This window comes from Vigna unguiculata, chromosome 4 (assembly GCF_004118075.2).
Source record: "Vigna unguiculata cultivar IT97K-499-35 chromosome 4, ASM411807v1, whole genome shotgun sequence".
NCBI classification, from domain to species: domain Eukaryota; kingdom Viridiplantae; phylum Streptophyta; class Magnoliopsida; order Fabales; family Fabaceae; genus Vigna; species Vigna unguiculata.
The window spans coordinates 34,349,608-34,410,555 of NC_040282.1; the positions used below are offsets into that span (position 1 = coordinate 34,349,608).

Below are 60,948 nucleotides of genomic sequence, written 5' to 3' on the forward strand. Positions count from 1 at the left end.
CTAATATATTATATAAAACAAAATTAAAAAAATTTACATATACATATAAATTAATATATTTTTTTCTAAAATATGTATTAAAAATTAACCTATATCAACGTAAAACGAAATTTAAAAAATGACGTAAAATTTGAAAATAAAAAAGTAGAAAGACTTCAAATTCTAGTCTACACAAGTAAAGATATCAATCTTGCTGCGTTTATAGTCGTTAAGGGTGTTACACATCTCTTAAAAAACAATGTAAGACAAGATATTGTATTGTAAGTTCTACAACATTTCTTATATCGTGTGCTAATTATTATAGGTTTAATTCCACTTAGACATTTATAATATAATATGTAAATCTTTTTCACATTGGTCATCAGCTACCGTTTCAGAGGCTCTCCACTAAACTCCTCACACACTGCATGATGGTCTTTTTTTATTGCTAGTGGGTAGTTCAATAAACCATGTTTGATGAAGGGATGAGAAAATATGAATCAGTGAGCATGTGAACGCTGGGAATAGATGCCAACCACCACCACTTTACTCTCCCAAACTCCTTATATAACAAATCCTTCCTGCTTCTGCCTTTCACACCTCACAACTAAGAATTAGCTGAAATAATGACTCGTGTTCTGGAACGATTTTATGCACTTCTCCTGCTTCTCATGCATGCTGCAGGACCCGTCCTCGGATTCAACAATACCTCTGAAATAAAGTGCAATGAGAGGGAGAGACAAGCACTCCTCAGCTTCAAACTTGACCTCGTAGATGTCAATGGCATGCTTTCTACATGGAGGGATGATGAAAAAAGTCGAGATTGTTGCAAATGGAAAAACATTCAATGTGACAATCAAACAGGTCTTGTAACCATCCTTCGTCTTCGTGGTTCTGAGACACAATATTTGAGAGGTGCACTCAATATCAGTTCATTGTTTCCCTTGCAAAATATTCAATATTTAGATCTCAGCTACAATTTTTTTATGGGCAATGACATCGCAGAACTCATAGGCTCACTTACAAACTTAAGATATCTCAATCTCTCCAATTCTTTTTTTAGTGGCAGCATTCCTATCCAACTTGGAAGCCTTACACATTTAAGGTATCTCGATCTCAGTTACAATTATCTCGACCAGGAACTCCCTTATCAGCTTGGAAGCCTTAAATATTTAAGGTATCTCGATCTCAATTATAATTATCTTGAAGGGAAACTCCCTAGTCAACTTGCAAATATGTCACAGTTGAGATACCTTGGTCTCAGTTGTAATTACTTTTCTGGAGCACTCCCTTTCCAGGTTGGGAATTTTCCTTACTTGCAAACTCTTATACTTGCTGGTGATTTTGATGTCAAACCTAAGGATGCCAAATGGTTGTCTAATCTCTGTTCATTAACACATCTTGCCTTCGATGGTTTACGTAACCTTCACTGGTTTCAAATGTTTCATTGTACTAAGCTAAGAGAGTTGAGACTAGTTGACTGTTCTCTTTCAGATACCCATATTCATTCTCTATTTTATTCACCTTCCAACTTTTCCAATTCTCTTACCATCCTTGATCTTTCTTCTAATATGCTCACATCCTCATCATTTCAGTTGTTGTCTAACTTTAGCCTTAACCTTCAAGAGCTTTATCTTTCTCATAATAACATTGTTTTCTCATCTCCTGTCTTCTCAAGTTTTCCTTCTCTTGTGATCCTTGACCTTTCTTATAATAATATGACATCATTTATCTTTCAGGGTAGTTTCAACTTCAGTTCAAAACTTCAAAATCTTAATTTGCGAAATTGTAGTCTCAGGGATGGTAGTTTTCTCATATCTAACATTTCAATTACGAATTCTTCATCTTCTCTTGCCTCGCTTGATCTTTCCTCAAATCTGTTAAAATCATCATCCATATTTTACTGGCTCTTCAACTCCACTACCAATCTTCGTACTCTTGACCTTTATGAAAACGTGTTGGAAGGTCCCATTCCAGATGGATATGGGAAAGTAATGAAATCTCTTGAGTTTCTTGACCTCTATGGTAACAAACTGCAAGGCGAGATTCCATCTTCCTTTGGGAACATGTGCACATTGCAGAGATTAGACCTCTCAAATAACGAGTTGAGTGGGGAAATTTCAAGCTTATTTCAAAATTCTTCATGGTGCAACAGACACGTGTTTCAGAGTTTGGATTTATCTAATAACCAGGTTACAGGCATGCTACCTACAGTCATTGGATTGCTATCTGAGTTGGAGTACTTGTACTTGGATGGAAATCGTTTGGAGGGTGACGTCACTGAATCCCATCTTTCCAATTTTTCCAAGTTAAGACACTTATATTTGTCAGATAACTCTCTATCTCTAAAAATAGACCCTAATTGGGTTCCTCCTTTCCAATTATATGTTCTGAAACTAAAATCTTGCATGTTAGGCCCCACTTTTCCTAGTTGGCTCCAGACTCAACTCTCCTTAGCTTTTCTTGATATTTCTTATAATGGGCTGAATGGTTCAGTACCAAAATTGTTTTGGAACAACTTGGAAAATGTGCAATGTTTGAATATGTCTCAGAATAATCTCACCGGTGCAATTCCTAATACATCGATGAAGCTTCTCAATAGACCATTTATAATTCTGAATTCGAATCAGTTTGAAGGAAAAATTTCATCGTTTTTACTACAATCTTCAGAGTTGAGGCTTTCTGACAATAAATTTTCAGATCTATTTTCATTCATATGTGACCAAAGCAGCTCTGCAATGACTATTTTAGATTTATCAAACAATCAATTGAAGGGAAAACTCCCAGAGTGTTGGAAACATGTAAATCGGTTACTGTTTCTTGATTTAAGCAATAACAAATTGTCAGGGAAGATTCCTGTGTCCATGGGCAGCCTCGTTAAATTGGAAGTCTTGGTCTTACGGAACAATAACCTAACGGGTGAATTAGCTTCCACTTTGAAGAACTGCAACAATTTAACTACATTGGATGTGGGTGAAAATATGTTGTTTGGTCCCATTCCATCATGGATCGGAGAAAGTATGAAGCAGTTAATAATTTTGAACATGCGAAAGAATCACTTTTCTGGAAATCTTCCCAGTGAACTCTGTTATTTGAAGCATATTCAATTCTTGGATCTTTCAAAGAATATGTTATCAAAAGGAATCCCAACATGCTTAAACAATTTGACTGCAATGTTTGAAAAGAGCATCCACACACGTGGGTTTATAAATTATATAAAATTGCTGAACATGAATGGTGTATTTTATACAAGTTTTCCTTCGGGCGAGTATACCCTTAACATAAGCCTGATGTGGAAAGGGGTTGAACAGGGATTCAAGAACCCAGAGTTAAAGCTTAAGAGCATTGATCTTTCAAGTAATAAGTTGACGGGTGAAATACCAAAAGAGATCATATCTACTTGGGTTAGTTTCTTTGAATTTATCAAGAAATAATCTGAGCGGAGAAATTCCTTCAGAGATAGGAAATTTAAGTTCATTGGAGTCCCTTGACTTATCAAGAAATCATATCAATGGTGGAATTCCTTTCTCACTTTCTGAAATTGATTTTCTTAGTTAGATCTGTCACACAACTCTCTGTCTGGAAGGATACCATCAGGAAGACACTTTGGAACTTTTGATGTATCTAGTTTTAAAGGGAATGTTGGTCTTTGTGGTGCACAACTTAACAGAACTTGTCCTGAAGATGGAAATCAGACAACAATAAAGACTGAAGAACATGGAAATGATGATGAAGATAATGTTTTGTATGAGGCATTGTACATGAGCATGGGGATTGGATATTTCACTGGATTTTGGGGCTTATTCGGGACAATGCTACTTTGGCGTTCTTGGAGAAATACTTTTCTCAGATTCCTAAACAGGTTGACATATGCTATATATGTGTTGTTGGTGCTCTGATTGCAAGAAGAAGGTACGTTTGTCATATATATCAATACCTGCTTCAAAAAAAAAAAATGGAATACATATTTTTTAATAGAAAACTCTAATTAAATTAAATGTATTCCGATTGTTAGGAGTAGTTTGTTTTATTTGATCCTAACTTAACAAATTCAGTAATCACTCTTTACTATAACACTTATTGCTTTAACTATAGTCTGTAACTTAGAGAGAGGAAAAACGAAAAAATAGTTTACATGATTGAACTGTGTTTAATTTTGTTTAATAATAATGATGAAATAGTTATGTGTATCAAATAATGTAACATATTTTATTAGATGATTTTTTTACGTTAAAAGAAGAATAACGATTTTTTTTTAAATATGATTTTTTCGAACAGTTAAATTTTATTTGGTTGCTAAAAATATTATTAAAATATTAATTTATTATCATATTAAATGATTTAATAAAAATACTATTTTTTTAGAAAAATGTTTCATTTTAATTCACACAAATTAAATTCCCATATTTTATTTATGATGTAATAAACGACATCAATGGTTATACAAAAATTGCAGGTTATTGCAGTTGTGCTACACGCGCATCCGATTGATCTCGGGTGAAGGAAATCATGATTGGTATATATACAAGTGCAAGATATGTATTCAGTGTTATAGTTTGAATGTTTTTAGTAAGTAATTTATGTCAAAATGTTGTTTCTAGACTCTGATTTCACCGAGTTGTTTTGCATAATACATTTCTAACGTCGTTCCCTTTTAATTTTATATTTTATTTTTAGCACCACTTTTCTAATAACTCTAAACCTAATATGATTGAACATACCCATTTATTTATTTATTTCTAGTTAAGGGTCTTGTGCTGCAGCGGATGATAATGAATAAATACAGTTAATATTAATCGTAGTATGTCAATTCATAAATTTAATAAATTTATTTAAATATTATTCTCTTTATTTGATGTGTGTAATATATAACTTGAATCAAAACAATAGAACCATATACAATTCAACATCCATTTTTTTATTCTGTCAAATTATCTCCTGAAAGTTTAGTTAATTACCAACTTGCACGTTTGAAGAAGAGTTTTGGCCCGGAATTAACATACGAATCAGTTAATTTCACAATTATATTGCTATTAAAAAATGGTTGTACATTCTATTTTTGTTTTTTATTTTTTTGAAGAATGACAAGAATATGTAAGAATCAATTCCAAGAGGCGTGTCCGTAGTCGTATGCGTGTGACATGATGTGTACATGGTCATGATTGCTGCAAACGGCAAGACATTGAATGAAAGTGTTCAATTCATGTACTCATGTTTCATACTAGTCCTTCTACCCGTGCAACGCACGGGTTTTTTTTATATGTAATAATTGTGGTCATAGCAATGGGTTTTTGGATATTTAATAATCTATATGATGATAATCTAATGTTTTAAAAAGATGTTGACGTTTATCAATAGAATAGATCAATTTAGAATGTAATTAAAGTTGTATGTCAAGTTAAGATTTGATTTCATTGAATATTGTCGTCAAGCACCAACAACAAAAATATGACTAATACAGAACTTTGTTAATATAAGAATTAAAAAAGAAAAAATTACATACCTAGAATGTATCCTTTGGTATTGAAGTTCATAACTTCCTTTTGTACACAATGACTTCTTTGTTCAACTTTTTCAGTACAATGATTTTCCTACATGGCAGAAAATACATAAATCAATTGATATATATTTATAACAGTTTTGAAATGAAAAATAAAATTCTAAATGACATACCTATAATTGATTTCTTTTCAAAGAGTTTCAAAAATTTCTTTGTACACAACGTTTTTAGTTGTGTTTGTTACCTTTCCATCTTCATCCAATATAAGTATTTTCAATCCTCTTTTGGTTTTGACTCTAGAAATAGCAACATATAGTTGGCCATGTGTGAATACAGGTTGTGGAAGATAAAGGCCAACTCTAGAAAGCGTTTGTCCTTGACTTTTGTTAATCGTCATTGCAAAGCATAAAGATATCGGAAATTGTCTTCTTTGAAATTTGAAAGGCAACCCTGAATCCGATGGCACTAAATCCATTCTTGGTATAAAAATGCTGTCACCAATGTTTTTTCCAGTAATTACAGTTGCACATATTACATTCTTGCCTAAATGTTTGACTTGCAATCTTGTGCCATTGCATAAACCTTTTGCTTGATCAATGTTTCTCAAGAGCATAATTGGAACACCTGTTTTCAACTTCAGTTTATGATTTGGTATCCCTGAACATTTGATATCATTTAAAAATTCAGATGTAAACCATTCAGATTGCACTTCATCTTGTTCATCAGATTGGCAAGGTGTATCTGAACTTAAATAAGTCACCTCATCACCACCAATTAAGGACAACATGAAATCATTTACTTGCTCTACAGAATCATTTGTTGGGCACAAAATTGCTCCATCATCAAAATAATTAGGATTCAACATGTTAACCACAAATTCAGGATAGACAAATTCAACCAATGACAATAAAGGTAAATCTGTGTTTGTAATTAGGATCTGTTCGGGAATTTCAACAATGCACTCACCATTTTCATTTAGATCCATTCTTGCGTCTCCAATCTTCAAAATCCAATCAGCAAATTCTTGAATATCATTGGCTGTTTCAGTATTTGATGTAGTACTTAATCTCATGTTCTTGGATAACTTTAGCACTTTACAACAATTCCATAACACTGAATAGTTGATTGATGATTTTATGATATCAAACTTAGATCCTTTTTTGATAACTGGTAGAATTTGTCTAAAGTCACCTCCTAACACAACTGCTTTGCCACCAAATGGTTTGTCTTTATTGGCATCATCAACATTTCGCATAATATCTCTTAGTGTTCTATCAAATGCCTCAAAACACATTCTATTCATCATTGGTGCTTCATCCCAGATAATCAAACTGGTAACCATAAGAAGTTTTGCCCTAAGACTACCTTGTGCTATGTTGCAAGTTGATTCTTCATTAATTAACAGTGGGATGCAAAAGGTAGAGTGTGCTGTTTTTCCACCAGGAAGTAATAAAGAAGCAATTCCACTTGATGCTACGTTCAAAACAATCATGCCTTTGCTTCTTAGACCAGCCGACAATGTCTTCCACATAAAAGTCTTACCTGTACCACCATAGCCATATAAGAAAAAGAATCCTCCCTTCTTTGAAAGAACTGCTGTCATGATATGCTGATATACATCAATTTGTTCATCATTGAGTGCTTTAAACAAACTGTCATGTTCTCTCGCCATGTCTTGTTTATTATATTGCAGCTCATCAACAATAAATCTATTATTGAATGTATGTACATCTGAAAGATCAAGTTGAGGTAATGAAGGATAATCTTTCAAACTTCTACCATTTGACAGTAGCATTTCCTCTATTTCCAGAAGACATAGTTTTTGTAATTCAGCAGTCTCAATTTGAAGACCTGCAAATACAGATATATAATAATCATATAGATATATATAATATAATAATAAACAACTAAACTTGAGAAGATCTGTAAATAAGTAAAGAACAATAAATACAGATTATGAATCTGTAAATTAATATTGTTTATAGTTTGAGAAGACATGCAATAAGTAAATAAAACAATTAAAATATATATGTATACGAAATTAAAAGAAAAAATATGAAGTACCTGGTAAGTTCATCTCCTTCCTTTTTTGGTACAAAATTCCATCACATAAGATACTCCAAGTACAATTCCAAACTATATCTGGTTTAGAAATTGTATTCATGGACAACAAAGTAACAAATAATCTTCTAAGTTGATACCCACAAGCAAATTCACTTGCTTCTTTGATTGCATCAATATATTCTTTGTCATCAGCCAACAATCCCAAAACATAGCAAGCTTCTTGGTATGTTTCATAATACTTTCCATCAATTGTCTTAATGCTTTCATAATCAATACAACCTTTTTGAATGGTCAGTAATATCCTCAAATAATAAAGTTCTCCAGACCCAGGAGGAATATAAGTAAGTCTACCAATGTTGTAGCCTTTCTTCCTTGGTTTCCATTCTTTTTCTTTGGCAAATATTCACGGTAAATATTCAACGTTACAATCATAATAACTATTTTTTCTTCATCTCTTGTTTTCATCCCCAATAATTTTCTCAATACTTTTCATTCATGTTTCAAGTCAAGTCAACTATCACTTTCTATTGTACAGAAACTGTTTCAAAGTCTCCGTCACGTTTCCTGGCATTATTTTATTAATAATAATAGTATGAAACATTTGACGTTAGTTATGAAACGTGTTAGTCTATTTGTCATAAGTTATTGGTGTGAAAACTCCTTTTCTGTTTGATCGCACAGAGCCCAACAAAAATTCTACACATGAATCATGATGATGATATTTTGAGTGCATGTAATTAAAAGTAGTGGGTGCATCAAAAAGCATATTTGGTGGAAAAATGACACCACCCCAAGCACTATACTCTACCAGAACGCTTATATATATTCAATCGTTTTGGTTTTGCCATTCACTCTTCACGATTAAGAGTAGACTCATCAAATTCAAGATCCTTGTTTCACTCTTACGTATTTCATATCACCAAAAAAGTCATGACTACTTGTTTTCCTAGACTCTGTTGTGCACTTCTCCTGCTCTTGCTCCATGCTGCAGAATCCATTCTCGGATTGAACAATAGCACAGAAATAAAGTGCATTGAGAGGGAGAGACAGGCACTCCTCCACTTCAAGCATGGCCTCATAGATGGCTATGGCATGCTGACAACATGGAGGGATGATGAGAAGAGTCGAGATTGTTGCAAATGGAAAGGCATTCAATGCGACCATCAAACAGCTCATGTAAGCTTCCTTCGTCTCCGTGGTTCGGATACACAATTTTTGAGAGGTGCACTCAATATCAGTTCATTGTTTCCTTTGCAAAATATTCAACATTTGGATCTCAGCAACAATGGTTTCGTACGGAGTCACATCCCACAACTCATTGCCTCACTTACCAACTTAAGATATCTCAATCTCTCCTATTCTCATTTTGGTGGGAGCATTCCTACCCAACTTGGAAGCCTTACACATTTATTGTCTCTGGATTTAAGTCACAATTATCTTCTCCGTGGAGATATCCCTTATCAACTTGGAAGCCTTTCAAATTTAACGTCTCTCGATCTCAGTTATAGTAATCTTGATGGTAAACTCCCTTGTCAATTTGCAAATCTGTCACAGTTGAGGTACCTTGATCTTAGCGGAAATTCCTTTTCTGGAGCACTCCCATTCCAGGTTGGGAATCTTCCTTTCTTGCACACTCTTAGACTTGGTGGTTATTTTGATGTAAAACCTAAGGATGCAAAGTGGTTGTCTAATCTCAGTTCCCTAACACATCTTGCCCTGTATTATTTACAAAATCTTCAGTGGTTACAAACGATTACTTTTCCAAATTTAAAAGAGTTGAGGCTAGTTGACTGTTCTCTTTCAGATACCCATATTCATTCTCTGTTTTATTCACCTTCCAACTTTTCCAATTCTCTTATGATCCTTGACCTTTCTGATAATATGCTCACATCCTCAACATTTCAATTACTGTCTAACTTTAGCCTTAATCTTCAAGAGCTTTATCTTTCTCAAAATAACATTGTTTTCTCATCTCCTGTCTTCTCAACCTTTCCTTCTCTTGTGACCCTTGACCTTTCCTATAATAATATGACATCATCAGTCTTTCAAGGTAGTTTCAACTTCAGTTCAAAACTTCAAAATCTTTATTTGTCAAGTTGTGGTCTAAGTAATGATAACTTTCTCATCTCAGCTATTTCAATTACGAATTCTTCATCTTCACTTACCTCGCTTGATCTCTCCTCAAATCTGTTGAAATCATCATCCATATTTTACTGGCTCTTCAACTCCACTACCAATCTTCGTACACTTCAACTTTATAATAACATGTTGGAAGGTCCCATTCCAGATGGATTTGGGAAAGTAATGAACTCTCTTGAAGTTCTTGACCTCCATGGTAACAAACTGCAAGGCGAGATTCCATCTTTCTTTGGGAACATATGCACATTGGAGAGTTTAATCCTCTTCAAGAACAAGCTGAGCGGAAAATTTTCTAGCTTCTTTCAGAATTCATCATGGTGCAACAAGTACGTGTTTCAGATTTTGGATTTATCCTCTAACAACATTACAGGAACATTACCTAAAAGCATTGGATTGCTATCTGAGTTGGAGTACTTGTTATTGGATGGAAATTGCTTGGAGGGTGACGTCACTGAATCCCATCTTTCCAATTTTTCCAAATTAAGGTACTTATCTTTGTCAAATAACTCATTGTCTGTAAAATTTGTCCCTACTTGGGTTCCACCTTTCCAGTTACAAAATTTGGGACTAAGATCTTGCAAGTTGGATCCTAGTTTTCCTAGTTGGCTCCATACTCAAAGTTCGTTAAGTGACCTCGATATTTCCGACAATGGGCTTAATTACGTACCGGATTGGGTTTGGGACAACTTGCAAAATATGAGAACATTGAATATGTCTCACAACAATCTCAGTGGTCCGATTCCTAATATATCATTGAAGCTTCACTATGCACCATCGGTAATTCTAAATTCAAATCAGTTTGAAGGCAAAATTCCATCATTTTTACTACAAGCGTTTGATTTGAGGCTTTCTAACAACAAATTCTCAGATTTGTTTTCATTCATATGTAACCAAGGCAACTCCGAAATGTGGACTTTAGATTTGTCAAACAATCAATTGAAGGGACAGCTCCCTGACTGTTGGACATCTGTTGATGGGTTATGGTATCTTGATTTAAGCAACAATAAATTGTCAGGAAGGATTCCTTTGTCTATGGGCAGCCTTGTTGAATTGAAAGTCTTGGTTTTACGAAACAATAACCTGACAGGTGAATTAGCTTCGACTTTGAAGAATTGCAGCAATTTAATTATGTTGGATGTGGCTGATAATATGTTGTCCGGCCCCATACCATCATGGATCGGAGAAAGTATGCAACAGTTGATAATCTTGAACATGCGAGAGAATCACTTTTCTGGAAATCTTCCTATTCAACTCTGTTATTTGAAGTATATTCAATTATTGGATCTTTCGAAGAATATGTTATCAAAAAGAATTCCATCATGCTTAAAGGAATTGACTGCCATGTCTAAAAAGGGCATCGACACACGTGGCACTCTAAATGGTATGTATTTCACATATATGCCTTATATTAAAATTTATGACTATTTTGTTGAGGAAGAGTATTCCTTTAACATAAGCTTGATATGGAAAGGTGTGGAACAGAGGTTCAAGAATGCAGAGTTAATTAAGGGCATTGATCTTTCAAGTAATAAGTTAACGGGTGAAATACCAAAAGAGATTGGATATTTGGCTGGGTTAGTTTCTTTGAACTTATCAAGAAATAATCTGAGTGGAAAAATTCCTTCAGAGATAGGAAATTTAAGTTCACTGGAATCCCTTGACTTATCAAGAAATCAAATCAGTGGAGGAATTCCTCTTCCTCTATCCGAAATTGACAATCTAGGCAAATTAGACTTGTCACACAATTTTCTTTCTGGAAGAATCCCATCAGGAAGACATTTTGAAACCTTCGATGCATCTAGTTTTGAAGGAAATATGTATCTTTGTGGTGAGCAACTTAACAAAAGTTGTTATGGAGACGGAGATCAAACAACAGGAAAACTTTCGGAAGCCGAAGCAATAAATGATGATGAAGATAGTATTTTCTACGAGGCATTGTACATGAGCATGGGGATTGGATACTTCACTGGATTTTGGGGCTTATTAGGACCAATACTACTTTGGAGTTCTTGGAAAAATGCTTATCTGGACTTCTTAAACAGATTGACAATCGGTATGTATGAACAATGTGGCAAGTGTAGGTGACCTGATTGCAGGAAAAAGGTATGTTAGTCAGATATATCAATATTTGCTTCACAAATAAATAAATCAGAATACATATTTTGAACAAAAAACTGTAATTAAATATAATCTAATTATTAGGAGAAGTATTTTATTTGTTCATCCTAGTTTAACAATTTTAGTAATCACCCTTACTATAAATAATACTTATTGTTTTAACGCAAGTGTATTAGAGAGGGGAAAAAAGAAACAATAGATTTCATGAATGAATATTATGTTTCATAATTCAATGATGAAATATTTATTTTGTATCTGATCATGTAACATATTTTATCAGATGATATTTTTACTTTAAAAGAAGAATGTTGAATTTTCGTAACTATGATTTTTTTAAATGCTTAAGTTTTATTTTTTTGGTATAAAATATTGTTAAATATTTAATTTACTACCATATTAAATGATTTAGTTAAAATAATATATTCTAATTTGACAGAGTCAAATATAATTCCGTCTTTATTTATGTTATAATAAATCAAGATATTTTAATTCATTTTTTTTTTTTTTACTAACGTTTAATCTAACACATCGATTATCCTTAAATTATCATTTCACATCAAATTTTTTTAAATAAATAATTAAAAAATATATTAAAATAATAAATTAAAGTGGATAAAAATATTATTTTCCTAACCCAATTGACGGTTGTACAAAATTTATAGGTTATTGCAATTGTCCTAGGCACTTCTGATTGATCCCGGAAGAAGGAAAGCACGGTTGATAGCCATGTGTGTGAAGTTTATACCATCACTTGATTGATGAATAGGTATATCTCCTTTTTGTTTTGTAATTTTTATAAAAAGTTACAAATATTTTGAAAAGAATTGTAAATAAATTTAAAGTATTATATTATACATTTTGTTATCAAATGTTATTCCTCCAAAATATTAAATAATATAAATAATGACGACTCCTAATGTAACTCTGACACAGTGACTCTCACGGCTGAATTATTTATCCTTATATATACCACGAGATTTTTATTTTTGATGTCTATGTTTATTTTTCAGTTTTATTCTTTAAATATTTTTTTCAGATTAGAATAATTATTTTATTAACTTTATCTTTTAAGTAATTGTTCTTTTAAATTTAGTCGATTTTTCCAATTTAACGTTATTTTAAACTCAATAATTTCTTAATTATAAGTCTACAAAATAAATAAAAATGATTTATAATAAAATCATAAAATTACACATATCCACAGGGTAACGGGTATATTCTTGTAGCCATACCCATACCCGTTTTCTTACTACTTCAATATTAATTTTTAATTAATTTTTATAGAATAATAAAAAATTACAGTAAAGAAAACATACTATTATCAAATATTCAATATTAGGAGGATGATTGTTTGTTCGATATCAAATACTTTGAAATAAATTATAATTGTTTACATTTTAGATTAGAATATCAAATAAAATTTCATGAGAACCAAACAATTTATTAAATTTGCAAACATTAATGAAACCTAGTTGATAAAATTTAAAAATATTTAAAAAAATATATAAAAGAAAAACAAATATTCAAATTAAAATAGATTTTAAATGTTTATTTACTTCAATTTTTTAAATTCTAATGAATCTCTTTTTTATATACTAATAAAAAAGTTATAATCATCACTTGTAGAGATGGCAAATAAACCCGCCCCGTGGGTATTGCCCGAACCCTCCCCTTTTTGATGGGGAATCCCTGCATTGACTGGGTTTGGGTATGGGTATGGGGAATCTCCGACTTTTTCAATTAGGTATGGGGGATGTATATATCCCCAGTACCGCCATATCTCCATCATCGTTTAAATTATTAAAATATTCACAATTAATTAAGTAACTATATATATATATATATATATATATATATATATATATTTTTTTTTCTATCTTTTATTTCTTCTAATTATTTGGTTTGTCATAAAATTCATTCGCATTTCTATTATAGTTTTCATCTTATTATAACCTTTATGTAATTATGTTAAAATTATTTATGTCAATTGAAATTTTTTTATGTCTCACATTGAATATCTCTATTATTTTTTAATATTTTTATTTATTATATATTTTCCTTTCACATGAGAATATTTAATACTTATAATGTAAGTGTTAATAGCAAAAATCTTTCATTCACAAGGTAATATAATTTTTTTTTACTTATTAATAATTTTTGTTTCATTTGACTAACTCTTTTGTTCCGCTAAAACAATTTTCGTTATTTCTCAACCATTGAGTATATATATGTTAATATTTGAAAAGTTTTCTTAGATCTCTAAAGTATTTTTCATCTTATTATACATTTGTTTACCTTTGTGCGATTTCTTTTAATAGTCTCTCAAATTGTTTCTAAGACACATATTTGTTAATTTGTTAATATTTTTATTTGTTGTTTATTTTCATCATGTAGAATATTATTCCGATATATTTTATCTAATTATTTTTTATTTTCTAACTCATTATCAATCATACTGTAACTTTTTTACTATAATTGTGTAAATAACTTATATTTACTACAATATAAAAATTTAATATAATTGCCATGAATTTTTTTTATCACCATCCAACATATATTGGAGTTCGAAAGATACAAGATCTATGTCAAAACTTTATTATTATGTTTATTATTTATTCTTTGCGTCATTTTGATCAAGTCATGTATTAGTGTATTTTATTAGCGTATACAAAAAATTCATTAGAATTTAAAAAATTGAAGTAAACAAACATTTAAAATATATTTTAATTTGAATATTTGATTTTCTTTTATATTTTCTTAAAAATATTTTTAAATTTTATCAACTAGGTTTCATTAATGTTTGCCAATTTAATAAATGTTTGGTTCTCATGAAACTTTATTTGGTATTCTAATCTAAAATGTAAACAATTATAATTTATTTCAAAGTATTTGATATCGAACAAACAATCATCCTCCTAATATTGAATATTTGATAATAGTATGTTTTCTTTACTGTAATTTTTTATTATTCTATAAAAATTAATTAAAAATTAATATTGAAGTAGTAAGAAAACGGGTATGGGTATGGCTACAAGAATATACCCGTTACCCTGTGGATATGTGGATAAGACAAAAGTTTGATACCCGTTGAGTTTGGGTATGGGGATGGGTATGAATTATGGAGATGGGTATGGGATAACGAAACCCGTCTCCGCCCCGCCCCATTGCATCCCTAATCACTTGATCAAAATGACGCAAAGAACAAATAATAAACATAATAATAAAACTTTAACATAGATCTTGTATCTTTTGAACTTCAATATATGTTAGATGGTGATAAAAAAAATATTCATGGCAATTACATTCTATTTGTATATTGTAGTAAATAAACGTTATTTATATAATTATAGTGAAAAATGACAGTATGAATGATAACAAGTTAGAAAATAAAAAATAATTAGATAAAATATATTGATATAGTATTCTACATGATGAAAATAAACAACAAATAAAAATATTAAAAAATTTACAAAGTGCGTCTTATAAACAATGAGAGAGACTATCGAAAGAAATTGCACAAAGAAAAATAAATGTATAATTAAGGGTACAATAAGATGAAAAATACCTTAGAGATTTAAGAAAACTTTTCAAATATAAACATATATACTCAATGGTTGAGAAATAACAAAAAATGTTTTAACGAAATAAAAAAGTTTTTCAAATGAAACAAAAATTAATAATAATAAGTAAATAATTTTTTATATTACTTAGTAAATGAAGGTTTATGCTATTAAACACTTAAATTGAGAGTATTAAACATTCTCATGTGAAAGGAAAATAAACAATAAATAAAAATATTAAAAAATAATAGAAATATTCAAATGTGAGACAAAAATTTTTAATTGACATACATCATTTTAACATAATAACATAAAGGTTATGATAATGAGAAATATATTGGAGATGTGAATGAGTTTCATGACAAATTAAATAATTAGAAGAAATAAAAAAATAGAATATATATATATATATATATAGGTAACTTAATTAAAATTTAATATTTTAATAATTTAAACGGGGACGGGTATTATGGTGGGGACGGGTATTATGGTGGGGATATGTACATCCCTATACCCATCACCATACCCAATTAAAAAAATCGAGAATTCCCCATACCCATACTCATACCTAGGCAATGCGGGGATTTCTCGTCAAAACGAGAACAAATCCGGGCAATACCCACATAGACGAGTTTATTTGCCATCTCTATTCATCACATAATATTTTTACTCATGATTCTCTTATTGATGTAACACTAAAAATTAAATATATTTTGTATTATAATTTATATATATATATATATATATATATATATATATATATATATATATATATATATATATATTGAGCGTGGGACTATAGACATTAATGGATAATCCAATAACAAGTCAATAACAAGTCGATAACAAGTGGAACAATAAACCTAATAAATAACAAAGTTTGCTACCATACTCTATACTTTGTTAAGTTTTAATGTAAAAAAACTTATTGTCCTTTATTCATCAAGTCACCCGTATAATATGACCATAAATATGATCATAATTATGTCCATAAATAAGTTAAGAATATATTAAATAATCAATAATAAAATAAATGATCATAATAATATTTGAATAATATATATATATATATATATATATATATATATATATATATATATATATATATATGTCTCGATGTGAGGGGTGTGTTGAAAATCTTACATCAACTAGAGATAATACCAATTTATATAAGTGGATGTAAATTTCACTTTACATGTGGTTTTGTGAGGTTGAGTTAGGTTTAAAAGTCTACTTCTTAACATGATATTAAAGTTGCAACAAAATTTTGTTGTTTCAAGGACTTTACTTTTCTAATAACATGAGTGACATAATCCTTGTACATTATTGATGGAATTTTGTTTCTCATCTCCCTTCCAATTTTTGTCTCCATATTATTTTCTTGCACTACCATAACATCATTCCCATCAAATCCATTTAGAGACACTATCCATCGACACCATTTATACTTTCTCTCTCATTTTCATTACAGCATCCACATAACCCCTTAGAAATGTGATTGTTCTTCTCCTTGCAAGGTCACAAATATACCCCTTTATGAGCGATGCATCATAAGTCTCCCATCCAATATCATTATCAAAATACCTAATATCAGAATTAATTTGAGGAGTATCAAGAGTATTGTCCAGTGACCCAACTAAAGAAAATTCATGTTCGTAAAATTTCACATCTCTGGAGACAAAGTATTCATGGGTTCCAAATCATACAATTTTCACCCTTTTGCCCATAAGGTTACCCACAAATATACACTTTCAACTTTTGTTGGTAAATTTATCTCTCGACATTGATGATGCACACATAAGCAACCAAAAAATTTCATGTTATCAAACCTAGGCAGTTCACCAAATAAATTTTCATAAGGTGTTAAATAATTACTTCTTAAAAGCATGAAATATGAAGCTATTTATGAATGATGTTAGTATTTCGAGACTTGACTTGATATGTTTTCGTATAATATATGATCATTTTTTATGAGGAACTCAATGTGGGGTCACATTTTATGGAGAAGTGATGAGGTTATAAGTATAAAAGAGAATCACTAGACTGAATTGGTTAAAGTTGATCGAAATTGTTTGTTGTATAAGGGTTGTGCTTCTAAGGAAGAAGTGCAGTCCTCACTAGTAGGCTGTTATGCATTGACTAGGGATATGTGTTGGTCAGAAGTTATCTTATCCTCTACTAGGTTTACAAACTCATATAGAGTATTGTGACCTAGGTGGTGAGAGTTGAAGGAGGTTCATATGGCAGGATTAGGGGTGGGATCGCTAATCTGGCGATGTCATAAGTAACTAACCCTGTCTAGAAGAAATTTATTCATGTTGGTTAGGCCAAGTGGAGTTATGGCCTTTGCTGCAATCCACTTTTATGATAGGTGCACAACTTCTTATGTCTGAGTCAATGCATAAATCTAGATAATTGAGTCTAAAGGATATGTAATTATCTTGTATGTTTGGTATCTCTTTTATGAATGTTTGAAGTATGCTATGTTATGATATAATAAGCTTAATTGTTACATGATTATTTCTCTTATAAGCTAGCTTACCCTTGCATTCTATGTCTTGTTTGTCTTTGTTTCGCGATGATCACCTATTCGGTGGGAATAGATGAGGTTTCAGGATTAGAGACATCTTTGATGAATAAGAAGTCTGTAGTTAAAATGGTGAGATCGTATTGAAAGTATGAGTGGTTTACATGTCCGGGCTTTTGTGTTGACTTGGTGATATTGTATAAATGATATATTTCTATAGTCTGAACTCTCAAAGGACTGTATTGATATACTTTTTATTCTGTTAAGCTATCTTTGAATATCTTAATGAAATATTTTATTTTAATAACTTTTGTCTATTAAAATAGGATGTTACTTGGTAATCTATAAACTTGATCAAATAGAATAAATCATTATCAATGGTATTCTTACATAAATTGTATTTATAATAATAAGACACGTTGTAGTTATTATAAAATAAAATACGGATATATTTATTTAATTTAGATATTATATATTACTTAAATAATTTGAAAGTGAATTTGATATATTATTTGTATCATATTATCATATATTATAATTTTAACATTTTAAGATAATTCTTGAATAATAATCGATTTTAGTGACTAAAAATATGTTTAGAGGCTAATGTCTTACTTATAAACTAATTTAAAGATAAATTTGTTTGCTAGTCAACGTTAGTTACAAATTTAAATATCAATGATAGAAACTATTTTAATTATGAATTTAGAAATAAATTATAATTTTTTATTCATAATAGAAATTATTTTAATTACCAATAATTTTTAATTTATAAATTGATATATAAATTGATTAGTAGAGTGACTAATTATTTTTAATCATTAAAATTGATATTATTTAAAAAAACTTATATTTATCAGACATATTAGTATTTTCAAATAATAACAAAATATATATTGATTTATCATAAACACGGTTGTTGTCTTGTACATTTTTCTAATTTTCTTGTGGGTTAGCAAGTTAGGGAACCACATCAAAGTTTTTAAAGTAAACCAGCGAACAGACTTTGATATTTTAGTCTTCGTAGAAATTAAATGCAAAGACAAATTTTGGTGATAATTTGAAGTGAATATATCGTATACACCTATCACGAGTTCTATCAGAATTTATAGGACCAATTTTCTAAATATACAAATGAAAAACATTGTTGAAAAGTTGTTATGATTAAATATTTTTATTATAATAATAATCATATCTAAACTTTAATTGTATTTATTATGTTTTATCATCATAAAAAATCTGGAGATACAATATTTCCACCACTCACTGTTTCTCTATATCTATGTATCTAGAAGAATTAATATGTTTTAGTTTTTAAAATATTATTGTATTCGATTTTCGCCTAAAAGCATGTTTTCTAACTCTTTTAGTGGGTTAGAAAATATCTTATCACATTTAATTTGGAAATTGAAACAATTAAATAGACTTTGAAAAGTCATTGCAGAAATTTCGTATAAAGACAAATTAAACTTTCACATTCGAGTGAAATCTCATTCCTTGAAGACATCATTGTATTAAGAATAGAGTGGAGGTGCGGATAATAAATATGAAAGTGATAAAAGACCCTACAGAACTTACAAAATGGTGTATTGATACATTCACTCTAAACTTTGTAAGAGTTTTTGATAAGATAAGTATTTTATTGAATAAAGACTTACAATTTTCACAATTTTTTAATAATTGACAGAATTATTTCAGCATAATTATGAGATAATATTTTTTAAATGATTTCAAGAAATTCAGAAATAGTTATTGGAACATTCATTGAAATAGTTTTTGGAGCTTTCATTCATCTTCTATCTTGGAAACTCTCAGGCTAGTTATTCAATCTTCCTGATACTTGATGATAACTCAAAAATAATAGTACTCACATTGTTTAATTTAATATGTAAAATATACCGTGCAACTCTCAATAACTCTCAATAATAGTATCCTATCACTATCATCATACAGTGTCGTTAAAAAATATGTTATATTATCTTTAATCTAATTAAGTCAAATAAACAAATATATCGTATATTATTTATTCTATGAAAAGCAAGTTATTACAAAATGTGTAATCTCATTTGTTTTAGCTACCGAAATACTTACATTTGGATATTTTATTTTATTTTCATAAACTTTATATAAATTTAAATATGCAAGCAAAAAAGAGAATTAAAAGCTAAGAGAAATAATATTAGATTTTAAGGTGTCCAATATATTTATAATAATATGTTAAAATACATTTATTTATTTATTTATTATAATACTATAATTATAATGTTATTAATAGTATTTTTTAGGTGATTTATGAATTTAATTGATTGTAATATTATGACTCGTATTTTTTAGGTGATTACGAATTTAATAGATTCATATTGACTTAATTAAAAAAAAAAGAAAAAATATTTTTTTATGGGCTATCAATTTATTATGTATTTTATAAAATACATTATTTTGCATAAAGTAAATAAAAAGACAGAAACAATGTGTCTTTTGCTAAAAAACAAAGGCTGTCAAGAAAAATAAAGTAACCATTTTGCGAACGCAAAAGAAAAGGGTTGGAGAAGGTAACAATATCTTTTTTATTCTTTCTATCGTTTAATTATAGCATTGTTATCCACCTTATAAGGAAGAGAAGGTTTAATATTAATCTGGATACTAGAAGAGAACTTATAATATACTTATTAATGATTATTAATTGAAGATTTTATTAGATTAGTTAGTGAGTTTTTCCTTTAGGGCATGTTCTCATGCAAGATTTATTGTAGTGGATGAAATGAGGGTGGTGATTTAACAAAAATTCGGTTGTTTGTTTTTGGTGGAAAGAATTGTTTTGGTGGAAAGAAGTGACTGAGAGGTAATAAATTGCATTGCAAAATTATAGCATTAGATCTATCTCGTTATTTTGAAGAGATTAACGAGATTAATGTACCAAATTATAACTCTATCCTTGTTATTATATTGGAATAAAAATCAACTTTGCTGCTGCTTATATGATTGTAGAATTTATGTATCCGATTCCATGCTTCAGTATCCAGATCCATATTAATTATATTTGATTCCACTTCTTTTTATATTGAAATAGTTTTAAAGGAGTTCAAAGCACTTTTTTTTTGTTTCTATATTGAAAAAAATTAAATATTTTATTTTTTTAGTTTAGATACATTAAAATATTTATTTTTTTCAATTAAAATTTATCTTTAATATTTAAATTTATGTAGAAAAATTTTCAAAATTAATTACAACTTATCTAAATATCATTTTATACTATATTTAACACCAAGGACAATTTAATAATCTAACTTTTTCATACATTAAATTTTATTTTTTATTAGTCACATCAATTAAATCCTACACAAACTTTCACAAAATTTACTTTTAAATCTACTCTACTCACATCCAAATCCTTAAAAAAACAACACAAATTTCACTTTCAAATCCACTCAAATCAATTACCTCCCTCTCTCAAATCAATCCTCTTTTAAGAACACACATTTATATGGAGGGTTTGTTAGTTTTCATTTGTTGTTTGGTGCATGTCATCATCTTGTCTATTGTTATTATTATTGTTTGTCCTTTAATATTTTTTAGAGCTTGTTTATACAAAGAAGAATTAATTTGTTTTTGTTTATACAAAGAAGAATTAATATTATTGTTGTCTTATATATCTTTTTCTAACTCTTTTAATGGGTTAGAAATTATTTGTACAATCACATCAAATTTAGAATTTGAAACAATTGCATAAACTTTAAATTGCATTCACAAATATAAAGACAAATTAAACTTCTGATTTTCCATGCTTTTGGTAAAATGTCATGATTTTTTGGTAGACTTTCCTCAATAATTTCGTCTTTTTGTTATGCAACTGTTAGCCTTAAAATTATTCTTAGGTAAAACTAATATATTTTGTTTTTTTAAAATGAGATACTATAACTTCTTACAATATTTGATATCTTTCTTTTATATATATATATATATATATATATATATATATATATATATATATATATATACCAATAGTGCAATTTTAACTATTTAACTCGTGTTATAAGTCTCGGTTATTAGGAAACCGAAGCATATAATGGTGTGATGACATTTTTGCAATTCCTACCGGCTTTTCTGTCTTGGTTTCCTCAATAACCGAAGCAGAATCTACTTTTCTGCCTTGGTTGCAGTAGACATGCTACCATAAAGCCTTTTAGACTTCGGTTTCCCTGATTTGAAGCAAAGAATTAACTGGGAGAGTGACATTTGGCCTCGGTTATAATTGAACCGAGCCAAAAATCATTGTTTTACCTCGGTTAAAATTGAACCAAGGCCAAAAATCACTATTTTACCTCCGTTAAAAATTGAACCGAGGTCATATACCAAGTTAGGGATTCAAAACGCCAATGCACTGTTCTTCATCTTCTACAACGTAACATTTGCGTTTTCTCTCCTCTGAACGTGTCGTCAACCGTCCACAGTCGTCATTGTCCATCCTCCATTCACATCGTCAACCACCGTCGAGCCTCCTTCCATGCTGCTGCGGTCATTTGGGTTCCACAGTAGTCATTGGTTCGTCCCACGCAGCTACCACGCAAGCCTTCGTTGCGCCACCATTCCACCATTCCGCGATTCCCCTTTTTTTATTTCACATTTTGTATAATTGTTTTTGCGATTTTGGTTGTTATTTTGCGTTTTGTTAGGGTTTTGTTGGGATTTTCTTGGTTTTTATTTTTTTTCTCCTATTTTTGATTGTTTCTTGTATTTTTATGGTTGTGTTCTTTATCAGGTATTGTTGCATTGTGGTGGGACTGTGTAGCTTTTGGGAACGTGAGTATCGTTGCATCCTCTCATTATCATTCACTTCACTTTTCACGCTCTCAGGTTCTTATTTTTGTAATATGAGTCTATGAATTTGTAGTCTATTGTGTATTAGTTTTATTGTATGTATATGAGATTAATTATTTGCTTAAGTTAATCTCTTATTTTGCAGACATTCAAGAGTACTGCACCAATTATCGCAAAGTCCATAAAGTTTAGTAGGATAACATGTGCCAAATTTATAATTCAGATGTACAATAGTATTGATTAGGATATTGAGTTGTTGTTACAAGACACTTTCAAATGTATTTGGATTGTAGATGATGTCATGTTTCATAAAATGTATAGTTTTGTTTCTGGTCTGACTGGTCTAATTTTTTGAAAAAATATGCAGGTTAAAAAATGTGGGAATAACCAAAAACAAAAATTTTATTTAAAAAGTTAATAAGACATACGACCTCAGTTCTCATTAGAACGGAGACAAAAAGGTGAGTTTCTGTCTCGGGTAACACCCGAGGCCAAAAGCTGACTCTTTTTTGCCTCTGCCTTATATGCCTCGGTTCTGAAATCGAGGCAGAATAGCGAAATGAATTGTTATCAAATACTCTTTCTATAATAATGTGTGTGTATATATATATATATATATATATGTATATATATATATATATATATATATACATACATATATATACATATATATATATATATGACATTTTATTTGGTAAAAGGGTAAATTATGCTAAAAGTCACTTTTATACTATTAATGCTTCTTCTCCTTTTGTTAGATGTCTCAAGAGGTTTCTTTATTGTAATTAATGATTTCTTTCTTTTATTTGTTTGGCTGTACTAATTTTTGTAGGGGCTCCTAAGGCACAATTTTCTCAGCCTTTGATTGATAAGATTCATAATAAACTTGCTTCTTTGGAAGGAAAGCCAATGGCGGATCTTTAGTCAATATATTGGGGGTGCCCAAAGTTTGGTTGAATTATTCTTTTGGTTCATTTTTCCGTCTAAAAATATCAAGTTGGTCATCTAATGTTTTTTAGTTTTAATTTGGTTTTGATTTTTTAAAAATTGGTGCAATTTGATCTTTTTTCGTTAAATTTATTAAAGCGGAACAAGAAAATTTCACCAAAATTTACATTAGGATTATGTCAATTACACCAATAAAACAAATCCTTATTCACAATTTCAATTTTGATGAAAAAACATTGGTCTGATTCAAGAAATTTAATGAGAAAATGCTAAAATTGCATCATGTTTTAAAAAATCGAAACGAAATTGAGACTAAAAAACACTCGAGTACCAACTTATTATATTTGAACGAAAATAGGAACCAAAAGAGTAATTGAAAAATTTTTATATAAACTAGTAAAAACATTGTATCTATTTTTTTATGATAATAAAGAATAATAAAGTTATAATTATTGTTATTGTTATAATAATAAAATGAAATATAAAATAATTTTTATTTTACTATAATTAATTTTTATTTATAATGAATAAATTTGAAAAATAAGTAAATAAAAAAATATTAAATTAAACAAATAATCACTTAAAAAATAATATTAATAAAATAAATATTTTTATTTAAAAAATATTTAAAAGATAAAATTGAAAAATAAATATGAAAAAGAAAATACTTTTTCTCATCTATAAGTATAAATATATAAAAATTTATTAAAATATCAAATATATAATATATATTAGAATATTCAAATTTTAAAAAAAATATAAAATTATGTAAATATTAAAAAAAAAAATAGGGGCCATGGCCCCGTCCATGCTAAGGTCTGCCATTGAGGAAAGCTCCTTAGTATGATGGAGAAACTTCAACCTGTAAATTTGATGATTGTTGGTTTCTTGTCTTATAGTTTTGAGGTTTATAAATGACCTATTAAGCTTCTTATTGATGTGCAACAATGGATTCAAAATTTTGTTTGAACAGAAAATACACAAAAACAAGGGTTTCTCACTGTTAAATAGTTTATCTTATGTGATTTTAAGGGGAATGATGGTTTGCAAGTTACTAATATTCTTCAGTTGGAAAAGAAAGTCTATCTGCTACGTTTAGCTTGAGAGTTTGGTTATGACAAAATGACTTGGACTAAACTCACCCGTATCCGATTTCTTAAGTTTGTATAAAAACTATATCATCAATTTGGAATGGTATTTAGGATGCATATGATATTATTCTAGAAAGTACTTTCTGGAAACTAGGTAAAGGTTTTGGAATGATCGCTAGTGTTTTGACACTTGCATATATAAATTAGCTTAAATCACTTATTTTGATAGAGTAAGATGTTGGAAATAGTCCAAGTGTGAATCAAAGTCTCACATTGGATAGAATAGACAAAGTTAAACATAATATAAGAATAAAGACCCATAACACCATTGTCTTAAGGTTTTGAGATAAAAGTGGTATCAAATACCTTATGTGTAAAACTAATGTCCTATAAATATAGAACCACAATCTCAATGACTATAACCATATGTGAAAAAATATAACCCATCATAAGATTATCCTCTCTTAAAAGGTTGCTAAAAATTTTTACTCTTGTAATATAAAATGTGTAAATTGGAAGAATTTGATTTGGATGAATATTGTTCCACCAGTTAAAACTTTATTTCTTTAAAATTATTATATACATAGAACAAACTAACTTATATACATAGTCATAGAAAAAAAAAATGAACTAAATTTTTCATTCAATCCTCATTCAACAAATGCACATAATTATCTTATAACATGCATTTATCCATGACAACATGATTTACTTTCATAATACTAGTGAAAACATATACACGGTGTGAATATGTGTTCATTTTCTTTTATCATAAAAAAAACTAACAGAATTATTATTATTATAATTATAAAAGTAAATATAAATAAATTTTACAATTTGATAATTATTTTAGTTTAAAATATAATTAAATTTAAAAAAGGTTAAATTTAAAACACAATTACTTAAAGGATAAAATTTGAAAAAAATATTTACACTAGAGAAGAAAATTCTTGGTAAAGATACATGGTTGAATATGTATGGGATATCATATATTTCACTACAAAAAAGTTTTTAAATAATGATCAATTTTAGTGACCAAAAATATATTTTGAGATCAATTTAGAGACTAATTTCCTAAAAAGAGATTAATTTTTTATTAGTCAAAATTTTGGTAGCCAATTTAAATGACTAATTTAAATATTAATTTAGAATAGAAACTATTTTAGTTATAAATTTAAAAATTAATTATAACTTTTTAATCATAATAATAAAAATATTTAGTTACCAATAATTTTTAATTATAAATTAATCATTATAATAATTAATTATTTTTAATTACTATAAAATTTGGTATGTAAAAATTTTCTTGTATTATTTGTCATGAGATAGGTTCTATTGGAGCACATCATAATAAATTTAATTGTTATTGGATTGGAAGTTTAATACATTTTTAAGTACACCCATTCACCCGTGTTGTTATCTGTTGTCTTGACACGAAAGCATGCACAATCTGAGGAATATAAGGTAGTGACTAATATTGGAAGTTTAAGTATTTTATCTATCTTTTAGATATGTTTGCTTTTTAATTTAAATTTATGATTTTTCTTATCATTTTAAAAAATGATATTGTTAATATTTCTTTTAAGTTTTAATTTAACAAAAAATTCTAATACATTTAAATAAATGCAAATTTACAATATTAACTTAAATAATTATTTAAATTATAATTTGAATTTTAAATTTTTATTGTTAAATAATTGTATCATTATTAAAAAAAATTAAAAGTTTTTATTTTAAATTAAAAAATTTCATTACACAAAAAAAGTTCTCAAAAATACTATATTACTTAACAAATAAAAAAATTGTAATATATTATTTTATTAACAAATTACATGGCAATTCAATTTAATATATAATTTGATACGTCACATAATTAACTCAACAAATTTATTAGAGTTATTATAAAAATATTATAAGTTTGTAAAATTTTATTGGAAATCATGTTACTTTTAAAAAAAAAATCATCTGTAACGTCCCATTTAATTATTAAGCGAAATTAAAGGAAACGTCACACAATATTAGTACAGTAGCGTAGTCCTGGGGTCCTTAACACAACCCCGACAAAGCCCGGGCACACCACTATGCCAAGGAAAGCTGAATACGGATACAACATAGAGTGTAGAGTAGAAATACATAAAGAGATACATAGGCCATAGCCCTAAAGAAAACATGAAGAAAACTCCAGCCCATATGGCTAAGCAGCGGAATCACCATTCCCTTGTTGACCACGAGGACCTCGCCCATCTACTCCCATCAGTCAAATTGATGATCATCGCAAGGAAGAACAGCCACATACAACACAACCATGCAACGAAACGGGTAAGCTAGAGCCGACAACATATTCATCACACAGTCAAATATATTTTCATCATCTCATATCCATATAACAACCAAGCATGTCATGACTCTTCATTCAATACACTACGACTCGACTCGACTCATCTGGATATGTATAACTTGGTCGGATTCAGCGGATGCTTGCGCTTGTGGTGGATACCTCTGCTCGACCCTGAGCTGCTCGATCCTGAGCTATGTGTTACAAGTGTTACGATGAATCAAATCTCCCTCACCACAAGGTTAGCCCTTACTGGATTTCAGGCCTCCTGCTACTCTCACCACAGGAGTCAGTCCGCTCTAGGTGAGACTAACTGGCTCCTCAGAGTGTCAGGATGCAACCTTACCTTGAATCCTTACCTAGTTATACAGATGAGGCACCACCATGAACATCCACTAGCAGGGACCATGGAATTACGTCCCGACCACTGAAGCGCGACCCCGGAGGTCTCACCTAGAGACCCCAAGGAATTACACGCTGACACGGACCAACATTCATAAATCAGCAATAAGAGAATATTAAATTATATTTTTCAATTCAATATCAACCCTTGAAGTTTAATCCTCATATCAATCCCATCTCAAATCCATACCTCCGATCATCACCACCCCATGAATCTAGGGTCTCATCTCATATTAATACCATGTTCCTTTAGTTTCAAACCACACATGCATCTCATATGCCAAGTTCCCACAACACTCATCATTTATGAATCATGTCACACATACATAGCAATCCATCATATATATAGGCACATACACCTCGACATACAAGCATACTCGAACAATTTCCACTCATACCATCACATAGTAGTACAATAGAATACACTTCAGCCACCAAAAGACATAAATACCCCAAACTGATCGCATCCTCGCTCAGACCGTCGCTCAGGCTGAGGAGTCTCGCCCAGGCGAGAGTCTCTCGCTCAGGCGAGTCCTCTCCGCCTAGGCGAGAGTTCGCGAATTTGGAACAGGGGCCTCCACACGTTCTCGCTTAGGCGAGACTTGCCTCGCCTGGGCGAGACGCTCGCTTGCTCGAAATTGAGCGAGTCGCCTAGGCGACCATCTGTGCGAGAAGGCCAAGGCGAGCCTCTGCTCGCCTCGCCTGGGCGAGACGTGCTCGCCTCGCCTGGGCGAGACGTGCTCGCCTGGGCGAGTTTAACGGTCTCCGCCATTGCCATGCCTATAAAAGACGTATTTTTTCACAAACCAACAACACGCCAACCATTTCAAGCGATCTCAACAACATATAGGTCAAGAATCATAAAGTGTACCGCAAAACAGTTTATAAACACAGCCATAGTGAGGTTCTAGCTTCCTGTACCTGGACAAGCTAGCTGAAACCTTGACACCCCAAACTGTGGAGGACGAACAGCTTCTAGGAATGGACTCGAAGCTGGAAAACGACGTGAGAATGGGTCAGTTCAGAACCCTAACAACAACTTACGAAAAACAGACCAAGGAAAGGAAACTACGAGTCCGAGAGCACTTACGTGAGCTAAGAGCGGCCAAACGGAAGGTGGACTGTCAACACGGTGGAACCCTAACGGAGAGAGTGCGGCTGCGGCTCTAAGCACCAAGGTAGGAGAAATCTGAAAAGTGGGGAACTAGGTCAGACTCGGGTGGCTTTATCTTTTGGGCCAGCCCTAAGGCCCAATAGCTCAAGGGCAGCCCTTAAAGCTTTAGGGCAGAAAAGTAAGGTGGATTTTTTATGGGCCTTACATTCTCCCCAACAAGAAAAATTTTCGTCCTCGAAAATTCATCGATGAGATAGGAAGGAGCTATGTTCTCCTTATCTCCTCTGGGAACCACTACTAAAACACGACATATATAATGAATCCCACACCTATAGTCATCGGAGACTTTGCCTCTGTGCTAAGCGATATGTGTCCAACTATGTAGATTAAATTAGTCACTACTCTCGAAGCACTCCAAATCCTCCAGCCTTAAAATCGGAATGCTCCTCCATGCATGCCCCACTAACTTGTATCTAACATACTGACTCACTTTCTATATGCTCTCCGCTACCTCTTGTAGATTTTTATCAACTTCTCAGATGACCTTAAGTCTCCCACCAAGGCACGTTCGTTATCACTTCACATCACCTTGTTCACTCTTTTATGCATCACTCCACTGACTTGATCACTCTTGAGTGTTGGCCTACTGCCACACCATCAACACTTTTGACCACTTTTATGCATATTGAGACTCCTACATCTTCTTCTCATTTAAACCTTCAACTGCTTCCTTCACCATATCGCGTCGGCATCCTATTTTCATCTTTAATCCCCCCTAACTTATAGGCAACCTTCCACAAAACCTCAGAACCATAACTTCCATTGACTTCAAATTTTTAGTCTGGTTCGTACCATGCAACTCCACGATACACCTCAAACTAAGATATTCCGATTCGGCTTTTTTCAACCTTGTTGAGAGGTTCACTAGTGCTAGTAAGATGACGAGACTAATGAAATCCCCTCACACATCCTCTCCCCAACCCAAACACTTATGGTTCTCAACCAACTCTAACTCTTACTTCGTCAAATCACGGATCTTCAATTCTCTTCTCTGGCTAAACATCTATTCTCACTTCCTCACTTCCAAGTTGGCTCCCTAACTTGAAATCATAACTCAAACCATCCCCTACTTCTCTTGCACAACTTTCTTTGAGCAACTTCATAATTCCAACTTTAACTGGTAACTGAACATCCTTAACTGATACTCATAAGAACGACACATTTGTTGTTCATAAGTAAGATAGTTCTTTCCACACACCCTTTTACCCCTCATAAGTATCACTTGCCATCATCTCGCTACGCTACTCTGATCACCACAAAAGGCCACTCATTTGTTTACTCGAAATGATGCCCCTTTCATGTCTACCGTGACAAGGAATCAATCATCACCGAGAAACCTTCTTTCAAAACTTTTATGCAACTTGTAAAATCCTTTGGACTCACCTTTTTATAGTCTTAGCGTCTCATTTTCGCAACATTGCATCCACCCTTCCTAACTATGCGTCCTGTTAGGCACTTCATCCTTTGTCAATACCCTTTCTTGCACATTTTAAAGACTCTGTTTGCACTTGGATACTCGTCGTTAAACCTTGACGACACAGCTAACATGTTTGAGATTGCCTTACCTTCATCATGTTTTCCACTCTATACAACCATAGGTCCGAATAGCCAATCCTCCCTTATCTAATGTTTTCCCTTGAACAATCTATTCCACCACTACCTTTCCTCTGATATTCACCAAATTTGCCGTCATCCTTGTGGTCATACTTAGTATAAGCCACTACTTCTCCGACATCTCCTCCACCTCCGCATTTATTTCAGACTCGCGGTAGAAACCATTCCATTAGGGACTATTGTCTCAAGTTTCCTCTTCAGGCACCAATGCAAAGGGAAACTTTATCACACCAAGGTCAAAACTTTGGTACTTGTCCCACAGCACGTCTATAACTCCTTTACCACTGAGATCCTCTTCGTCTATCATCCATTTTCCCTCGTCAGATGTCTTTGATTAACGTGAAGCTTTGTCCCCACTATTTAGCTTGGTCCATACCTCACACGCCACCATTGAATCATCTCTTTTTAATCTAAGAACGCCACCTCGTGGGTTGTTCCAGCTCATCAGAATGAGATTGAGAAAACAACTGATTCACCCTTGAGACTACGTCCCAACATCGCATAATTTAGATCGGATTTAAATTTAAATACTTTGATCACCCCGAAGGCACCAGACCCTCGAGCGGGCCTCCACTTGGTCGCAATTTTAGCAAAACCATCGTCTTAACTTCAGTCCTTTCTTAAAGACAACCATCACTCCTTTACCATACCGACGACATCAAGGAGTACACGATCCCAAGAAAATCAGCCCTTAGTCCAAGCATCTCTTCGTAAGGCGCATCTCTGTATGAGATTTATTCGTGCTAACCACTTTAGCATCAACCATCGTAGACACCATGCAAACCACTCAGAACTTCCCTCTTCATTTCCCCCATCATTGTGTTATGACATCAGTTGGGTTGTCCTTCCATACGAGAATAACCCTTTAAAGGCGTGCCCCTTCTTCTGGTACGTGAAACCTTTCACTTTATACCCAGGGTCAGATGTCCTACTCATGGGAACTACTTTCCCCTTGAAGCATCCCACTAACAAATTTGAAAATATCCATCATTACCTGCTGACTATTAATCCTGGTATGAATCCCTTATGCCATTTCTTCCCTATCCATAAATTATTCTTTCCCCTACTTAGGAACATCATCTTTCCTGACTGATCCGTAAACCTCCATCCATCTCAGCCTCTCACTAGAGGTTTGCCATCTTTTTGCACTTCCCGATCTCTTCCTTTCTTACCTTTCTCATTGCTAAGTAATCCCTCCACTTTCAGCAACCTAAGATTTACCAATTGTTCCTCTTACACCACCCCAAGAAGAACTAGATGTGACCATATGACTATATTCAACAACACTCCATCTAACACTGTATGCATCTTCATAACTTGAAACCTCACCTTCATCGGGGTGTAGAATCAGCTTGATTTCCTCAAACGATGTGGCACTTGCATGCACTGATACCCCTTAGTGTTATTACCCTTTGGATTCAACTCCTTTTAGAAACTTGTAGCATCTATTTTCGGAGAGTCTCTCCTTAAAGCTCCCTCTGACCAATCGTTATTTTGGGAACTCTAGCTTATTCTCCAGTTTATTAGTCCAAGACCTTAAATCTCAATTCCCTCATCTCCGTAAACACTAGACACAAAGCACAGAGACGCAGCAAGACAAACTAGATCATACCAAGCAACAATCTATCACTTACAGACAACGAACCCCTTTTTGTCTGTCGCCCCTATTTCCCCGAACCATCAGAATTAAGAAAGGAAAACAACCTTTAATCTAGTCATGAGTGTGCATCCTCATTACTCTATCAAGGCGTTTTCTGTTCCTAAACTTTTGGTCTCATTGACAAACTCGACTAGACATGACTACTTACGCCCGCAAGGAACGACAAACCCACAACCTCAGGTCATCCTAAGGACGAACTGCTCTGATACCATAAATGTAACGTCCCATTTAATTATTAAGCGAAATTAAAGGAAATGTCACACAATATTAGTACAGTAGCGTAGTCCTGGGGTCCTTAACACAACCCCGACAAAACCCGGGCACACCACTATGCCAAGGAAAGCTGAATACGGATACAACATAGAGTGTAGAGTAGAAATACATAAAGAGATACATAGGCCATAGCCCTAAAGAAAACATGAAGAAAACTCCAGCCCATATGGCTAAGCAGCGGAATCACCATTCCCTTGTTGACCACGAGGACCTCGCCCATCTACTCCCATAAGTCAAATTGATGATCATCGCAACGAAGAACAACCACATACAACACAACCATGCAACGAAACGGGTAAGCTAGAGCCGACAACATATTCATCACACAGTCAAATATATTTTCATCATCTCATATCCATATAACAACCAAGCATGTCATGACTCTTCATTCAATACACTACGACTCGACTCGACTCATCCGGATATGTATAACTTGGTCGGATTCAGCGGATGCTTGCGCTTGTGGTGGATACCTCTGCTCGACCCTAAGCTGCTCGATCCTGAGCTATGTGTTACAAGTGTTACGATGAATCAAATCTCCCTCACCACAAGGTTAGCCCTTACTGGATTTCAGGCCTCCTGCTACTCTCACCACAGGAGTCAGTCCGCTCTAGGTGAGACTAACTGGCTCCTCAGAGTGTCAGGATGCAACCTTACCTTGAATCCTTACCTAGTTATACAGATGGGGCACCACCATGAACACCCACTAGCAGGGGCCATGGAATTACGTCCCGACCACTGAAGCGCGACCCCGGAGGTCTCACCTAGAGACCCCAAGGAATTACACGCTGACACGGACCAACATTCATAAATCAGCAATAAGAGAATATTAAATTATATTTTTCAATTCCATATCAACCCTTGAAGTTTAATCCTCATATCAATCCCATCTCAAATCCATACCTCCGATCATCACCACCCCATGAATCTAGGGTCTCATCTCATATTAATACCATGTTCCTTTAGTTTCAAACCACACATGCATCTCATATGCCAAGTTCCCACAACATTCATCATTTATGAATCATGTCACGCATACATAGCAATCCATCATATATATAGGCACATACACCTCGACATACAAGCATACTCGAACAATTTCCACTCATACCATCACATAGTAGTACAATAGAATACACTTCAGCCACCAAAAGACATAAATACCCCAAACTGATCGCATCCTCGCTCAGACCGTCGCTCAGGCTGAGGAGTCTCGCCCAGGCGAGAGTCTCTCGCTCAGGCGAGTCCTCTCCGCCTAGGCGAGAGTTCGCGAATTTGGAACAGGGGCCTCCACACGTTCTCGCTTAGGCGAGACTTGCCTCGCCTGGGCGAGACGCTCGCTTGGTCGAAATTGAGCGAGTCGCCTAGGCTACCATCTGCGCGAGAAGGCCAAGGCAAGCCTCTGCTCGCCTCGCCTGGGCGAGACGTGCTCGCCTGGGCGAGTTTAACAGTCTCCGCCATTGCCATGCCTGTAAAGGACGTATTTTTTCACAAACCAACAACACGCCAACCATTTCAAGCGATCTCCACAACATACAGGTTAAGAATCATAAAGTGTACCGCAAAACAGTTTATAAACACAGCCATAGTGAGGTTCTAGCTTCCTGTACCTGGACAAGCTAGCTGAAACCTCGACACCCCAAACTGTGGAGGACGAACAACTTCTAGGAATGGACCCGAAGCTGGAAAACGACGTGAGAATGGGTCAGTTCAGAACCCTAACAACAACTTACGAAAAACAGACCAAGGAAAGGAAACTACGAGTCCAAGAGCACTTACGTGAGCTACGAGCGGCCAAACGGAAGGTGGACTGTCAACACGGTGGAACCCTAACGGAGAGAGTGCGGCTGCGGCTCTAAGCACCAAGGTAGGAGAAATCTGAAAAGTGGGGAACTAGGTCAGGCTCGGGTGGCTTTATCTTTTGGGCCAGCCCTAAGGCCCAATAGCTCAAGGGCAGCCCTTAAAGCTTTAGGGCAGAAAAGTAAGGTGGATTTTTTATGGGCCTTACATCATCAAACTCTGATAGTCAACAATAAATTTTATTTTTTGGAAAAATATTGGGAAAAATATGTATTTAAAAAAATTATTGAAAACTGTAGTACTTTGAAGAAAATTTCTATTTATTAAACTATGTAAGGTGATGAAAGATTATTGAAAATTATTTGCAGAAAAATATGTATTTAAAAAAATTATTGAAAACTGTAGTACTTTGAAGAAAATTTCTATTTATTAAACTATGTAAGGTGATGAAAGAAAATAAAAGAAATTTATTTGCAAGTAAATTAAAAGTTTACTACCCAACCAGGTCATGTAGATCACCTAACACGGATTATTTTTTTATACTTTACTTAATGTACTGATATTTATCAAAAGAAATGCATAATTTCCAAACCAATCTAAACTGTGAACGAAATTTAAGCAGTCACATCATTATATTTGAAAACAAAATAAGTAGAAAGACTTAGGGTGTGTGATGGAATGGATATGGGGAGAGTATGAAGATGAATTTGTGTAGATTTGGGTAGATAAATTTTTGTGTTTTTTTGAGTGGATTTAGAGGGTGAAGTGAGTGGATTTGAAGATAAGTTTTATGAAAATTAGTGAAAGATTTGATTGATGTGATAGATAAAAAAAATTGTAAAAATAAATAGAATTAAAAAATTACCAAGATACCCTTAATAAAAAAGAGAATGATTTTGTAATTTGATGTTAAAAAAATAATTATAATTAATTAATATGAATTAAAAAATATTAAAATCATATAATATTTTAAAATAAAAAACTTTATGAATGTAAAAAAATTATAAAATTAATAATCATAATAGATGAAATATAATAATTATTATCTACTCCTGATATAAAAATATATTAAATAATTTTTAAATTAATTAAAAATATTACATTTTAAAAACAATCATTTAAATAACTAATAAAAATTAATACAAAAATAAATTATTATATTATTAAAATTACTTTTAAATAATAATTATTATTTAAAATTATTAGTTAATAAGTATTATTATTATATATATTATTTATTATATATTGTTAATAATTTATTTGACATATAATATTAATTATTATATTTTATATATAAAAATTATTATTTATTATCATAAATATATATTATTAATTTTAATGATTATTATACATCATAAAATATTATTTATTATTATTATTTTATTATATATATATATATATATATATAATAAAATAATAATAATATTATTAATAATATATATTTTAATTATAATCTAAGAATAATATATTTTATAATTATTAATATTTGAAATATTATGAAAGAAAAAAAATATAAGTGACGTTTAAAATTGTAAAATTATCTATTATATTTGCAAATCATCGCATTTCAGTGTGGATGGAGGTTTTGTTGAATCTAACAAATATGTCTTTACATATACTTTTAAATCACTGCAACGGAACATGAAAATGAATGACAATCCATCTGCATAAATCAGTGGATTTGTAAAATCCGCTCAAACAAACACTACCTTAATGCTTCTGCCTTTCACACTTTCACAACTTAGAATAAGCTGATAACAGTTGAGGATCTCTGTTTTATGCTGTGTTCATTTCATGGAACCATTTTATGCACTCCTCTTGCTTCTCATGCATGCTGCAGGACCCATTATTGGGTTGAACAATAGCGCAGAAATAAAGTGCATAGAGAGGGAGAGACAGGCACTTCTTAACTTCAAACATGGCCTCATAGATGCCTATGGCATGCTGTCAACATGGAGGGATGATGAAAACAGTACAGATTGTTGCAAATGGAAAGGTATTCGTTGTGACGGTATAACAGGTCATGTAACCATCCTTCGTCTCCGTGGTTCGAATGCACAATATTTGAGAGGTACAAGGAATATCAGTTCATTGATTGCCTTGCAAAATATTCAACATTTGGATCTCAGCTACAATAGTTTCGTAGGGAGTCACATCCCACAACTCATTGGCTCACTTACCAACTTAGGATATCTCAATCTCTCTTTTTCTGCTTCTAGTGGCAGCATTCCTGTCCAACTTGGAAGCCTTACACATTTACGGACTCTAGATCTTAGTAATAACGCTTTTCTCTGTGGGGAAATCCCTTATCAACTTGGAACCCTTATACGCTTAAGGTATCTGGATCTCAGTAACAATTTTCTCGACGGGGAACTCCCTTATCGACTTGCGAATCTGTCACAGTTGAGACATCTTGATCTTAGTCAAAATTCATTATCTGGAGCACTCCCTTTCCAGGTTGGGAATCTTCCTTTCTTGCACACTCAGACTTCCTGGCAATTTTGATGTCAAACCTAAGGATGCAAAGTGGTTGTCTAATCTCAGTTCCCTAACACATCTTGCCTTCAATGGTTTACATAACCCTGATTGGTTGCAAATGATTCATAGTCCAAAGCTAAAAGAGTTGATCCTAGTTGATTGTGCTCTTTCAGATACCCATATTCAATCTCTGTTTTATTCACCTTCCAACTTTTCCAGTTCTCTTACCATCCTTCATCTTTCTTCTAATATACTCACATTCTCAACATTTCAACTGCTGTCAAACTTTAGCCTTATTCTTCAAGAGCTTTATCTTTCTCATAATAACATTGTTTTGTCATCTACTGTCTACTCAAACTTTCCTTCTCTTGTCACCCTTGACCTTTCTTATAATAATATCACATCATCAGTCTTTCAAGGTAGTTTCAACTTCAGTTCAAAACTTCAAAATCTTTATTTGTCAAATTGTGGTCTAAGTGATGATAACTTTCTCATCTCGGCTATTTCAATTACGAATTCTTCATCTTCTCTTGCCTCGCTTGATCTCTCCTCAAATCTGTTGAAATCATCATCCATATTTTACTGGCTCTTCAACTCCACTACCAATCTTCGTACACTTCAACTTTATGATAACATGTTGGAAGGTCCCATTCCAGATGGATTTGGGAAAGTAATGAACTCTCTTGAAGTTCTTGACCTCCATGGTAACAAACTGCAAGGCGAGATTCCATCTTTCTTTGGGAACATATGCACATTGGAGAGTTTAATCCTCTTCAAGAACAAGCTGAGCGGAAAATTTTCTAGCTTCTTTCAGAATTCATCATGGTGCAACAAGCACGTGTTTCAGATTTTGGATGTATCCTCTAACAACATTACAGGAACATTACCTAAAAGCATTGGATTGCTATCTGAGTTGGAGTACTTGTTATTGGATGGAAATTGCTTGGAGGGTGACGTCACTGAATCCCATCTTTCCAGTTTTTCCAAATTAAGGTACTTATCTTTGTCAAATAACTCATTGTCTGTAAAATTTGTCCCTACTTGGGTTCCACCTTTCCAGTTACAAAATTTGGGACTAAGATCTTGCAAGTTGGGTCCTAGTTTTCCTAGTTGGCTCCATACTCAAAGTTCGTTAAGTGACCTCGATATTTCCGACAATGGGCTTAATTACGTACCGGATTGGGTTTGGGACAACTTGCAAAATATGAGAACATTTGAATATGTCTCACAACAATCTCAGTGGTCCGATTCCTAATATATCATTGAAGCTTCACTATGCACCATCGGTAATTCTAAATTCAAATCAGTTTGAAGGCAAAATTCCATCGTTTTTACTACAAGCTTCAAAATTGAGGCTTTCTAACAATAAATTCTCAGATCTGTTTTCATTCATATGTAACCAAGGCAACTCCGAAATGTGGATTTTAGATTTGTCAAACAATCAACTGAAGGGACAGCTCCCTGACTGTTGGACATCTGTTGATTGGTTAGGGTATCTTGATTTAAGCAACAATCAATTGTCAGGGAGGATTCCTTTGTCTATGGGCAGCCTTGTTGAATTGAATGTCTTGGTTTTACGAAACAATAACCTGACAGGTGAATTAGCTTCGACTTTGAAGAATTGCAGCAATTTAATTATGTTGGATGTGGCTAAAAATATGTTGTCCGGCCCCATATCATCATGGATCGGAGAAAGTATGCAACAGTTGATAATCTTGAACATGCGAGAGAATCACTTTTCTGGAAATCTTCCTATTCAACTCTGTTATTTGAACCATATTCAATTATTGGATCTTTCGAATAATATGTTATCAAAAGGAATTCCATCATGCTTAAAGGAATTGACTGCCATGTCTAAAAAGGGCATCCACACACGTGGCACTCTAAATCGTATGTATTTGATATATATCCCTTATATTAAAATTTATGACTATTTTGTTGAGGAAGAGTATCCCATTAACATAAGCTTGATATGGAAAGGTGTGGAACAGAGGTTCAAGAATGCAGAGTTAATTAAGGGCATTGATCTTTCAAGTAATAAGTTAACGGGTGAAATACCAAAAGAGATTGGATATTTGGCTGGGTTAGTTTCTTTGAACTTATCAAGAAATAATCTGAGTGGAAAAATTCCTTCAGAGATAGGAAATTTAAGTTCACTGGAATCCCTTGACTTATCAAGAAATCAAATCAGTGGAGGAATTCCTCTTCCTCTATCCGAAATTGACAATCTAGGCAAATTAGACTTGTCACACAATTTTCTTTCTGGAAGAATCCCATCAGGAAGACATTTTGAAACCTTCGATGCATCTAGTTTTGAAGGAAATATGTACCTTTGTGGTGAGCAACTTAACAAAAGTTGTTATGGAGACGGAGATCAAACAACAGGAAAACTTTCGGAAGCCGAAGCAATAAATGATGATGAAGATAGTATTTTCTACGAGGCATTGTACATGAGCATGGGGATTGGATATTTCACTGGATTTTGGGGCTTATTCGGGCCAATGCTACTTTGGCGTTCTTGGAGAAATACTTATCTCAGATTCCTAAACAGGTTGACATATGGTATATGTGTGTTGTTGGTGCTCTGATTGCAAGAAGAAGGTACGTTTGTCATATATATCAATACCTGCTTCAAAAAAAAAATGGAATATATATTTTTTAATAGAAAACTCTAATTACATTAAATGATTTCCGATTGTTAGGAGTAGTTTGTTTTATGTGATCCTAACTTAACTAATTCAGTAATCACTCTTAACTATAACACTTATTGCTTTAACTATAGTGTGTAACTTAGAGAGAGGAAAAAAGAAAAAATGGTTTACATGATTCAACTGTGTTTAATTTTGTTTAATAATAGTGATGAAATAGTTATATGTATCAAACGTAACATATTTTATTAGATGTTGTTTTTTTTTTACGTTAAAAGAAGAATAACGAATTTTTTTTAAATATGATTTTTTCAAACAGTTAAATTTTATTTGAATGCTAAAAATATTATTAAAATATTAATTTATTATCATATTAAATGATTTAATAAAAATACTATTTTTTTAGAAAAATGTTTCATTTTAATTCACACAAATTAAATTCCCATATTTTATTTAGGAAAATGATATGTTAACAAAGTTTTTCTTACAAACTTTTTGACAAACTACTAATTTGGGTAAAAAAATATTATTTTATTACTTTATTTTAGTTAAAAAATAAAAAAATAATATATTTTAATTCTATTTAAGGAAAGTTTGTCAACTTTGTCAAAATACTTTTTGTCAAAAGATCATTTTCCTTTTATTTATGATGTAATAAACGACATCAATGGTTATACAAAAATTGCAGGTTATTACAGTTGTGCTACACGCGCATCCGATTAATCTCGGGTGAAGGAAATCATGATTGGTATCTATACAGGTGCAAGATATGTATTCAGTGTTATAGTTTGAATGTTTTTAGTAAGTAATTTATGTCAAAATGTTGTTTCTAGACACTGATTTCACTGAGTTGTTTTGCGTAATACATTTCTAACGTCGTTCCCTTTTAATTTTATATTTTATTTATTTAAATATTATTCTCTTTATTTGATGTGTGTAATATATAACTTGAATCAAAACAATAGAACCATATACAATTCAACATCCATTTTTATCCCCTGAAAGTTTAGTTAATTAGCAACTTGTACGTTTGAAGAAGAGTTTTGGCCCGGAATTAACGTACGAATCAGTTAATTTCACAATTATATTGCTATTAAAAAATGGTTGTACATTCTATTTTTGTTTGTTTATTTTTTTGAAGAATAACAAGATTATGTATGAATCTATTCCAAGAGGCGTGTCCATACCGTTAAACGTAGTCGTACGCGTGTGACATGATGTGTACATGGTCATGATTGCTGCAAACGGCAAGACATTGAATGAAAGTGTTCAATTCACGTACACATGTTTCATATTCTCGGTAAATATTCAACGTTACAATCATAATAACTATTTTTTTTCATCTCTTGTTTCTATTGTACTGAAACTGTTTCAAAGCCTCCTTCACGTTTCCTGGCATTATTTTATTAATAATAATAGTATGAAACATTTGACGTTAGTTATGAAACATGTTAGTCTATTTGTCATAAGTTATTGGTGTGAAAACTCCTTTTCTGTTTGATCGCACGGAGCCCAACAAAAATTCTACACATGAATCATGATGATGATATTTTGAGTGCATGTAATTAAAAGTAGTGGGTGCATCAAAAAGCATATTTGGTGGAAAAATGACACCACCCCAAGCACTATACTCTACCAGAACGCTTATATATATTCAATCGTTTTGGTTTATTCACACTTCACGATTAAGAGTAGACTCATCAAATTCAAGATCCTTGTTTCACTCTTACGTATTTCATATCACCAAATGACTACTTGTTTTCCTAGACTCTGTTATGCACTTCTCCTGCTCTTTGCTGCATGCTGCAGAATCCATTCTCGGATTGAACAATAGTACAGAAATAAAGTGCATAGAGAGGGAGAGACAGGCACTCCTCAACTTCAAACATGGCCTCATAGATGGCTATGGCATGCTGTCAACATGGAGGGATGATGAGAAGAGTCGAGAATGTTGCAAATGGAAAGGCATTCAATGCGACCATCAAACAGGTCATGTAACCTTCCTTCGTCTCCGTGGTCACGATACACAGATTCTGAGAGATGCAACCAATATCAGTTCATTGTTTCCCTTGCAAAATATTCAACATTTGTAAAATATCAGTTTCTTTGAATTTATCCAGAAATTATCTGAGTGGAGAAATTCCTTCAGAGATAGGAAATTTAAGTTCACTGGAGTCCCTTGACTTATCAAGAAATCATATAAGTGGGCGAATTCCTTTCTCACTTTCTCAAATTGATTTTCTTTGCAAATTAAATTTGTCACACAACTATCTTTCTGGAAGAATCCCATCTGGAAGACATTTTGAAACCTTTGATATCTCTAGTTTTGAAGGGAATATTGGTCTTTGTGGTGGACAACTTAACAGAACTTGTCCTAGAGATGGAAATCAGACAGCAATAAAGCCTGAAGAACATGGAACAGTGAATGATGATGAAGAGAGTGTTTTCTATGAGGCATTGTACATGAGCATGGGGATTGGATATTTCACTGGATTTTGGGGCTTAGTAGGGCCAATACTACTTTCGCGTTCTTGGAGAAATGCTTATCTGAGATTCTTAAACAGATTGAAAAATTGTATATATGAATAATGTGGCAAGTGTTGTTGGTGGCCTGATTGCAAGAAAAAGGTATGTTAGTCAAATATAGCATTATCTGCTTAAAAAAATAGAAAGTGTTTTAGAGTTTGATTTAGATGAGCTGTTTTGTATAGTTATGAATGTTTTGCAGTAAGTAATTTATTTCAAAATCTTGTTTCAAGAGTTTGATTTGGATTAGCTGTTTTGAATAATAGTTTTGTAACAGTTAATTCAACAACGCTTTTGGTATTTCCCACATCTATCTAAACAATACGAATGAAGATACCCAATTTTTTCTGGTTAATCACTGTAAAAAAAATTATATTTATTTACGACAAAAGTCTGTAGATAATAACAAAATTCTATTAATAATCAGTATTTATCCACGGATTATCAATCACACAGATTCCGTTGATGTTGGTAAATTTCAGATTGATTTTTTGGTTGTGTTCTTCTGAGATGAAAGATTAGAAGGAGAGGAAGAGAAAGAGATGGGAAGACTTAGTTAGAGAGTGAGATTGATATCATTTTTTTTAAAGGATTAGAAGATGATTTTAAAATAAAATAGATAGTAAAATTCGTGAAAATTTGTGATTGGATTAAATTATATAACATATTAAAAAATAATTTAATAAACAAAAAAAATGAGATTATCAAAATATACCTAATATTAAAAATAATATAAAATACTACATAAATTATTTAGAATAATTTATTTAATTTCTATTGAATGTATGAAATAAAAAAAATATATTTATAAAAAAATTAATAGTAAAATTTATTTGATATGAAATTAAATTTGACATTTATCAATTTATAATGTTTACATAAAATATAATTTATTTACGTTATAAATATATATATATATATATATATATATATATATATATATATATATATATATATATATTGTTTTTAAGTCTTTGAAATATAAAATTTTTTGTTTATTTGATATGAAGATATTTTTTAATTTGATTATGTTTATTAATAATATAGGTAACAGTTTTTGATAAATTTGTTTTCTTTTCTTCAAATTTTATAGAATTATTTATTGTTTATATATTTTTAATTTTTAGATTTTTAGATGTTTATTAATAATAAAATTTTTATTATTAAATTAAAACAAAATTACATATACTTATTTGTTAAAAAATTAAAATTGGTAAACATTGATAAATTAAGTTATCTAAAAATTTTAAAGTAAATAATATTTTTACATGACACGTACACAAAAATATATCAAAATTGAAAGATTAGAATAAATTAAAATCATTTTTTTATTATTTCATTAAATGATTAACAAATAATTGAAAACAAAATTTTATTAGAAAATTTATTAACAATAAATAAATATATTGAGGATAAAGTGGTAATTTCTTATCCATTATCTTTTAATCTCTTTAATAATAGTGGGATAAAAATGTTCAACAATCTCTCTATTATATCCTTGTCATTCCCCTCCACCATTCTAAAAAAAGAAGATGATCACCATCTATATCTTTCTCTCTGATCTTTTTGAAAAGTAGATCCACTAAAAAAAAACAAAAAAAACAGGACCTTAGTCTATGAATAATACTTAAGGATTATAATCCGTGAATAATTTCTAATTGTTCAAAATTTCGTGGATAATTACCCATGCTTTATTATATATCAGTTTTTCTATTTGGCTAAAGGTTATTTCTGCCATTTAAATGGCACTGAAATGCAATCACATCCCATTTGAAAAGTTAAACAATTGTAGAAGCCTTTGTAATTGTTAGTATTTCAAGTAGTTTTACATAAAAACAAATTAGGTTTACTTTTCCATGATCTGGCAAAATGACATGATTATCTGTAGACTGTTTTTAATATAGTGTCATCCTTTCTTCGTAATTGTTAAAAATAATTAAAAATACTGCTTTGTAAACCTAGGTAGGACCATATTTTCTGAGTTTAAAATAGAATTTAAATTAAGTGAAAAATGAAAATGTTATTTTTTGAAAAAAAAATAATATAAATAAATTTATTATAAAATATATATTATTTCTTTAGAAAATGATATCATTTTCGTCCTCTTTAGCTTTTTGGAATAGCAGTCAATCATTTTATGTTCAAACTCTACAAAAACAATTAAGTTTAAATCAAAATCAACTTGTTTTTGATATTGCTTACTTCTTTGTTCTTTTACAATGGAATCTATCTTTTTTTCTCCTGTTCACATCTTTGAACTTTGAACTCCACTTGACTACTTGATGAATAGGAATTGTCCTCTTCTTGTTTTGTGATTGTTAGAAAGAATTAGAAATACTCCTATTTGAGAACTCGTTTATTTGAATTTAAAGAATAGAATTTAAATTAAGCGAAAGTATGTGACATGCACGGGAAATAATACTCATGAGTGGATAAGGAAGGAAAGTTAGTTTTTCAGCCAAGCCACGTGGAAGATGATCAGCAAATGATGGGCCGAAGGAAAAGCATGAGGCAAAGTAGAGAATGTGTATTTGAAGGATTTCGTGTAGTGAGATCGTCATGTGCGTCGTATAACTCTTCTTCTGAAACCTTCTCAAATTCTCTTCCCTTTCTTCTTCCTTCCTTGACGATCTTCTATTTCTCTTGACCAGGTTCTGCATTGTTGTGGCTATTGTCGGGACTCTTATAATTCTGTTTTAGTACTCTTCTACTGCAATTATAGAGATCTTTTGCTTCTTTTTTGTTGTTGTATTGTTTCAATTTCCATAAACATTACTCGTTTTATTACAATTTTATATATATAACAAAATTATATCGTTTCATTGGTGCTTCCATTAAGCCATGACTGAGAACACTTGTTTGAAAGATTGCATGCTGAAATTCGTGGTCAAGATGAGGATATCAAGAAATTGATGGAACTCTTGGAGCTTCGGGATCGGGAGCAACGTGCTCATACCAAGCAAGTTTAGAATGACGCTCAGCCTCGTATGGATCAGATTCAACAGTCATTGGATTTGTTATTGAAGGGTCCTCCATCGTCTTCGTTCCATAGTGGTTCTTCCACAACAACTCCTCATTCAGTGTGTTTCATGTGAAGGATATATCTCTCAGATTTACTCATTTTGATGGCAAAACTTTTGTGATGGAATGAATTTTTAAGGCCGAAAAGTTGTTGAACTATCACCACACGCCAGATTCGGATAGAGTCGATACTGTTGCAATTCATTTTGAGAATGAGGTCATTCCATTGGTTTCAGATGTTACAAGACGCTTTGACAGCAGCACTAGAATCACAATGCTTTTGAGTGGGTTATATTGTTTCATTGGTGTTTCCATTAAGCCATGACTGAGGACACTTGTTTGAAAGATTTGCATGTTGAAATTCGTGGTCAAGCTGAAGATATCAAGAAATTGATGGAACTCTTGCAACTTTGTAGAGAGAAAGGATTATGCTGTTTTTGTGATGAAAAGTTTTCATTCAATCACAAGTGTAACAATAGACACTTTATGCAATTGGATGAATCCTTCATGGAAGTGGACAAGGACTTTCCCAATACTGTCCGGTCTGTCATCATTGAAGAACCAATTATAGAGGATTATCATCTTTCTCTAAATGCTCTTAAAGATGGTACAGGTGTGGGTACAATTCGATTTATAGCTTATGTTGATAAATTACCTATTACGGTTTTGATAGCGTGGGTAGCTTCAATAATTTTGTGCAACCTTGTATTGCAAACTTTTTTAAGCTCTTTGTGGAACCTGCTCCTTCATTTAAAGTCATGGTGGGGAATGGCAATTACATGGCAGGTGAAGGATTGGTTCATAAACTAGTTATGCATGCAGAAAGGAATATGTTTCAGGAATTGATCTTATTCTTGGAGCTAATTGGTTGAACACGATTAGGCCCTCATGTCGCAGATTATACAGCATTAAATTTGAAATTTTTGCATAATGATAAGTTTATCACATTACAAGTGGAACATATTCCAATGCAAGCTCATTTGCTTCATATTAGACAGATGGTCAATACTAATGCTATTTCAGAAGTTTATACCATGTAAATGGTAGATACCAATATCGTGGTTATTCTTTTACTTGACTTGTCGGATGACATTGTAACATGTGAAGGAAGGGTAGGAAGGGAAAATGAGAAAACAGAATTTGTTACGGTTGTCGAACACGTGGCAACATCTCATGGAAATGGGGAATTAAGAAGAAGTAATAGGCAGAGAAAGAAAAGTGGTTATTTAGAAGATTTCGTGCAATGAGAGAGGTAGTGGAAAAATATAACAAACTCTCTCTCTCTCTCTATGCTCTTTCTGGAATTCTTTTTGCTACTAGAATATTTTTTTTTCTTTGACTGAAATATTGTTGTTCTCTGGATTGATTCAATATTATCAAAGTTGATTTCATTGGTTCAATAGTTTTTTTGTTTCATTGGTGCTTTCTTTGACATCAATGGGTGAGAATACCCAGTTGAAAGAATTGCAAGTGCAAGTGGTCCATCAAGGTGAAGAACTTAGACGCTTGCTAAGTGTGATTGAGTTACGTGATCAATCGCAACGCGAAGTGACCTCTCAATTGCAAATGGCTCAACAAGATCGTATGGATCAAATGCAGAAAGCTCTCGACCTTCTGCTTCAGGCTCAATCTCCGTCGATTGGTGTTTCGAACTTGGGTTCCCCTCTATTACCTCGACGCATACTCCCTCTTTTCGAGGGCGAGATATCTCATTGGGATTTCCCTATTTTGATTGCACTACATCGGTGTTAGAATGGATATTCAAAGCTGAAAAGTTCTTTACTTATCATCATACTCCTGATATCGATAGAGTTGACATTGCCGCCATTCATTTTGAGAAGAAGGTTATTCCATGGTTTCAAATGTTGCAGAAATTGAACGTTGTTTCTGCATGGACTACGCTCACATCTGCCTTGGAATCTCAATTTGGGCCCTCTCTGTTTGATTATCCCATGGCCCAATTGTTTAAGCTCCAGCAAGTGGGTACCGTGTTTGACTATTACCTCAAATTTATGTCACTCGCTAATAGCTCCTATGGGTTATCCAATGCTGCTTTGTTGAGTTGTTTTATAGGTGGCTTGACTAAAGTCATTCGTCGCGATATTCTTGTCCAATCTCCTGCCTCTATTATTCGAGCTGTATCTCTCGCTAAATTGTATGAAGAGAAATATGCACCCATGGCTCCTTCTCCACCTTCGAATTCCATTCCTCGATACTCTCCAATTTTATCCAGCCAGAGTGCTCCTAGCATTGGAAAATAATCTCCAGCTAACACCACTTTGTCGCCTACTCCTCCTATCCGCAGTTCCAGTGTTAAATGGATGTCTCCTACGGAGATGCGGTTAGAAAGGGAGAAAGGATTATGTTACTTTTGTGATGAAAAGTTCACATTAAATCATTGATGCCCTAATTGGCAATATCTGTTGTTGCACATGGAGGAGGGCGTCGACCCAAACGCGGGCCCTCAAGGGGATCATGTGGGAACTGTACCCCTAGATGGTATTGTGTTGGGTGCGAATCATCATTTGTCCATTTGTCCTTAAACTAGTCTTTCTACTCGTGCAACGCACGGGTTTTTTTAAATGTAATATTTTTGATAATAGGAATTGATTTTGTTATATTTATTAACTTCTAAGGTTATAATATAATTTCTTTAAAAAAATAACAATAAAAGAAGACCAAATTACATACCTATAATCTGTTTTTGGTTAATCAACTTGATAACTTCCTTTGGTTACAAATTTGATTACTTCTTAAATCAGCATGATGTTCATTGTAAGCCTTGGACTTTACGCAATACATCCTGCATTGAACAACAAAATTATAACAAATATTTTAATTACAACAATAGATCATGCATCTATATTTATACAAACTTTGAAATTAAAAGAAAATTAGAAATGACATACCTATAATGTGTTCATTGTCAAAGAGTTTCAAAAATTTCTTTGTAGACAACAATTTTAGTTGTGTTTGTGATATTTCCATTTTCATCCAATATAAGTATTTTCAATCCCCTCTTGGTTTTCACTCTAGAAATAGCAACATATAGTTGGCCATGTGTGAATACAGGTTGTGGAAGATAAAGTCCCACTCTAGAAAGTGTTTGTCCTTGACTTTTGTTAATTGTCATTGCAAAGCATAATGAAATTGGGAACTGTCTTCTTTGGAATTTGAAAGGCAATCCTGAATCAGATGGCACTAAATCCATTCTTGGAATAAAAATTTTGTCACCAATGTTTTTTCCAGTAATTACAGTTGCAGAGATTACATTTTTACCCAAATGGTTGACTTGCAATCTTGTGCCATTGCAAAGACCTTTTGCTTGATCAATATTTCTCAAGAGCATAATTGGCACACCTGTTTTGAGCTTCAGTTTATGATTTGGTATCCCTGAACATTTGATATCATTTAAAAATTCAGATGTAAACCATTCAGATTGAACTTCATCTTGTTCATCAGATTGGCAAGGTGTATCTGAACTTAAATAAGTCACCTCTTCACCACCTAATAAAGACAACATGAAATCATTGACTTGCTCTACAGAATCATTAGTTGGGCACAAGATTGCTCCATCATCAAAATAATTTGGATTCATCATGTTAACCACAAATTGAGGATAGACAAATTCAACCAATGACAATAAAGGTACATCTGTATTTATAATAAGCAGCTCTTCTGGAATTTCTACCATGCACTCACCATTCTCATTTACATCCATTTGGCCATCTCCAATTTTCAATATCCAATCAGCAAATTCTTTGATATCATTGGCTGTTTGATTATTTGTTGTAGTACTTAATCTCATGTTCTTGGACAGTTTGAGCACTTTACAACAATTCCATAACTCTGAATAGTTGATGGCTGATTTGATGATATCAAACCTAGATCCTTTCTTTATAACGGGTAGAATTTGTCTGAAGTCACCTCCCAAGACAACTGCTTTGCCACCAAATGGTTTTTCATTATTGGCATCATCAACATTTCTCATAATATCTCTTAGTGTTCTATCAAATGCCTCAAAGCACATTCTATTCATCATTGGTGCTTCATCCCAGATAATTAAATTCGTTGCCATCAGAAGTTTAGCACGGAGAGTACCTTGCGCTATGTTGCAAGTTGATTCATCATTAATTAACAGTGGGATGCAGAAGGTAGAGTGTGCTGTTTTTCCACCAGGAAGTAATAAAGAAGCAATTCCACTTGATGCTACGTTCAAAACAATCATGCCCTTACTTCTTAGAGCAGCTGACAATGTCTTCCACATAAACGTTTTACTTGTACCACCATAGCCATATAAAAAGAAGAATCCTCCCTTGTTTGAAAGAACTGCTGTCATGATATCCTGATATACACGCATTTGTTCATCATTCAGTGCTTTAAGCAAAATATCATGTTCTTTTGCCATGTCTTCTTTATTGTATTGCAGCTCATCAACAATAAATCTGTTATTGAATGTATGTACATCTGAAATATCAAGTTGAGGTAATGAAGGATAATCTTTCAAACGTCTACCATTTGACATTAGCATTTCTTGTATTTCCATGAGACATATTTTTTGTAATTCAGCAGTCTCAATTTGAAGACCTGCATGAACAAAATAATGCAATTAAAAGATATATTTTTATTGAATTACAAAAATAACAATATAAAATACCCGGTAATCTCATTTCCTTTCTCTTTTGGTACAAAATTCCATCACACAAGATACTCCATGTAGAATTCCAAACTATATCTGGTTTAGAAATTGTATTCATTGACAACAAAGTAACAAATAATCTTCTAAGTTCATACCCCGAAGCAAATTCACTTGCTTCTTTGATTGCATCAATATATTCTTTATCGTCTGCCAACAATCCCAAAGCATAGCAAGCATCTTGGTATGTTTCATAAAATTTCCCATCAATGGTCTTTATGCTTTCATAATCAATACAACCTTTTTGAATTGTGAGTAATATCCTCAAATAATAAAGTTCTCCAGAGCCCGGAGGAATATAAGTAAGTCTACCAATGTTGTAGCCTTTCTTCCTTGGTTTCCATTCTTTTTCTTTAGCAAACCACACAAATTTGCTTGGAAATTCAGAATAAGTCAATTCTTTTCCTTCTGTATAAACTTTGTTAGCCTCAAACCAAGCTAGAAACATTGTGTTAGCATTTTCGTACCTGTTGCAAATCACATTAATATCATGATATAAACTTTGTTAGCCTCAAACCAAGCTACAAACATTGTGTTAGCATTTTCTTACCTGTTGCAGATCACATTAATATCATCATTATCTTTAAACAAAGTTGATTGTTGTCCAGGAAGATGGAATGTCAATCTCTGAACAGGAGGCCATCTGTGATGGATGTCAAAAGCAAATATTCGCCAAGCTGCTTCACATGGTGATAGATACCTACAATCATAATACCTCTTGATCTCATCAATAATGGTTTCTTTGTCACATTGTGCAGAGTTGTTGCTTATTTTAAGAGTAGCTCTGTCAGGACCCTTGTTGACATATTTGAACAAATATTTGATTGAATTGGTCTTGTTGCAATACTCTGTATTCACGTGAGCTTGATACCTCATTAGAAGTGGTGGATTGTAAGGAACAACACTTCTGTTGTCCAGCTTAATTCCATTCTTCTCCACAAATCTACCATTATCAAGTCTTCTATAGCATGGATATCCATCTTCATCAATAGAAGTTGAAGATGTGAATTTTTTAGTATAAAATTTGGAACATCTTCCTTCTTTCATGCATGGTGAAGTATATCTCGCAGGTCCGCATGGTCCATGAATCATGTAACTTGCTACAACTTTTTCCAATTTTGGATACAAATCCGCATTGGGCAATTCAGCTGATATTACTTTATCAATATCAGTTGAATTTTTCAATTTGCTTTCTCCATCCAACCATAAAAGTATATGTGCATGAGGTAAACCTCTCTTTTGAAATTCTACTGTGTACATTCCTGCATATATAACATAACAAATTAAATAGTTTAAAAAATGAAATTTCAAAAATATTCAAAAAGTCTATACTAATGCTTATAGAACATACCTGCAGTGGTTTTTCCAAAGAAGTCCTTTTTTCTGAAATCTGTCATCATTTCATCCAGCTTCATTTTGAATACTCTACATACAATATCAGGTCTATCTGATGGTGACAACCCTTTTGGTAAAACAAAGTCTCTTATTTCGCTCCAATTGACATTGCATGTTATAGTAATGAACAAATCAGGATAGCCAAATTTTTTACAAATAGCCATAGCATCTTGACAATTGTTGAACATGTATCTTGTACCACCAGTGAATGAAGCAGGCAGTACAATACGTCTTCCAATTAAAGAAGGATCTGTCTCTCCTCTATTAACAGCCTCTTGTAATCCATTAAGAATATCACAATGAATTAACTTTTGATTAGCTCTAATGAACGACAGTCGTTGTGCTTCTACCATTGTATAACAATCAACAAAAAACTGTTGGAATAATCTACATGCATTCACAATATTTCCAGGTTCCATAAATCTTTGTTGTATTCTAAATGCAATAAATTCTCGCAACGAAATTCTAATTCTGACCCTGGATTGACTTCTTGAATGAGACTCTCTGATTGGAATATCTTCTTGATAACCATCTTCTCCATATGGAAACATTAGAGGATACTGAAGTGGAATGAGAGCTGTGTGAGTTTCATGCAGTCTTGTTAATTCACCAGAAAATTTCTTGACAATGATATCTCTGCCTACATCCAGATTGCCAAAATCACCAACTATTAGAGCAGCTATTTCATCACATGAAGGTGTGTTGTATACTCTAGGGTCTTTGTTTCTGCCTCTAAATAGTCTTAGTGTGAAATCTGATTCCATATGTTGCAGTGACAATTCTCTTACTCTTCTGAAAGATTTCGCAAGAACATTGTGAGTGTCAATCATTTGAATCAAATCAGCAACCAATGATTGATCTAGATCAGATTCCTTGCTGTTAGACCTAAAACATAATAAAGAAAAGAAATCACTTAATAAACAGATGTATTGGAGCAAATAACTTGAGCATATATGTTACTCATTTCAACTAACCTGAAATGCTTTAGTCTGTTACTCAATTCATTTTCGGTGTCATATATGTAAAGTTGTGCAAACTTTGGCTTTGATCCACGTTCTGGCAATAAACTTCCAATACGATGATAGTTCTGACCATTAAGAATAAATTGTGGTGGAGCAGAACCATTGTTCATTGAAGTATCTATCTTACCACCAATTGAAGTAAATGAAAACATGCTATTGTAGAGTCTTATATTCTGTAAGAATGATTTGCTTCTATGATCTACACCATTTAACAAACCTTCAAGAAGATCAGGTGGTTTTTTTAGTAGTGGAATTTGTACTTTTCCCTTTTGACAACATAACGAAAATTGAACTTCCTTTGATGTGTTACTTTTTTCTGCTCTTTCTTCATACCAAAGTTGAGCTTGACAGTATTGGCATTCCAAGCAAGGATCTCCAATATTGAGTAGTTCTGAACAAAAACATAAAGCATTAGCACCTCAAGTAATATTTTATGTATGAAATTCTGTACAATTTAGTTTGACTTTACCTTGTAACTCTCCTTTGCAATACAATTCATTTGTAATTGTAGTACTTGTACTATCTCCTACAATATTAGCAAAATGAAAAGTAATTACTAATTTCAAAAAGGAATTTATTGGAATCAATAAGTTAGCAATTCAAGATCTGAATTACCTTCATATGTTCTTCTTGTTGAATCATCATTTCTTGTGTCTGAACAATGTTGTTCTGTTGTTGTTTCATCATGAAGATTGAATCTGTTTTGAAGTGATTGTATCACTTGAAAAGGATATTTGACAACTTTATTGTTAGAGACAGAATATGAATGATTTTGAACTCCAGATGTGGCACCTATGGAAAAGAATTTTTAAAACAATTATGTTATATTCAAAGTCATTATCAGTATGAAGTTTTGTATATATGAGTCAAACCTACTTACCTGCACTGCAATTGTAATTATTTTGTACATAACTTCTGTGAATGCTATTGCTGAGAACTGAAATGATTAAAAAAAGGAATAGAATGATTAGAAATCATTAAAGATCAATGTAGAAATACAGCTAAAGGTAGAAATTTACCACAAGGAGTATTGTATGTTATAGTAGTAGCTGAGGATTGTGAAGTCATTAAGTTTATTTGAATTGGATCTTCAACTAAAGTAGTTGAAGAAATTGATATATTGTTTCCAGACACTGCATTAAAATAAACAATTGTTTAAAATTTGTTAAAGTGATATTGCAATAGTAATCTTAAAAAACAAACAAATATAACTTACCAATTGTTGACTGAAATCTTGATTTAATACTGTATAAATTGTTGTTGTTTTCCAAATCTGAAAAATGTTTATTGTAGCAGCATTTTATGTCCAACAATACAAAACCATACATATGGCATTCATGTAACAACACTGTAACAACACTGTTTAAAGAAAGAGGTAAGAAGAAGAATACTTACTAAGATGCAACTCTTGTAATGGCTTCCTTTGGATACTGTTATGGACTAATTTATCAGATTCACTTCTTCTATCTATTATTAAAACAGCAAAGATATTTGATTATCAATCTATGTTGTGAAGTTCAAATCAAAATATATTTATTCAAATACAGAAAAAATGAACTGATATTTTTAAACTTTGAGAACAATGGTTGGCGATTTTTGTTTTTTTCCTTGCATTCTGTTCTTTGTAATCTGCAAAGAAGATATAAACATAGAAATGCAGAAATTGTAAATAAATGTTTGATGAACAGATTGTGCAGTCAAATGATTCAAGGTATATGTTAGAATATTACCTGCATGTTGATTACTTCTTGCATTAAACCTTTGTTGTAGCACCAACTTCCTCCTCAGCCTTGCATTTTTACAATCGTTTTCCTCCATTTCAGCAGAAAACATATGGAATACTTTCAAAGGTGTCAATGGAATAAACAAAAAGAAAGATAAGTTGACTCAATGGATGAAAAAGTGTTCTCTATTTTATTACTATATTGGTGAATGATTTTTATAAACTTTTTTTTGCAGATTGTACCTCTAATCACAATTTTGGAAACAAAAATATTTGTAATTGTAATAGGAAGCAATTGTAAGACTACCAAAAGTATTTAGCAGTAGACTAAGATTATAAATAGTAAGAGCATGCAGTGGTGACTGGTAATAGATCAGAAACATTCATATATATAGTAATTCTTTGATATTTGATTTGTTCTTACAGGGAACAAAAAATCTGCTTTTTATGTAGGTACTACAACACGTATTTTTTATGCAGTACTATATATAGTAGAACAAAAAGTACAGTTTCATACCAAGTATGTGCCATTCTTTTTTCATGATGTCTGCAAAATTATAACATGTATCCATACATGTATGTTTAGTTATGACATAGTAAACGAAGATATATCCATACATGTAATATTTAATTATGTTTAATTATAACTCATTTCAATATGTTAAATTAAATTCTAGTATGTATGAATTAGAGTGGATGAATTAAAGATTAAGAATAAACTTTTGATTGGAATTCATAGAATTAGAGACAATGTGCAAAGAAATTTCATTAATAACAAAATAGAACAATACATATGCATTGCTGAATATATATGAACTTGTAGCTTGAAAACTACCTAAGTAGCAGACATGAAAACAAAACTAATTATAATTAAAAGTTTCAAATAACACCATAAAAGAAACTGTAAATTAAAGATTACAATATGTAAGCACTTTGACATTCTGATTGCTTTTCATCTGATCAACTTCAAACACCAAGTCAATAGGTTGATCAAATCCATGAGCAGTACAAAATTCCTTCCACCCACTTCCTATTTTGTTAGACTTCTTTGGATGATTTCTCAAGAGTAGTTTGCACTTGACTATTTCGCGAGGTCCATGAAGAAGAATGTATTTAAATCTTCCTTGACGAAGATAATTGCCAAAATCAGAAGGCAAATCCTAACACATACAATTTAATTAAAGAAATCAATAAAATTTATTTATCCGTTTAAGATATCGATTAAATTTTTGAAAAAATTAAGATACATTAATATAAATATAAATGAAATGAATCTCACCAGATGGCTAGCATGGCATTGGTTTGGATTCAGAAATATGCAAAAATGCAACTTCGGTCCATTGAAAAGTGGTTCATCTGCTTGAAGTCTTTTAAGAAAATGTCCAATAGATAAAGGTTTGCATTTACTTGGAAAAACAGTGATGTGGAAGCAAGAATGACCAACATATCCAAAATAAATACTGTGGTTATCGTGTAGTTCATAAAATTCCCTTAAATCATTCCATCCTCCTATTACCATTGGTTTCTGTAAATTCTTGTTATAAGTGACGACATGTCTATTGCCTTCTTCATCTGTTAAAGTCCATTGACGTTGAAGATCGTGATCATAAAGAATGGCGAATGCACGATCCACAAACCCAACAACCTCCAAGGATATAATTTATTTGAACAACGACATAGATTAGTTGAAGAAAAAATGATAATATAATTTCAAATCCGTGAAAAAAAATAAAAAGAGTAGAAGAATTTTTTTAAAACCAAAACTGTATATAAAAATATACCAAAGACGTACCTCATCCTCAAGGTGGATAATACAGAACTGGTACCTACTCATTCTATTAACAACTTGTTCTTGGTTGAAGTTGTTCTCCATTTGGTAGGACTTTCAGAATGGAAGTAGAAATAGAGTAGTATAAATGGAGAATACTTATCTTCAAGTGTGGTTGTGATGGTACAATGAAGATCAACATTTATAGAGGAAAAATCCCCCATGAAAAGACGGGACGATTACAAATACATTTGAAAACAGTAATGTAATTATTACTTTGGAAAACGGGAAGACCATTAAAAGAACAATATAAAATATTACGTTATAAAATATTTTAAAAATATAATAATATCATAATATAATATAATATATAATAAAATAAAATATTATTTTATCAATAAAGTAACAACCAAAATCCATATATATATATATATAACATATAGAGATAAATATTAATATATATATCTATATATTATATTAACACAAATGGATTCGAAATTGACGTAGTAGGTTAAAATATAATAATTGGTTGTAAATTTATGATATATTAAATTTTTATTTTTTAGATATATGACAATGAAAATGGAATTTATTTAATAAACTTGGTAACCATTACAAAGAAAAATGATTTAAATATGTGTATGGCAGCCAATTGTGTTGCCATAACTTAAAATGTGACAACATTTAATTAGTTTGCCAAATATATATTATTTATCAAAACCAATGTAAATAATAATGTCTAAATTCGGTTGTTTAAGAAAAATATATGATGCATTAATGAAAATAAATATAACTAATATATTTGAATTTCTAAATAAGTTTTTGAAAAAAGTTTGTTTTTATTATAAGAAATAATTGATAAATAATTGATGGTAAAACATAATATCACTTTTAAAACGTTTTGCTGTAGCTGGCAGTCAAGTTTGTTGACAATAATTGAAAAATGTCAACAATAATTTACAAACCAGCGGATGGAAGAAATAAAATTATACAATTTGTAACAAATAAAACCATAATAAAAGCATAATATAGTTATAATCAAATTAAACATCAAAGTTATAGTTTAAAGGAAATGGAAGACATAACCATGCGTACACATATTACAGTCCCAAATTGTCAGACATAAAAGCAATTGTCTTCAAATATTAAAACTAAAATCATAACTAAAATCATCTATTGTTTGACTATTTTTTCCTTCTTAATATTTCTTTTTAGCAGCTTCAGTGGAACAGTGTCTTCTTCGATGGATTCAAGTGATAAGGTCTTCTTTGCAGATTCTCTCTTAAGTGAAGTGTTACCATCCTCATTCGTAGCAGTATCTTTGATTAAGTCAGCAGATTGGGATGCACAGTCAATTGTTTCTTTGGTAAATCTGACTAATAAATCCTATAGTACAGTTTAAAAACAAATAGAATTAATAAAATCATACGTCATTAACAAAAAATGAAATTTATTAAATTTGTATACCTCTGCAATATCAACAGTAGACTCATTGACTACACGCTGTTTTTCTCTGCTAAACTCACCATTGCCAGCATAAACATCCTTTAAGAAGGTTAAGAAAAATAAATGATTAAGAAGTTAAATATATGTAAATTGTAAAATGTAAACTGTATATTTAAAGTTATATATTACCACAGATTTCAACGAAGAATCATTGAACTTCTCAATTATATCATCATCAAGACATATTTTCTTCACTCTGAAAGATTGTTCAAGTTTGAAAGTTTGATCGTTCCTACTTTCAACTTTAAACAGCAGACTTTTATTAACTAATTCTTCAAACTCCTTAGGAAAATTCCCACAACCATTCATCTACGATAACAAAGTAATTTAAAATCATATTCAGAGAGATATATCGCACTGTCCTTATTACTGTATATATATAAGTTGATATATTCAAGAGTATACCTTATCATGAGACTCTAACATATCAGCACAGGTTTTTTTGAAAAGGGTGGTTGCATCCCTATCAAACAGAACAAATGTGGTGGAATCGGATGAGTCAATAACTCGAACCTTAATCCTATATCTGTAAAATATATAAAAGTATTAATTCCCAAAAGTCAAAATTATAATCATATATGTAAATTGGCATTAAGTTTAATAAAGTTAAAGTTAACCTTGGAAAGACTTTTATAACATGCTTGTTACACTTCTCGCAAAAGAACATCTTTGAATATGGATAAACAGCTTTGTTGCAAACACAAGCCGTATACCACCAGTCATCCTCATCCAAGATATGGTTAATGGTTCCAAACAATATGAAAGTTGCAACCTTTGAATATATAAAAGATTAATGTAAAAAGGTATTGACAACAACAAAATGACATGAAATAATTTAGAAGTCATTCTAACCTCTTTACAATCTTTAAGACCTTGAATAGTCGTCCTAGGTGTAAGAGTTAAAAAGTCTTCTTCCACAGTATGTTTGGAAGTCTGAGACAGCTGCGTTAATCCTTGAGAGGGAGATTCATTGTTCTCAATCATCCTGGGCAATACAAATTAAAGTTAAAAAATGGATTAACTAAAAAATTAGAAAGTATTGCAATAAATGAATAACAATTTGAACATTACCTTGATTTAAGTTCAGATGCCTCCTTGAAGTTAACATTGTACTTAATCCTAGTGCAGAACTTGCAATTTTGAAGTTGAACCTTATCTAAATTTAAAAACATAGTGCATGTGAAAGTACCATGGTAATAAAAATTGTAATATAACAAAAGTAAAAGAAGTCACAGAAGTTTACCTTGAAAAGTTTTGACTTTCGCTAATTCTATACTTATAGCACAATTTTGTACTTCTCCACTTGAAAGAAATACATTCAGTTCATCGACATAAATACCAAACAAAGTACATTCTATTCGAAACCTAAACATTCAATAAATGTTATGTCAAATCATTATTTAAACAAAAATAAAAAGGTATGTAGTATATCATAGAAATACCCATCAGCTTCTATTGCAATGACATTTAATTTTGTTGTCTTTCCATCAACTTGCAATTCTCTTTCAGTACCCACTCCGACCAGTAATCCCAATACATCTAAAGAAAAAATAATAGAAGTCATAACACAAAATGACGAAATAATTGTTGATAACTAAAATATATGAATGGTAGAAAAACAAAAAATATTAAGTTACCAACTAAATAATCAGTATCGAATCCAGTGGTTGTCAATAATGACAAAGGTGTGTATTGTGGTTTCACATCAGGAACCAAGTTACCATCAAGCAAACTAACTTTGGTACCAAACTGGAAATTAATCTTATAAGGGTGGTGCGTAGTTCTGTAAATTCCAGAATTTGGAGCAACACTGAAATTTTGTATGGCATAAACATCACCTTCAGAAATTTCAGTCTGGAATTTGTAAATTAGAGTACGTCTGATTGAAGCATGTATTTTAGAACCCTGAAATACATCAATATAATAAAGATAAAGATGTTTAACATACAGATATTTTGTTGATAACAATGATGGTAAATAATTAGACGAATAATAACCTCTTTGTCTTGAATAACCAACTCCATGGAAAAAGGACACCTCTGTTTAGTGAAATCTGGAACGAACCATGAACGTATCACCCTAACAATGATATTCCAGTTCTCCTTTTCTGGAGTAACTTGGCTTACATTTTGAGTTTGCTTTTGAACTTCAGAGAGAGACATGTTGATCTCAACAGAAAGATATTCAAGAAATGGAAGTAAAAAAGTAAGTACTACATTGGTTACATATTTAAACTCAAATAAAAAAGATAATAATGAATTATAAAATATTTTAGTAAGGAAATTAAAAAAAATAATAAAAGGTTCAAAGCAGCTATAGAGTAATATATATCTGTTTGGTCAAGGATAGTAAGAAAAAGATAACATGGATTTGGCAAATTTTGAAAAAGTAAAGGTTGATACGTGATTGAATTGTAAAATTTGAAATGGTTAAAGAAACCAAGAGGTACAAAAGCATTAAGTAATCTGCAAACATGGAGTAATAGACATGACATGTTAATAGAAAAAAAAAATTTGACCTAGGTTTACAGAAATCATACTATCATTTTCTTGTGAAAACTGCGAAAAACAGCTATTGATGTCAGAATCCAGTAATGTGTTGAATTGGTTTTTTTGACAGGTTTCATATAAAAGGAAAATAAAGGAAAAAAAGCTTTCTGATGAAGATGAAACATTAAAAGCTTACTTTGAAATGAAAATATTACCTCTTGGCGTGATGTATTGAGCAGTGAACTATTAATTGAATCACTAATATGGAAACAATGAAGATCTGCAAAAAAGTATGGCTGCATAAACAAATAATTTTAAGAAAAAAGCAATGTGCGAAGATGTTTTTTCAGGATTTGTTAAGAAATGAACAAAATGTACAACTGTACAAAAGAACATATGAACTGCTACGCTTCATGTCGAACTATATTTGTTATGAAAAACAAATGAAGGACATACCTTTCGTGGAATATGTTTGTATGAATCCAGACTTGGCAGAGAAAAGAAAACAGTTATTTGGATGAATAATAATTAATTAAAGTGTAGAAAAAGAGAACAAAACAGTGTTATACACAATATACAATAGTGCTAGAAACTTGCTGGAGAAGACAAAACGGTTGGATAAATTAAAATAATAATATATAAATAACAAATATTCAAAAAAACTAAATTCGTATAAAGAATTAATAAAGTAATAAACATCAGAGATTGGTACGGAATACAAAGATGTGGAAAGAATTAAGAAATTTCTCGAGCAGTGCAAAAGTCATATCAATCTACTTTTTTAAAATCATATTATTTTTTAGTTATAATATTTAAAAATGAGATGTATGTAAAATAAACCATGGTCATATGTTGTCAAATATAAAATTTAATTGAAAAAGCTTTAATGAATGATATGACATTTGGGGTTCTGACATGAATTAAATGGCAAAGATATTCGAGATTATATCAGATTTGTAGATATGGAAGAAGATATGTAGCAGTTAAAATTATATCAGATTTGTATTTACCAAAAGATATATATATATATATATATATATATATATGTAATGTAAAAAAAGTCTATAATAATTGCTACAAAAGATTACATTGGCCATACAAAAAAAGTAATACGTTAAAATAATATTGTTCAGGGATGATTTCACAGGCCATGATAATAGTCAAATATATTAAGAAGCACATTGACATGGCTGCTTGGTTCTTCACCGTCAACCTCAAGAAGTATTATATCTCATTCCTGTAGTCCATGTAGTTCACAAAAGTTTTTCCATCCACTGCCAATCTTCACCGATCTTGCTCTAATTAACAATTTGCATTGAACCTGTGCTTTTGGACCATAAAGCACAATTTCTCAGAAATTACTATTGCGAAAATACTTACATAGGTCTGAATTCAAATCCTGCGGAGACCAAAAAAATATTATTACAAAACAAAATTACATATAAATTAAAACGAAGATTAGAAACAAACAAAATTAATGGTAAACAGATTACAAAAAAAAGGTAAGAAAGATCACCAGAGAGCTTGATTTCCAGTTGTATTTAGAAAGGTGGAACTCAAAGTGAATTAATTTTGACGTTGTGAGTGGAAGATTTGATCGAACATGACTTTGAAATTTTTGCAAAGTAGTTTCTGAACACTGATCATAAAGGTGTATTTCAAAAACAGAATTTC

General features: G+C 31.7%; 7 protein-coding genes and 1 long non-coding RNA gene across 8 annotated transcripts; 3 read left to right on the forward strand and 5 right to left on the reverse strand.

The window, feature by feature from the left end:
* Positions 1-592: 592 nt before the first annotated feature.
* On the forward strand, positions 593-4,559 carry LOC114182633 (receptor-like protein EIX2). Its single transcript, XM_028069533.1, has 2 exons — positions 593-3,891; positions 4,436-4,559. Exon 1 carries the CDS (start codon positions 606-608, stop codon positions 3,411-3,413), a length of 2,808 nt encoding a protein of 935 aa, XP_027925334.1. The 5' UTR covers positions 593-605; the 3' UTR covers positions 3,414-3,891; positions 4,436-4,559.
* A 1,110-nt stretch (positions 4,560-5,669) lies between these two features.
* Positions 5,670-7,132, reverse strand: LOC114181404 (ATP-dependent DNA helicase PIF1-like). The gene is made up of 3 exons (XM_028067852.1): positions 6,819-7,132; positions 6,251-6,761; positions 5,670-6,187 (listed from the first exon to the last, which is right to left on the reverse strand). Exons 1-3 carry the CDS (start codon positions 7,080-7,082, stop codon positions 5,670-5,672), a joined length of 1,293 nt encoding a protein of 430 aa, XP_027923653.1. The 5' UTR covers positions 7,083-7,132.
* A 985-nt stretch (positions 7,133-8,117) lies between these two features.
* LOC114181403 (receptor-like protein EIX1) lies at positions 8,118-12,549 on the forward strand. The gene is made up of 2 exons (XM_028067851.1): positions 8,118-11,785; positions 12,463-12,549. The coding sequence occupies exon 1, from the start codon at positions 8,474-8,476 to the stop codon at positions 11,765-11,767; it is 3,294 nt and encodes a 1,097-aa protein (XP_027923652.1). The 5' UTR covers positions 8,118-8,473; the 3' UTR covers positions 11,768-11,785; positions 12,463-12,549.
* Positions 12,550-37,895: 25,346 nt separating this feature from the next.
* LOC114180807 (receptor-like protein EIX2) lies at positions 37,896-41,717 on the forward strand. The gene is made up of 3 exons (XM_028067095.1): positions 37,896-39,042; positions 40,938-41,117; positions 41,230-41,717. Exons 1-3 carry the CDS (start codon positions 37,896-37,898, stop codon positions 41,715-41,717), a joined length of 1,815 nt encoding a protein of 604 aa, XP_027922896.1.
* Positions 41,718-47,601: 5,884 nt separating this feature from the next.
* LOC114180808 lies at positions 47,602-53,606 on the reverse strand. The gene is made up of 11 exons (XM_028067096.1): positions 53,519-53,606; positions 53,005-53,061; positions 52,808-52,921; positions 52,669-52,725; positions 52,404-52,580; positions 52,258-52,314; positions 51,741-52,179; positions 50,723-51,651; positions 49,922-50,633; positions 49,333-49,838; positions 47,602-49,262 (listed from the first exon to the last, which is right to left on the reverse strand). Exons 1-11 carry the CDS (start codon positions 53,604-53,606, stop codon positions 47,602-47,604), a joined length of 4,797 nt encoding a protein of 1,598 aa, XP_027922897.1.
* A 2,846-nt stretch (positions 53,607-56,452) lies between these two features.
* LOC114180809 lies at positions 56,453-57,454 on the reverse strand. The gene is made up of 5 exons (XM_028067097.1): positions 57,403-57,454; positions 57,191-57,311; positions 56,915-57,094; positions 56,747-56,824; positions 56,453-56,665 (listed from the first exon to the last, which is right to left on the reverse strand). The coding sequence occupies exons 1-5, from the start codon at positions 57,450-57,452 to the stop codon at positions 56,453-56,455; spliced, it is 642 nt and encodes a 213-aa protein (XP_027922898.1). The 5' UTR covers positions 57,453-57,454.
* A 215-nt stretch (positions 57,455-57,669) lies between these two features.
* On the reverse strand, positions 57,670-58,044 carry LOC114181405. Its single transcript, XR_003603811.1, has 3 exons — positions 58,029-58,044; positions 57,857-57,941; positions 57,670-57,770 (listed from the first exon to the last, which is right to left on the reverse strand). It is a non-coding gene; the product is annotated as an uncharacterized LOC114181405 (long non-coding RNA).
* Positions 58,045-58,947, reverse strand: LOC114180810 (the record flags this gene model as incomplete). The annotated part of the gene is made up of 4 exons (XM_028067098.1): positions 58,783-58,947; positions 58,423-58,690; positions 58,228-58,324; positions 58,045-58,150 (listed from the first exon to the last, which is right to left on the reverse strand). Coding segments are annotated over exons 1-4 (636 nt in total), but the record flags the coding sequence as incomplete, so codon positions are not given.
* Between the last annotated feature and the right edge of the window lie 2,001 nt (positions 58,948-60,948).

Excerpts from the sequence above, each read along its gene's own strand:
- LOC114180808 (XM_028067096.1), bottom strand. The coding sequence starts at position 53,606 with ATGGAGGAAAACGATTGTAAAAATGCAAGGCTGAGGAGGAAGTTGGTG. Across the intron at positions 52,581-52,668 it reads TAATTACAATTGCAGTGCAG|GTGCCACATCTGGAGTTCAA; the intron begins GTAAGTAGGTTT and ends TCTTTTCCATAG. Across the intron at positions 50,634-50,722 it reads CTTTGGAAAAACCACTGCAG|GAATGTACACAGTAGAATTT; the intron begins GTATGTTCTATA and ends TTATATATGCAG.
- LOC114181403 (XM_028067851.1), top strand. The coding sequence starts at position 8,474 with ATGACTACTTGTTTTCCTAGACTCTGTTGTGCACTTCTCCTGCTCTTG.
- LOC114182633 (XM_028069533.1), top strand. The coding sequence starts at position 606 with ATGACTCGTGTTCTGGAACGATTTTATGCACTTCTCCTGCTTCTCATG.
- LOC114180809 (XM_028067097.1), bottom strand. The coding sequence starts at position 57,452 with ATGTTCTTTTGCGAGAAGTGTAACAAGCATGTTATAAAAGTCTTTCCA. Across the intron at positions 57,312-57,402 it reads GTTATAAAAGTCTTTCCAAG|ATATAGGATTAAGGTTCGAG; the intron begins GTTAACTTTAAC and ends TATATTTTACAG. Across the intron at positions 57,095-57,190 it reads TGTTAGAGTCTCATGATAAG|ATGAATGGTTGTGGGAATTT; the intron begins GTATACTCTTGA and ends TTGTTATCGTAG.
- LOC114180807 (XM_028067095.1), top strand. The coding sequence starts at position 37,896 with ATGTGGATTTTAGATTTGTCAAACAATCAACTGAAGGGACAGCTCCCT. Across the intron at positions 39,043-40,937 it reads CCTAAACAGGTTGACATATG|AATCCATTCTCGGATTGAAC; the intron begins GTATATGTGTGT and ends TGCATGCTGCAG. Across the intron at positions 41,118-41,229 it reads TCAATGCGACCATCAAACAG|TTTCTTTGAATTTATCCAGA; the intron begins GTCATGTAACCT and ends GTAAAATATCAG.
- LOC114181404 (XM_028067852.1), bottom strand. The coding sequence starts at position 7,082 with ATGACAGCAGTTCTTTCAAAGAAGGGAGGATTCTTTTTCTTATATGGC. Across the intron at positions 6,762-6,818 it reads TTAGGGCAAAACTTCTTATG|GCATTTGATAGAACACTAAG; the intron begins GTTACCAGTTTG and ends ATGTGTTTTGAG. Across the intron at positions 6,188-6,250 it reads TTTCATGTTGTCCTTAATTG|TGCAATCTGAATGGTTTACA; the intron begins GTGGTGATGAGG and ends AACAAGATGAAG.